Raw genomic sequence first — 72,089 nt, 5'->3', positions numbered from 1 at the left:
GTAATCAATGGATATATGATTTGACTTAAGGCCTACTCCAAAAGATGAAACCCATACTTGATGCTGCTTGGGTAACCAAGACATTAAACTAGATATTCCAGGGACTTAAGGCAAGACCAAATACTACTATTCTACATAGCAAATGACATTCTGCTATACTTATAGAACAGTGTCTTTCTCAGCCATCATCAAACAAGCTTCCCCTTACGGAGAGCCACAGTTAGACAATATGCAGAGAGTGAGAGACCTTGGAACACTCATCCCAGAAAGGGATGTCTCTATCAAATTCCTCATCTTGGGGCTTAAGGAACCCAAGTCAGAAAGAATTTAATAGCCAGATAGGATCAGGGATGAAAAAGAAACAAGACCTTCTAGTCACAACATGACTGGCACAGATATGAATTCAAAGAGACTGAGTGTAGCTGGAGAGCTTCCCTCCGTGTCCTACCAAGCCTCCCGCAGTCCCACAGCCCACTTATAAAATAAACACACAGACACTTATATTATTTAAACTGTTTGGCCTAATGGCTCAGGCTTCTAGCTATCTAGTTCTCACATCTTAAATTAACCCATTTCTATAAATCTATACCTTGCCACATGGCTCATGGCTTACCAGTATCTTACATGTTGGTACTCATGGCGGCAGTTGGCAGCATCCCTCTGCCTCAGCCTTCCACTTCCCAGAATTCTCATCTCTCCTTGTCGCGCCTATACTTTCTGCCTGGCTACTGGCCAATCAGTATTTTATTTATTAACCAATCAGAGCATCACATTTAACATACAGACCATCCCACAGTAACTGAGGCAGCACGCACAGGGCCTTCAAGAGTCTGCACCATATAGGGTTCTAGAACTGAAATGAAAAGTGGGCGCCTGCCCCATCCCTAATCCTGAAACTATCCCCAGATTGTAACTGCTTGCAAATGAAAGTTTACTTTTCTCTAAGGGATTCTCACTGTTCAAACAGACCACTTTTAAGGATTAGCTACATCCCCAGTAGCATCTTTGGAGATTCCTTATTTCATAATGGCATGTCAGTCTTTTGTTTGCTGGTTGGTTATTTTGTTCTCTCTCTCTCTCTCTCTCTCTCTCTCTCTCTCTCTCTCTCTCTCTCTGCTTTCTGGGTCTTTTGTACATATTATGGCTTATGGTTTTATGGGATTCCTAAGTGTGTGAAAAAGTGGGCTTCTGTGTCTGTATATTTGTTTCTTGTGCCTTTTGGTGGGCTCTTTTTCTTCAGTTTATTTGTTTTTATCCTACTCTTGTGTGCTTATTTCATTTTATCTCATTTTATTTTAGCATAATCCCTTAGAAATCTAATTGTTTTCTAATGAGAGACAGAAAGCAGTAAATCTGAATGGGATGAGAGGTATGAGGGAACTGGGAGGAGTAGAGTGAGGGGAACATGTGGTCATGGTATATTATATGGAAATAATCTATTTTCTATTTTCAACTTAAAATAAAGGACTGTGAGTTAGGATCTCCAGCCAATGGGGAAAGTCAAAGCTATATCCTAAGTTGGAATAAACTCCAAATGCACAGTCTGTTTCTCTGTGTTCATTTTTATGACCACATCCTCCTTATCAAGAGTAAACTTTGCCTTGTACAGACACTTCAGTTGGAATAGTTGACTCTTTCCTTTAAGACCATGAACTTATTTCTAATACACTGAAGGAGTTTGCTGACTGTTGCACCTTAATATGACACTTTGTATGATGATTATTTGAAATTAAAGGAATTTTTGAGGAAAGGCTGGGAGAGGTTTTCTCTCTTTTTCTTTTCTTTTTTTTTCTGTTTTGAGGCAGAAAATAATTTTGTTCCTTCCATGATTCCCCTTTAAACCTTAACACAAGAAGAGAAATGAAGTCCACTAACATCACTAGGCAGATACATGGATTCTTGATTTTGGTCCCAAAGAGGATCATTTACAAATCACTGGGTATTCAGCAGGTCAAACAGACCATGATAAACCTTGCATGTTCTCCATGTCTCATGCTCTTTAAGCCCTGGAGATCACTTACCCTTCCTCTGACTTCCCCTGTTCTCTTCCCCATTAGAAAGAGTAGAACGTGGGCTTCTTGGTATTTTGGGAGTCATGGGTAAAGATATGGCTGAGATTTTCCTCCATAATGCAATTTTCACTTTATGAATATAGTAAACATAATTTCTCAAAACTGATAAAAGTGAAAAAGAAATAGATGGATAGGTGAGGTAATACTGTACAAACACTATCTCAATCTCAATGTCTCATTGGGAGGTACAGTACAAAGGTCTTGCTCTGCTAACCTGGACAACTCAGCAAGTGCCATATTTTTCTTTATCCCCACTGAAATGACAGCATTCTTCAGGGACTAACAAACAAAATCACAAATTTCAAATAAATTTTCAAAAAAAATTACAGAACCCAGAATCTGTATTTTTCAAGTCACTTGTTAGCCCCTTTGGATCAAGAAATATGTGAAACACAATTTTTTTTAACCTTTAGTTCAAATAAACCTGTAGCAAACATTTGCCTTTGACAAAACATTGTGTTATGTACTGAGTAAAAGGTGGCATCACGTGACCTAAAGTTGCCCTCTTGTGGTTTAACTTTTCCTGGCCACTGGTCCAATCCTTTCAGTATTCAATTGAAATCCTCACACGTCTAATTGCTTTAACTGTGTAAGCTTTTATAGAGCATGATATTTTCAGACATTTTATGTGCCCCTCAATATCTCATCCACCTAGGTAAGACAACACCTTGGATATCAGAACTATTGGATATCTAAACAAGATATTGGATATCAGAAACACTGCTAGCCCATGGAGCTCTTTATGAGGGTCTCTCCATTTCAGAGCTTCTCCGCATCATCTAAACCATAAGGCTTATTTTCAAGTTGTACTCTACTAAAGTCTATCTCCTTATTCCTTTCTGTACAGTGGCATTTTGCTATTGTTCCTGGAAGATAGTTTGATCTCATCCTCATAGACCCCTGTCTAAATGATATCTACTAAAGTGCGTACTTCGTTGTACATTATTTCCTCATACAGCTTTGTTTCTTCCTTGTTCAAACCACAAATTCGGTAATTTACTGCATGCTTTCTTCATTTGGCAAACTTCCATCCACCTGGCCATCATCAAGCTCAGTTTATGAGCTTTGAAGAATATTTTATCTGCTCCGAGCCTCCCCGAAATTAATAGAAAAGGCAATAATCCCTAGTTGCACACAGTAGATAAAAAGGGCAAGTTTATAAATCTAAAGATGCACACAACAGAAGGCCAATGATAAATCTATCTCTCCCAGTGGCATAAAAAGAAGTCACATCCTGTTTGTAACATCAAAGTTATTGATGGCAATAGGAATGTAGTATATGCCGAAGAAAGTAATCTTATGCAGAATTCAGACAAGATTAATTAACAGTTCCACAGAGATCTTAGTGCAAGGAAATAGCGGGAGAAGGAAAAAAACAAAACCCAAAACATCGTGTCCTCAAATACTTCCTATGTTGTTAATTACTATATTTCTTAAAAATCAAATGTAATTTCCATTTGTCCCAGTTTCTTATTCTGAAGATGTTGCCTCTGTGAGTCATGTCTGAAGTTTCTCTGCTGGAAGAGTGAAAAAAAGAATTAACACAAACACTTGTGCTTATTTTCTGTAAAGTACTGAAATGATAGAGAAAAAAAAAAGGAAAATGAAATGTTGATTATATGGTAGGAGGAGATGAAGCAGGAAGAGAATGATTTTATGAGCTCATGTTCTTGCAACCCAATTCATCATTTGAAATTCAAACACATGTCAAAGAGGACAATTTCTGTCTGGTTTTAGCTTGGAAACACTACAGTTATTGATTCTTGAACTTAGTTTCTTTGTCCATTTTTTTCTCCTCAGGAATGGACTGAGTTTAGTTAAATTTATTGCAATTTCAATCTGAAGAAAATGACACGGTAAATATAAGAAAATAACTCAAGAAACTATTCAAAAAGTATTTTTCAGAAGAGTGTATATGTAAACAGTTTGTGCCAGATTATCTAACACTAACCTTGATACATTTTTTATTTTTTTGTGATACCACATGGAACTAAATATTACAGTTTTTAACTCAGAAAATTAAATTACCAAATGTATGCTGTGCGTGTTTACTACCTAGGAAATGGATTAAAATATTTGGATATATTTTATGCTTATCAAATTTGTTACACTTAATTATCTGGCTGTATAATCTCAAAATTGTATCTGTAGTGTCTGAGGAAATGCTGAAGGGAAAACCCAGACTCAAATAGTATGTAGAAACAAAGACCATTTATTAATATTCCAGCATGCATGTGGGGTCGTTCACCTGTACAAAATGGCGACAACCTGAGAGGAGCATGTAGGCTCCTTTTAAGTGCAGTTAAGGGGAGTTTTAGGGACAATTAAATCTTCTCAAATATGGTTGGTTAAACAAGCAGCGGTTATATTAGTATACTTTTAATTGGCTGAGGACACACTTGCACAAGCTTGGGCAAGTTTGGATATGACTCAGAAGAAACTGTTGGATTTGTCCTTGAGACATGTGAGGCTGGCTCAGGCCTTGTCCCTGAATGTAAGATCACTGTGGATAAATGAAGATTTGTCAGAGAGATATGTACATGTTCTGTCCTTCTCAGTGAACTAAAATATAAACTCTGTTGTGAAAGTGAGAGAGTTTAATTCCTTCACTATCTAAAAAGTGTTGTGGAATATTATTTTAAGATGTGTTTTTTTAAAGATTTATTTATTATGTTTACAGTGTTTCACCTACATGTATGCATGCAGGCCATAAGAGGGCACCTGATCTCACTGTAGGGGGTTGTGAGCTATCATGTGGATGATAAAAACAAAACCAAAAAAAATGGGAATTGAACTCAGGACCTCTGGAAGAGGAGCCAGTGCTCTTACCCTCTGAGCCATCTCTCTAACCCCTAAGATACGTTATATTCATTTATGGCATGGAATAATTGTTTAATGATGCAAAGATATGCTACATTCTTTTAGGTTGCATTTGTTTAACTCTGAAATTGTGTTACTTTGCTTGTCTAAAACACCTCATTGGTCTAATAAAGAGTTGACTGGCCAATAGCAAGGCAGGAGAAAGAGTTGGCAGGGCTGGCAGACAGAGAGAATAAATAGGAATAGAAATCTGGGAAAGAAATAATGTAAGAAAAGCTGGCTAGAAATAAGCCAAGCTAAGTCCACATATTCATAAAAAAGAATAAGCCTCTGTGTGATTTATTGAGGGGCTAGGTGGCAGGCCCCCAAAGAATAAAAGAGTAAAAACAATGACTACAAATAAGGCTAAAAAGAAATGATGAAAAAATTATTGGAGATATAAATTCATAAAATGAAGTTTGTTTTAACTAATATTACATACAGTAAATTTGAATTATTATAAAATTTATATAATTCAAATCATAGCTTAAAATTGATATACATATGAAACCTAAATGATATTGGTATGACTTTAAATGTTAATAAAATTAAGATGAAAAAATGGTAAGATCAATGGTTCAAAAAGAGCATATGCTTAACTTTCTTGTTTTGTTTTGTCAACAATTTTTTGAGACTATAATGTAATTACATTTCTCCCTTCTTCCTCCCTCCAAACCTCAAATACCTCTTTGCTCTCTTTCAAGTTCATGACTTTTTTCATTAATTATTACTACATGTATAATATATTAGCTAAAAATAAACTTCAAATTATGCATTTATATCTGCAGTAATATTTTTATTACTAAATATAATATGCTCAGTCTGTTTAATGCCACATATGTGTATGTTTCAAGGGCTGACCATTTGGTATTAGATAACCAATTTCTGCACTCTCCCCTGGAGAAGACTCTCCCACTCTCAGAGTTTCTTAGTGGCCTGTTGTTCTTTGTATAAGGTTGAGAGCACATAGGCTTTTTCCTGTCCGTTTTGGGGTGTGCCTTGGTGTCATCCTTGTTCAGCTTAGGTTTGGGCAGTCATATTAGTGAGAATTTATGGGTGTAGCTTCCAACATGACTAAGAGACATAAGCTCAGAGTAAACTTTCTGATCCTCTGGCTCTTACAGCATTTCTGGTCCCTCTTCCAGGTGGAAGCACAAGTGCCCTTCTTGTACTTATATCCATTGGGACTGGGCTCAATAGCTTTACATTTTTAATTGTTGAGCTCTTCTATAATAGTCTTCCTCTGTTGTAAAGAGCAGTTGCCTTAATGAGGTAACATTGTAGAGATGGCTTGGACACTATTAGTTTTGTAGAAATAGACCTAGTTACATTTTCCAATGTCATCCAGTAGGTTATTATTAAAATATACTCTCCTACTGTTATTTGAACCATGCGCTAATATTCTATTTGGAAATAATTCGATATCAAACAACTTTGTAAGAGGTACAAATAAGTCATTGCAGTGAGTTATGAATAATACAAGCAAAAACCTCCCTGGATAATCCTTTCAAGATCACCTTGCAAATATAGTCATCCTTTTACTCTGCTGACTTCTCCTGTGCTCCTTAGTCCATTCTGATAGAATGGTGTGGCTCGCTATGATGTAAGCAGCCTCCGAAGAGAACAGAGTGAAAAAGAAAACAACCATGAATGAAGAGATAAATTAACATAAACAACAACCACCAACTTAAAAAGCGTTCTTTGGTTAACAACCAGGGAAGAAGTGATGTCTGCAAGTCAACAGCACTTGATAACTGAATACAGAGGACCCCACCTAAGTGAGCCTGGCCACAGGTTCCCTCCACCAAGCCTTGAAATGTCTTCTGTCTGGATTACTATCTTGATTCAGTTTCTGGGGCACTTTAAATCAGAAAATGTAACTAAGCCAGATGGTAAAAAGCGCCGTGTCTATCAAAGCGCTGGTTAAAGGGCCCACAAATTGATTAATTTTACTGTAGTTCCTACTCACTGACCCTGATGAAGTCAGAGATTAATCATGACCTCCTATTGGCCTCCAGCTCTGATGTGTTTACAGACAGATTTCCTCTGACATAACTGGTTAGACAATCTGGCTTGACTATATAACCAGAAGAGCATGAAAAACAAGTCAAGCTCCATCATGCAGATCTGATCAGTTCAATATGGAAAATTATAATTTGCATTTGAAAAGAACTCGGGAGAGTTTATGTATGGATATCTCAGAGTCAAAGCTTGTTTGGACCTTTTCTATTTATGCACTGTAACATTTAGCTTTACATATAAAAAAATCCTTGTGTGTATTTGGTGGAATAATTTGTCTCCTTTATGTTTCTGACTTCGTAAAAACTTTGCCTTGAGGAAGATCAAGAAAGAGAAATTAAACTAACTGGTTTCAGATATGAGCAAATTTGTCTCAATTTTCTTGAAAATCCAAAGAAAAACATGTAAAGCTATGGTTAGCCACTGAAACACTTATTGGTAGGGAAGCTAGTTCTTTCTGTGTCTACTTTCTATATTGTTTGAGTGTCCTGCAACAAATTTTGGTCTACATGCTTCCAAATTGTGTTTTATAGATAATATTATTATGATTTCATCTCTGAAATAACTTCAAAATAAAAGAAAATTTTTTTTACTGAAATTCTATGTACCAGAACCAAGTGTGAGAACCTTACTCTAGTCTTTTATTTGTTTTTTCCTTGTTAATTATAAAATTATTTTTTTGAGATTGTAATAAAATTACACTATTTATCCAACTCTAAATCTTCCTGCTGTATATTTCTTCTTGTTCTCTTTCAAATCCATGGACTCCTTTTTTCAATTGTTATTACATCCATATATGAATTTGTATATACATATATATATATTCTCAAATATGTATATTTTATTTATATGCAATCTCTTCAGTCTATATAATGGTTCTTGTATGCATGTTTTCAGGTCTGACCATTGGTATTGGATAGCCAATTGTTGTGCTATTCTCTGGAAAAGACTGTTTTTCCTGCTTTCGGTTCTTTATGTAGGGTTGAGGGCTCATGGGTTTTCCTTGTCCACTTTAACAAGTCTCTTGTTATTTTCTTTGCTCAGTTTATGTTCTGTAACTTTAAAAGATCATATGGGAGAGAAGACTTCATAAGGTAAATCACGAGTATCTATTCCACTCATTTTAAAATAATGTGTCTGTACATGTAAACATGTGAAGGGAAGGTAAACGGGTGGAGCTTCTGGAAGAGACATCGAATACTCAAGAATATCAAAAACAGAAGATACATTGCTAATCTTATAAAACTCAGTTGACTCACCCTCTCTTTCTATTTCAACACCCAGGATAACTCCACTCTCAAAAAATGATATATTACTCAGGATGATTTTGAAATCATAGCAAAATGGTATAGAAGTTATGCCATGGGTGAAATTAAAGTTTTTTTTTAATTTATATACAATTTTATTTCATTATGAACATGGCATCTATCCCTGCTTTACCATTCTTGTGAATTTGCATTGCTACCACTCTCAAGTGCACTTGTAAAGAATCTGTTAGTTTAGAAGAACATTTTGGGGAAGGATCAATAGACTATTCAACATAGCATAGCTGCATTTTCACTATAATTAATATTTAAAGATAAAAAGAGAATATTATCATTTTTAACGTTGTTGCCTATGTCTTGAGAACAAGAATCATTAGCTTTAGACTGTTATTTTTTCTTTGTAATATACATAAATCCTGTCAACAAAATAGAGACCACCTGACTTAAAGAGAAATGATACAAGAACATGGAGACAATTACAGAAATCTTTAAGAATTTGCTCTTCTAGATCAACAACAAATGCTGCAAAGAACCCTAAACCATTCCTATATACCCATGCCTATAAATTTTATTTTTATTATTTTAACATGAGTTAAAAAAATAAATTTGTGTCTAAGACAAAACAAGCATATCAAAATATCTTAACTCAAATAAATAAACAAACAAACTGTTACATATTCAACCATAGGGGGTTAAATACAAGATTTTGGAATTTTTATAAGGCTATACCATAATTTACGTAATCAGTTCCCATTTTGGAAAATGCATTTCCTCTTTAAAATTTATTTTTTAAAATTTTTAACTGAAGCAGAATAATGGCTTAAAATGCATTGCAGTATAATGATTCAATAACACAAATGACATTTAATGAGAAAATTGAGATATTTAGCATAAACATCATTTAAATCATTTAGCTTCAAAACACTGTAATCATAAATTTTGGTTGTGAGTCTGTCTTGAGTCTGTTTCTTCAGTTTTCTATTGCGGTGAAGCCACACCATGACCAAGGCAACTTACGTAACAAGGCATTTATGGTGGGGCTTGTTAGTTTTAGAGGGTGAGTCCATGACCATCAAGGCTTAGAAAATGACAGCAGGTGGATCTGCAAAACAGTGAAGGACTAAGTAGCTGGAAGCTCATATCTAATCCAGAAGCATGAGGCATTGCAGGATATGTCTCACTGTGAAAGCTGCAAGATTTTTACACCTCCAAGCTCAATCTCATTGACACAACTGCTCCTACAACATGCTAAGCCTCCTCATTCTTCCCAAATAGTGCCACTAACTTCAGGGCAATCATTCTAATATAAGAGCTGATGTTGCCATTATCATTCAAATCACTACAGCCTGTAATCATAGCACCCTGGAGGTGGAGGCAGGAGGATTGCCATGAGTTCAAGGCCAGCCTGAACCATGGAGCGATACCCTTTTTCAAAATAAAATTATAAACTGGCACAAAAATTAGTAAGATGAGAAAAAACATTTTAATATCTAATGTGACTTGAAGTTTTGAGAGTAGGAACTATGCCACTGAAAAGTTCAGTGCTGTTCATGTTTAAAGAATACTGTGCTAAAGATTTACATTGCTTTAAAACAGTCTACTACAAGACTTGAATTTTATCTGCTTGTAAATTTTTGAGATTTCATCTAGTAGAGATAATGACTCATTGAATTCATTGATAATAAGATAAAATGGAAAACTGGTCAAGGAATACAGGAATTGACACTGGACACATAATGTTGCACTGAGAAAGAACAATTCAGTAGTGTTTGCAATATTATGCAGTGTGCCTCATTATTCATGGTGAAGCCATTCAAAAGTTCAAATGCTTATAATCTTATCATAATATAGATTAAGAAAAATAAATTAAATCTCCAGAAAGTATTCCTCCACATTCTGTCAGTAATTCTCAAAAGTGGTAAGCACTATCTCTTTACTCTTGATAATTCTTGTAACCTTTATTTTTGTCATACTGAAAGTAAAATAAATACTATATATCTACTCTTCAAATTGCCCATTTTCTGGAGACTGCCAATATGTGACAAAAAATACTTTCATGAGGTGATCTTCTATGGCTACAAGTTCAAAAGCTGATTCCGACCTTTATTGATTCTTTCTTATAAGTCTGTAAGTCAGTTCATCCCTATGACGTTCATTCTTCACTGTGGCAGCATTTAAGAGAACTACATTTGATATCAGTTATGGATTCAGATGTGCTCCTAATGGCCTTTGGTCACTGTGTTTTTATAAAAGAGAGTGTGTGTATTTGTGGGGAGTAGTGTCAGTATGTTTCTATATCTATAAAATACATTGTAGATTAATTCCAAAATCTACCAATAACTATGTATAGGTCAGAGGACAACTTGGATGAGTCCATGTGGATCCTAGGAAATGACCTCAAGACTTTAGATTTGCCAGCAAGCTCCTTTACCTATCTAACCATCTCATCAGCCACCAACATATATTTTCCACTAAAATAATACTTTTATTAATTATCTGGGAATTTCATACATTGTAACCTGATCACATTCATTTCCCATTCCTCCCAGGTCCATCTTCCCACCCTTGCACCTTCTCATTCAAAAAAAAAAGAAAAGAAAAGAACATACTCCAAGTGCAGTTTGTGTTGCCGGCATACTGAGTAGAACGTGGTCAAACTCCCAATAGCCAGCCCATTGAAGATAACTGAGTCCTCTCTCACAACAGAATCCATCAAGTTTGAAAAGTTACACTTCAGCATCTTTATCACAGTTTTTAAGGACTATCTTCAATAGCTTCCCGTCTAGACTGCCTCTTTTATTTGGGAGAGAAGAGCTTATCACAGAAGCCTTCAATGTTTCTCATTCTCAGTTATGAGTCTACAGACCTTGTGTGGGCATCAATAGTTGCTCTAACTTTGTGATTGCAGTGACTGTATCTGCCCAGAGGGTATTGTGTAACCTTGTCTTCTAGTTCCTGCATTCTTTCCACACCCTCTTCCACAATGTTCCCATTACCTTGGAGGGGCCAGTATAAATGTCTTGGACAGGGCTGAGCCCCCAGAGGTCGCCTATTCTCAGGCAAACTTCTGTAATTTAAGACTCTTTTTATAAAGTGAAAATACTAGTCACAAAAACTGGTTAAACATTTTTAGAACATAAACTTGATGATGGACTTCAATGATTAAAATACCTCAAAGGACATTTTTTTTCTGAAAAAAAGACAAAATAATAATAAGCATAGAAAAACAATTGACTACTACTAAGTTCATATGAAATAAGAACTCCTCTACCATGTCATCTAAAATGAGGATATGTTGATAACATTAAATAAATATAAGTATATGGAAGAACTGGAATTAATTATAATTCCTAGTAATGAAAATTGTCCTGCCTCTGCCTGTGGAAATGGAGCTTGGTTAGTAGATGATTTGCCTGACATGCATGATGTCCTTAGTTTGATCCCTAGGACTTTATAAACTGGGCATTTAAGTGCATGTTAGTAACTCAAACACTGATCATTAGGGAGGTAGGGAAGGATAAAATGGATTTCAGGGCCATTGTTAGCTAAGTAGCATGTTTGAGGCCAATGTGCAATACATAAAACTCTGTGTCAAACAAAAAACAAATGTTTAAGGGAACTTAGATTTTTTGATTTTAAGTAAAGTTAATCATAATTTCACTCTCTTTCCCAGAGATATTATTTCATGTATTTAGTTAAGGCAAGTGGAAGCACATATGTTTAAAAAGATCTATACAGATCTGTATTCACATATACATTGTAATTACTCATACTTCTTAAAACCTGCAGACAGTCTATCTGTACATGCTGTCAAGACTGGTTAAGTATATTCCATTATAGACATACAATAGAATAGTGTTTAGCTACAATGAATGCAACAATAAAGAATTAGAAGTTAAAATCAATGTGATGAATGAAATTAAATCATGAGAAAATGAACTTAAAAAGAGGGCTGAGGAAACCATGTGAATAATTTATATTTCGTTTTACTGGTATTTGTATGAAACTTTCTATACTTATCAAACACATAGACCTGAAAACTTGAAACTAGTAGATTTTCCTATGAAAAATTTTATAAATGTCATATAACAGTTCTTAATATAAAAAAACAATTGGTAAGTTCTAAACTGTGACAGCCAGATGTGCAGGAAGCATATGATTAGAAGTAGAAAACTAGCAATTAATATTTCACTGGTCTAAGCACAGAGTGATTTATGTATAGGATTTTTTTTGAAGAAGAAATGGAAGAAAGACATCAAATTTGAAACTCTTGTCTTATTTATGAATTGAATCCATACCCTTGATGAGTCGATATAGCTATGGAAGAAAAAATGACAAATATGTTTTTCTTTCAGTGACTGCAAATTGTGTATGTTGGTTGTAAACATGAGTATTTGGGAAGGAAGAGGTATATTAAGAATTAGACACAGTCAAACCAAACTTTTCTTATTATAGATAAAATTAAAGATGTACAAGTAAATAATAAGAAATGTAATATTAGAAATATGCTAAACAGTTCTAGCTAAAAGAGTCATATATTAGGGAATAAAAAGCACTGGAAAAATTTCCTCATTTAATACACCATTGATATATGTTAGAACTCTCTTTGCCTAGATTTTTTTTTTGCTGTGCACAATAACATTTCATTATCTGAAAACTTTGAAGATCTACCTTTCCTAAATTGACTTTTTTCTTCGTGCTTTTTAACTTCATCTCCAATTTTTTTCCTCAGAGAATTATGAGCATTTTGAGGACGGATGAGAAAAGTGTAGACAAATAGAATACTGAATAATAGAATTTGACTCATGACCATTATGTGATAAGGGTCCTATTTGCAATTCTCTTTTCAGGAAGCTAAATAGTACTAAATAATAGTACTAAAATCTGTATTTGCTAACAGAAAAAAAAAAAGACAAATTGAAAGTAATAAAAATTTTCAAGCTCAATAGCCTATTCAATTTGTACCGGGACAATCGGTAATTTTAGAAGTAGTAATCAGATCTCAGCATCATGGACATTAATTATGAAAATAATTTTAAAACTATTATAACAAGTTATGTAAAACATTTAAAGATTAGTTCATGTCCTCCTTGTCTTCTCTGACCTGGCAGCAGTTCTCCTTCCTTGGCCCCGCAACGCTGAAAATGTATGCCGGCTCCAAATTCATCTCTACTGGCTCCTCGATCTGGAGCATCTCTCAGCTGCTGAGTCATCTATTGTCTGTGATTGTGTTGAACCAGCCGACCAAGGACATTGACAGAGGAGGTCATCAGGAGCTTGGTAGTCACGTGTCTTCTGACTTCACTCATATCTAGCTGCTGCTTCCTAACTAACATCATTTTGAGGTACATCTATACAGCATCAAAGCTCATTGCTGTTGAGGCTGCCATATTTCAGGAAGCTGGCTCTGAGACTCTGGGATTGGGACTGATTGCAGGGGAGTCTCATCACTTGTTAGAACTCCTTCTCCAAATCAACAGCTCTTCTATGTGATTCTAGGCTTTGCCCCCTCAGAGGTCATGGGGCTCTTTTCCTTAATGGTGACCTTTGTCAATGTCTTTGTGACACAGTTGTCTCCACTTAGACCTTTGATAGTTCTTTTTCCCACATCTTGTTGCCCTCTGTGATCCTTTTTTTCTGATCCTTCCGAGGAAGTCTGGGGAAAGTGGTAGGCTTACAGTTAGACAAAGAGAAGACAAATAAATATTGTGTAGATAAGAAAAAAAGATGAATTCTATATCTTTCTATTTCATATTCAATCTAACAAGAGTTGTCTTCCAAAGTAAGATGAATTTAGTTCTGTAACTGATTTGTATCACTCAGCTTCCATGTATCCTCAAACACAGAGATCAGTAAATTAGTATTTGGGGCAATCTTATTTTTATTTGAATATAGGATACAGTTATGAAACAATGAAAATATCATCACTATAAAACTATAACTACAAAAGTAATCAAATCAATATTTAATGAGAGAAACTGAGATACTAAAAGTAAATTTTCTCTGAGTAAAAATTATTACTTTGTCTTTTTAAAGGTATTCATGGTTTTGTTAATATTAGTATGTGCATATACATAAAAGATTTTAGTTTTCTATTGAAAGTATGTTATGATTTCAAGTATGATTATTAACTTTTTGGAGACAAATAAAAATCACATGTAAGTTTTTCAAAAGAGATTAATCATAAAATTATTTGGAATGCCTTCACATTTTGTGGTCTTCATATTGAATATTGAACAAAAATATTATTTCATGCTTGTTTAATATGATGTCATTCAAAACAGTAAATATTGTAATTTTTTCTTTTTCTTGATGTACATGTGTATGTACTTTGCTTGTTTGCTTTTATGCATGCTTACATGTATGTGAGCATACATGTGCGTACAAGAGTACATGCAACTTGTGTGCATGTGTGTAAACCAGTGTTCACATGAGAGATCTTCCTGTGGTGGTATTTTACTTGTACTGAAATGTGATTTTAATTGTATGTTAATAAATAAAGTTGTCTGGGGGTCAGAGCTATTAGAGTCATAGCAAGTGCATGGCGGTGGTGGCGCACGCCTTTAAGGACCTGGAGGGCGGTACATTCAGGCAGTGACGAGGCAGTCACATGTTTGGGTTTACAACCAATGAGAAGGCAGAACAGGAAGACTTTAAAGACAGACACACAGGAAGTAGGTCCTTTTGCGGAGAGCTCTCTTGGCTGGAGAGGATCCCTGAATCAGGAAGGGTGAGGCTCTTAGCTCTGACCTCTTGGCTTTCTTCTCTGAATTGGCTCTGTGTTTCTTATTTTATAAGACCGTTGGTTACATCTACATCTTCCTTGATTGAAGTCCACATTATTTTTTGAGACACTGTCTCTTGCTAATTCAGGAGCTTCTTTTTTCAGAATTCCTAATACTTACTTACTCTGGGGATTCCTTATCTCTGCATCCCCAGGGCTGGGTTTTCAGGTGCCTGAGATGCCTACCTGGCATCTATGAGGATCAGAACTCTTACTCCTTGTACACATTGAACAAAAGTTTTATCCACTCAGCCCTCTGCTCTGCCCTAGGCATTTTTATTTTAACTATGTGTTACACACATTCTCTGGTTATCTTTATCAATTTTATTTCTGTGAGTCTTCCTTTGCCTAGTGACTACCTATATTAAATATCCCATAATATGATTAATAGTTTCCTCAAAACTTTGTCAAATCTAATATAAATACAAATATTGATATGCAATCAAGCTTATTTCCAAATCTTTGTTGGCAGTCTTTAGGTCATATGTCTTTGTAAATCAAGTTTAAAATCATTTGGTTATATTTATTAGTAAACGGAGCAATGCATTTATCTATTTTCTTACTTAAATGACACATACTATATCTATAGTATATATGCCAATTCTATTGCCATAAGTACTGATTTTAATCAGGAAAATTATAAGATTCCATAGTACATTGCTTAATTCCATTCAGCACAGTATAAAAAGTCAATAAACATTTACTTGTTGAATGAGGAAAATTTTGCATTTGTGAGTGACAATTTTATCTTTCCTAAGTACAGAAACTAACACACTTAAGTTCAAGTAGATGAAGCATTTCTCCATTTGAATTAACCCAGTATCTGGATTTATAAAGAAAAAGGAAGATAGAATGGATTATTACAAAACCAAATAAAATTCTGTACAAGTATTATAATGATCCACAGAAATGTGAAAATAAGAATTTCAATGAATCAATCTATTGTGTTAATATGGTAATTTTGAATTCTTTCTTGGCTACATACAACTTTCCTTGACTATAATACTAAAAAGGATATATCTTTTTAGTAAGACTTACATTTGTACAAATTAGAGTTAGCAATATTAACATTATTAATCAACATAACCAATATTAACAGTTGTACAACAGGACAAAGAAAATGGACTAAGAAGACAGAACTAGAGGAATGAATAGGAAGTATTTAATTTAAATATCCCAAATAGAGTTTGACAGGGCTGAGAATGTAGTTTAGGTAGGAAGGAGAGAATAAAAACAAAGAGACAACATGATCAATGCACAAAATATGTATGTAATCAAATGTCACAAAAATTCAATGAATTTATTCAATTAATATCCACTATTGAAAATAAAACTTATAAAAATTTCCAGCCATCAGTTATGTGCTCTCCTGTTTTATTTTACCAATGAGAACTTGTGAAATTAGTGTAACTTATGGTAAGTTATTGTGATGGTTAGTATCTACTGCCAATTTGACAGAATCAAAAAAATTGAGATGAAAAATTTGGGACATGTCTGTAAGAGGATTTTTGATTTCATTAACTGAGGTAAGAAGACAAATATCACATGGAGCAGCACTATTCAGTGTTGTGGAGTTTTAGACCAAATAAAAAAAGAAAACAAGATAAATAGCACTATTCATAAATCTCTTCTCTCTGACTGAGAACACAATGAATCCAGCCTAAAACTACTCCATCCTTAACTTTCTCCATGTGTACCTTCAATTGTGAGTCAAAACAAACCTTTCCTTCATTGAATTGTTCTTGTTAACTATTTTGTTAGAGCAATGTGAAAAAAATGACTAATGTATTTGTGTATGATAAAGCTTCATATGAGTTTGTTTTAAACTTGTACACATAACCACTTTCTTCTTGTAGTCATGTCACAATGACTGCAATGTCATAGACGGGGGAAGTAGCTAAGTGAGGATTGAAACTGAACAATCAGTTAATGATTCAGTCCAGGTCTTCAGACACCAGATTTTCTTTCAAAATGAATGAATACTGTTGGACATTGATCTTGAGAATCACTATATTTAATAGAGCATTACAATGCTCCATGAATCGTTTGGAATTTTGCTGCTGTTTTGTTTCACACATTTGCTTCATGCATTCTTTGAAAATTTCATATAATAAATTTGATTATATTCATACCCTCCCTCAACTGCTCCCAGATACTTAACCCCTTCCCTATCCACTCATCTTGTCTTCTTTTAAAAACATAATAAAAACTAAAAGAAACATGGGAGACATCAAATTTGTGTTGTCATATACTTTGAAAAGTATAGCCATCTACAGGAACATCATCAACCTACAAGACCACACCATTAATGCAAGCAGACTCTCCCTATCCCAGAATCTATTAATTGCTGAACATTGCCCAGTTGAGGTAGGCCATCATGCCCACCTTCCCTCTCCTAGTGGGGATTGAGCTTGCACAAGTCTTGTGCATGCTGTCTCAACTACTGTGAGTTTCTATGTGTATCTGCCCTGCTATGTACATAAAACAATTTCTTCGTAGTCATTCACCATCTCTGGCTCTTGCAATATTTCTTTCCACCCATCTGTAATGTTTCCTAAGTCTTTGGGAGGAAAAGCAATCCTCCTCAAAGCAAAACAACATAGCCAGGTTTGTCATAGCAGTGTCCCAAAGAGATGGTACCAGTTTCTGTTATAGTTTGACTTCCATTGATATGATAAAGATCTTAACCAAAAGTAATAGGAGATGGAAGGGTGTATATCAGATAACATGCCAGGGTCATATTTCACAATGGAGGGAAGTCAAGGAAGGAACTCAAGGCTGGAACCAGGAGTCAAGAACTGAGGCTAGGTGATGGAGACATGCTGTTTACTGGCTTGATCCTCACTGATTGTTCACCAGGGTCACCTGTCAAGGGCAGGCAGTACTGGGTCATTTTTCAGCCTATACACATCAATGGTATATCAAGAAAATTTCTAGAGACTTGCCTACAATCTAATGAAGGCTTTTTCTCAGTTGGTATAATGCTTTGTGATAAGTAGCCTTTGTCATGTTGACATAAATAAAAAAATAAAATTATCCAGGACAAGTATTCAACAATCTTTCCCAGCTGTGAACTTTGTAAAATAAAGTAAATATTTCACAGGCAAAACAGGCCTACTGTAGCAAAAATGAGACTAATGAAGTGCTATCTAATTGAATTTAAAGCTTGCTCCACCAAATGGAATTCATGCTTGGTACTGGATAAAGAATTCTGTCTGGCCAAGTCAGACAGGTAACCTCATACTCTTCTTATGTGAAATGGATAATAATATTTAGCTGTCCCTAAGTTATTATTTTATTCCCACACATTTGTGCATTTGTGAACCCTTATCAGAGAAGTTTCTGTTTGCAGTAATAGAAATTAACAGCAAGATTCCAGATTGGTCAACTTACAGAAATTAAAAAACTGAAACATTCAGCTCTAAATGGGACATCTGTAGCACATCCCTTCCCCTTGAAGTCTCAGAGACCGTCATGGAAGAGGGAGTGGGAACATTATGTAACAAATACAGCAGATGTCTGCAGTGAAACATTATTTCCTGCATGACAGGACAGTTGCTCACATAATTTCACATTGGCTATGACTATGCATAAGACCTATGTTAGAGCAAGACTTTTGAAAATCTCATGGTGGATGGAAGAGGGTCTCATAGAAATTAGATCCTTCTCTAAAAGCTACTGGAAACTGAAGGCTGCAAGGTGTGGCATGGTAACTTGCCTTCAGGAAAGAGGTCCATTAAAGGTTACCATTGCATATCCTGGAAGGACAAAGTGAATTTTGCTGATTTAAAATGTAAAAGAGTATATTAAGTCCTGAGGTAATATTATTGGGGTGGGGATCGAAATGTAGTTAGATAGGAGGAAACTGGTGTCAAATTTTACCAAAGCACACATGCATTTGTGGGGTTCTCAATAAAACAAGACTATATGCATAGATGTGATGCGTTAATTTTTAGAAGATCTAAAATATAATAAAAAGTTATATTTTTGATACAAAATGTGTGTGCATGTGTGTGCACATGCATGCTTGTTTCTTCATTTGCACACATGTAAATACATTGGTGGAAAACACAGATCAACCTTGGGTGTTGCTTTAAGGACTCTACACTCCCTTTCCATGAGCAGAGTATCTCACAATGTCCTGGGGCTCAGTGATTAGCCTAAGTTAGCTGACCAGCAAACCTCAACTTTCCTCCTGTCTCCACTTCCCTATGATTATAAATGCATATCACCATACCTAGCTTTTCATGGAGACAATGAATTGATCTCATATCCCCAGGCTTGTACAGCATGCATATTAGTGAATAAGCTATTTGCTCAGTGCACTGGATATATAATTAAATCATGTTACATGAAATGTTAAAATTATTTATTAGAATGCAAAATTTATTGAACTGTTATATATATATATATATATATATATATATATATATATATATATATATATATATATGTATATCACTAGCAGGACATTCTGCCAGTAAATCACATTTAACTCACTCAAAGTTATCAACACCTAGAGGGGAAAAATGGCAGCTATACTGTAGTTTGCTTTAATTTTAATTGTTATAACACTCAAAATTCCGAAGTAGAGGGAGGGCTCAGGAGCTAAGAGCATTTATTGCTCTCACAGAGATTCCAAAAATCAGTTTTTATTATCCACATGGTGGCTCACAACCTTTTGTAACTTCAGTTTCAGGTGACCAGACATCCTTTTCCGTCCACTTTAGACACCAGGAATGTTTGCACATGGCATATATACATTGATATATGCAAACCATCATACACATAAAAACAATATAAACATTTAAACCCTCAAAACTAACTATTTCAATACAGTTTCAGTATTACATCTCTTAATTCAAAATCCTATTGAGAGCCCCTAAAAAAAGATTATGGTAGATACATCAGGAAATTTTTTTAATTAAAAAATTGAATTCCATTACTTCTAAATACCATTATAAATATGTATGCATGGTGTAGATCTACACAACACTATCAAGTTATTATGATTATATTCCAGTTTCCCTTATATAAGCAAAATAATATGTTGAATATATTATTGACAAAATTTTAAGGACAGCAATACATAACATATGGAAATTAGAATAGCATTTATTTGGAAAGACTAAACTTGTATTTTTAAAAATATTTATTTTATTTTTAGATATTATAATTACTTCATTTCCCATTTCCTTTTCCATACTTAAGCTCCTTCCATATGCCCCTAACTTCTTTCTTTCAAATTCATGGTCTCTTTTTTCAATACATGCATACAGAATTATTTTTCTTTCTCTTTTTCTATCCATCATCTATCTATCTATCTATCTATCTATCTATCTATCTATCTATCTATCTATCTATCTATCATCTATTTCTCTATCTATACATAAGTATAGCTGCTCAGTCTATAAAATGATACTTGTATGGATGTTTTCAGGGCTAACTATTTGCTATTGGATAGCCAATTGGTATGTTCCTCTCTGGAGAAGACAATTTTTCCCTTTCTCAGTATTTTTTAGTTGTCTATTGCAGATAAATGAGTGGAATTAAAAATAATTATATAACATATTGTGTTAGATACCCAGATACAACAGACAAACATAACACATTCTCTCCCGTTTTAGGCTCCTAGCTCCAAATCTTTAGATGTGAGTTCATATCCTTTAGTAACTGCAAAAACAAGCTAAGTAAAGAAGGAGCATGGCCGGACCAGGGAGCAGCAAAACAAGAGAAATAAGCTTTTAATTCTTATTATAATTATGTTTTAAAACTAAACCAAGGTCTTACATAGTTAAGACAGATATTTCAGATGTGACCCATAATTTTTTGATATCAGTCTGATATTTATTACATTCTTCATACATTCTTCATATTTCATCAGTAACCCATGTCTATTCAGTGTTCCCTGAACAAATCGCTAAACTCCAGAAATACTCAATAAGACTTGAACCTATAAAAGTTCTATCACAGAAGACCTAGACTACGATCCTGCAGGAATATAAAACGTTTCACAAAATCAACAACGATAATTTTAGTGCAACAATGAGCAATACACTAACAGTATCTTGTAAATTATAGGCACACTATATCACTAACTATATAGCCTTAGCATCTAACAGAGAGTTTTACGTATAAAAAGAAATACTGACAGAGAAAAGCACATCGTGACAGGATTAGAAAGTATGTATACAAACCTGGTCTCAAGGGGGCTCACAGAGACTGAACTGAGAGCCAGGGAGCCAGCATGGACTGACCTAGGCACTCTGCATATATGTTACCACTGTATAGTGTGGCCTCTTGTAGAACTTCCAACAGCAGGAACAGGGCAATCTCTACCGTTTTACTGGATTTTGGGATCCTACTCCTCATATTGTGTTTCCTTGCCCAGCCTTAATGCGTGGGGAGGTATTTAATCTTGTTGCAACTTGATGTGCCTTACTTTGCTGATTTTCATGGGAGACCTGTACTTTCCTGAACAAAAAGAGAAGAGGAGTGGATGGGGGCTAGAGAACAAAGGAAGGCTTGGAGAGGCGCTTGGGGAGGGGAAACAGCGCCCGGAATAATAAAATAAATAAATAAATAAATAAATAAATAAATAAATAAATAAATAAATAAATAAATAAATAAATAAATAAATAGAACTATTTATTCATTAAAAAAGAGGGGAAATATATATACACAGAAGCCACCACATGTCCTCAGGTTCCACTTCTCTATAAGGATTAGAGAAGCTATACCCAAAAGCCAGTGCCGCATCCTCAGGACCCACTCCCCTTTGAGAAGAAAGCCCCTGGTTCTGTTGATTCAGCTGCTTACAAGATGTGGTACCCTGGGTAAATCGCTTACACATGCAGAGTTTCACTGTCCTAAATCAAATGAAGAAGTAATTCACTAATGCCTCATCTTTTTGAAAAGTTTACAACCTCTGAAAATTCAGGAGCTTTTTCCTTACCTATGCCATTTCTAATACATGATACCGTTAACTGAACCAGATGAGTCGTATAGCTTTTAAGTAGTCAAAAATTTCATGTTTAATTTGGTACTAATGATTTTAATACTCTTAATTCAACAATTCAGTAGATAGCTGAATTGCTTTTTCAGTTATGAACCTGCCTTAACTATTTTTAAATGCCAGTGTTTAATAAGTACAAGAAACTTCTCTACAGTATTTTAAATATATAATTATTTTTAAAAATCATTTTTAAAACGTTTTTAAATATATATAGTCATTTTTGACATGTGAAAAGATTTTTAAATTATTGAGGATTTGCCTCTGTAACTTTTGATACAACTAAAAATATAACAAAAACTAGATAAGAAAAACTCCTACTAATTCAAATCAGGACTACATTAGCAAAGAATCTCTGCCAAAAGTGAAGATTGACAATCTCTACGTTGGAAAGAAAATGGAGCTGCTAAGAATATCTGTTAGCACTGACATTCTTAGCATATTATTTAAAGCATCTTAAATTTATTTTCACATAAGATGTGGTGGTTACAAACAAAGTAATTTCCAAATGAGACTTAGGATTGTGAGTTACATATAAGAATGCAATGTCTTTAAATGCAATACCATCCATATAATTAATTCAGAAACCTAGTAAAACTGTGTAAATTGAATGAGGCTTTTGTAAGTAAAAATCTTCCTTGTAATTTTAATCACCATGCAGCTGACGACATTTGAAAATTCCTTGTAGAAATATGAGGATTTATTTTCAGAATGATGGTAAATGGACATGTTTAATATGTCTTCTACAAATCAACACATTTTGAACAAAATTTGCATGAAGTCTGAGGAAAGGGAATTAAAATTGCAGGTAAAATAAAAAAAATTAAATAAATAAATAAATTGCAGGATTAATGTCTATAAGCAGACTAGTAAGGAACATGAGTATATTTTCAGTATTTAAATGTTACAGAAAAAAAGAGAAGAAAAGAAAAAAAACCCAAACCAAAAAATACATAGAGTATAAATAACTTGATCAAGAAACTTGGAAAAATGTGATGTTGAACGCCACATAATTGGAAGGAATTCAAGCTCCTGCTATCTTAGCTATAGAAAGGACCTCGATATCTATCACATTTTACAAATGGCTCAAGCACACCACAACTCAAGTAAACTCCTGAAGGTTACTACCAAATTCTTTGACTATGTGGGCACTGAAAGACATTGATTTGATTTTAAGCTGTTATTTACTTTGAGCAAAGTGTAAGGATAAATATTAACTTCCAAATTCATGAATTAATATGAAAATACATTTAAGATATAAATGATGCACACACTTTGAATGCAAAATATTGTTATAAACAAGAAGAAATTCTGGCCTCATATTGCACAGTAGAAAATTAGTAGATAACTATTATGTAGATGATGTCTCAATAAGCATGAATAAGTGATTGCTTGTTTACACCATATAATATTGGCAAATATTTAAGGATGCAGTTATACATTGTCTTATAGAATACAGTACATTGTATACATGTATTAGAATATCACATGGTAGCACATGAATATGCATAGTTTTTACATCTTTATAGGGCTCAAAAACAAGTGAATTTAATTTTTAAAAGGAAAACTAGTCCAGTGCTAGTATTTCTTGTACTTTAATTTATATTATTGTTGAAAAATAAATTCAGAGAACAAAACAATCTAATATTGGAATACATTTTAGTGTTGGCTAATTTATCATAAAAAATTTCACCTGCAGGCAATTTTCATTCATTTTTTAATTCCGCTGAAGAACCTAAGGCATGTGAGGTGGCTCAGATGGTTAAGATGCTACTAAGCCTGATAACTTGACTTTATCTTGGGGTCCTACAAGATGGAAGAAAGGAAGAAACTTCCCAAAATTGTCTTCTGTTCTCCTGATGTGTGCATGCACATACTCACACACAATCAATAAATAAAAATGTAAAACAAATTTTTGAAAAAGAACAGAATATAGTATGTTTTAGTCAATCCAAGGAAATTATTATCCTCAAACTATCATATTCTTATTTATTTTATTCTGAAAAACCTGATCCAGTTTTTGAAACATATCTATCAATGGAAAATTTGTTTTTTATTATTAACAATATTTTTAAATATTTATCTGTTTAGGCAAACCGATAGATAATCTTTCAATAATTCTGGCATACTACATTCCATGAAACATTTTATTTGGGTGAGATGTGGAACCAGCCTGCATCAGGGCACAGTGGGTTTTTCATCCAGAATTACTAGCTCATTTATGTGTATTTCTTCAACTTCTCAGAGAATTCATTTGTTAAATCGTCCTCTCTTTGACCCTCCCTTATTTGTCCCACTCTATTTGAAATGTGGAACAACAACAAAAACAACAATGGACTGAATCTACAGAGATTGCAAGACCTTGTGAGTTTCTAGGTCCACTAAAGTATACGAAGGTCAAGGCACATATGTGAGTGTGTGTGTGTGTGTGTGTGTGTGTGTGTGTGTGTGTGTGTGTGTGTGTGTGTGTGTTTGACTTCTGTACTAGTCATGTGAGACAATTATTTTCTTTCTGGTACAACTATTCTTCAAAACTAGCTAGCCCCTACCATTTATTTTTATTATTATAAGAGATTAAATAATTCAGCATCTGATATTGTAAAATGTCCAAGCACATATTAAGTTGCCAGAGGACAGATTTAAATATTGATAAAGAGAGCAGATTCTTAATCAATTTCATAGAAGACAAAATAGTAGCAGAAAGATTCATGACAGAGTTATTGCCATGATGTTTCTGAATACCTAGATCTTTGAAAAACAAAGAAAAAGCAATATTCATTGTAAAAACGATTAAAAACTTTCTAAAGTTATATTGATGAGTACTTATATACAGCTTTACTTCATTTTTCTTTGAAAGGGTTTCTTTCTTAATGACTTCCTTTTAAGAATGAACTTTTTTTGTTGTTCTTCTATGTGTTCTTACATACAAAGCTTTTATACTAGTACACTAAAAGTTATAATTGAAGTAGATAATTCACAACCTGACAATTTTACTTGCATAATACTATCATTCTGAGTTCATAAAAATTAAATAAAATATATTTCTTCTGTAATTGTTACAAGTCTTAAGTTCTAATATTTCCAGGTAAAATATTAGAATGCCAAAATGTTCAATAAATGAAACAATCAAAATTATTGATCTATGATGTAAAAATCTCAAAAAGCATCAATATGTAAGCATATGCTTTACTTCTATTCATGTTGTCTTGCTTTAGTAGTAGAATTATAAGATATTTCCTAAATATAATGTCTTAATGCTTCCTTAAATTCCCCAGTCCAACCTAATCCCTGGAGAATATGTCTCCTTGATAAAAAGGGTAACTTCCAAGACCTCATGAGAAAATTTATGTTCTTTAAAATATACATGATAGCCTATGAAATATTTATCAGTGAAATTTTATCTTTACACATTAAAATTTGAAATACTTATTTTAAAGTGAAACTTATGGTAGTATAAACTAAATACTTTCAACAGGGAGAGCGTGAGCTTCTTGACAGTTTCAGATTCAAATAAGATGATTTACATCAGCCATAATAAAGAGAGAAACTATAATACAAAAGTGGATGCAGTTGAAGGAAATCCTACTAAGCAAATTAAGCCAGTCTCAGAAAGGCAAATACTATAGGTTTTCCCTCATTCGGATTGCCAAATCTATATTTCTAAATAAAACCATGCATTATAAACGACACAAGAATGGAAATGAAACTAGGCTGGGGAAGTAAACTAAGGGAACATGAACAGAGGAGAAGAGATAAGGTATACAGAGGGAAATACTTATGTGAAGAATTATAAACTACAACACACTTGATTTAAAAGGAAAAATGAACAACTATAGTGATAGATTACCTTTGCACTACACATAATAAAGGAAATTATATGTCAATATAATTTTTCTCTACCATGTGATATAGATTTCCTATATTTACACATTTAATCTAATAATATTTGTAGATGTAACCAACTGTCTTATTAAATAAGAAACACAGAACCAATGCAAAGAAGAAAACCAAGTGGTCAGAGCTAAGAGCTAAAACCTTGCCCTCCCTCCTGCGGTGGTCCTACCTCTCTGAAAGAGAGCTACTCCCTGCGTTAAAGTCTCTATAAAGACTTTCGGTTCTGCCTTCTCATTGGTTGTAAATCCAACCACATGACCACCTTGTCACTGCCTGTCTGTACAGACCTCTAGGTCTTCTATGGTTGATATTGAGATTAAAGTCGTGTGTCTCCAATGTTGGCTGTATCCCTGAACACACAGAGATCTACCTAGCTCTGCCTACCAAGTGCTGGAATTAAAGGCGTGCACCACCACTGACCAGCTTTCCTATGGCTTGCTAATAGCTCTGACCCCTGGGCAACTTTATTTATTAAAATAAAAATAGCATTTTAGTACAAAATAAAATATCACCATATTTCCCCTTTTCTATTTTAATAAAAAGAAAAAAGGAAAAACCTTATAACTAACATAAGAAAAACTATATACAAAAGTACAATAACTATACACAACATATACAAGTAATAAATACCTAAAAAATGTCTAGTCCATTTGTATTTGACAAATTCAGAGAAAATAATTCCTTTATCTATCCTATTTATCTATCAAATTTTTAGTAAAAATAGATTCTCGCTCATAGGGTTCAGCCTGACCAAAGTTTCTCCTCCCTCCACTCTCCTCCATTTCCCTTCAGAAAAGAGCACACCTTCAAAAGACAACAACCAAACAGGGCAAAACAAGACACAAAATGACAAGGCAAAAGCCCGTTGTTTTCTAATGAAGAGAGATCGAGCAAAGTAACTATCTTTGTAATGTAACTATGAAATATAAAATGATACATGTGAAAACAATTCAGTATACCTTTTACTTTTAAATCCTTTATGCTTTATGTTGTAATATTTTTAAAGGACTGATATTTTAATTTTCTTTAAAATCTAATTTAAAATTAAAAATGCAATAACATTGATTGTCTTCTATGTTTATATATCTTATTTATCAATTGCTGACTTATCATTAGAAAACAATTAGTTTTTGGTTCTCAAATTTTATAATAATGTAATATTAGTATAAAACCATATATTACTTCTCAAAATTTAAACACTAGCAAGTTAGGAGTTTTTTTAATTATTTATTTATTATGTATACAGTGTTCTACCTGTATGTGTCTTTACAGGCCAGATGAGGGTCCCAGAACTCATTACAGATGGCTGTGAGCAGCCATGCAGTTGCTGGGAATTGAACTCAAGACCTCTGGAAGAGTAATCAGTGCTCTTAACTACCGAGCCATCTCTCCAGCGCACAAGTTTAGATTTTTGGTAATGGCCTTGTAACAGAAATACCAGTTGTCATTTTGCATCATAATTGAAATGCCTGCATCAACTGGATTATATTAAGTAAAATTAAAAAAATAACTTATTAATTTAAATTGATGTTTAATACCCACCAGCTATAGAATTGTCAGAGTTGGTTCTACATCTCTTTCTGTTCAATATCTTAATTCTTTTTATTGATAGAAAAAGAATAAATTAATCTCTAAATAAACACTAGTCTGCTTGATTCTGAAAAGTACTTTCCTGTATTTTGTTAATATTTATATTATCCCATGGATATTAATTAAGAGATTTTACACAAACATTTCAAATTTATAACTTAGATTTAACATATCATTTTAAATTAATAGAACTCTAGTGTGATTTTGTTATTACTACTAATAGTCATGTATTATGTTAATATACAAACCCTTAGAAGACCATTTAACCTCTGTTCAGTATCTCTCCTCCTTTATGAAAACTGGAAAACTCAAAAGAGCACTCTTGAATGTATATCCTGCTTTTTTATTTTAAATTAGTAATTTTAGAAGCAATGTATTTGAATGATGTTTGCTATTTTCTATTCAGTGTCAAATGACCATGAATCAATGTTTTATTTCAGTGAAAATTGCATATGATAGGAATGTAGTGTGCTAAAAAAAAAGAAAACAAAATGATGGGGGACACATAATATGGTATAGAAATATAGATACTGAGTAAGAACTGATGTGTATCAAGCTGCCTATCACTTACCTACCTAGTCATCTAGACGTTACATAACTGCACTATTCATTGTCCTTATACTTCCCCTTCAATCTCTTTTGATAATTTTATTCCTTTCCTTGACATTAAAATTCCCTTTAATACATTCATTAAATGTATACTTGACTGATATCATGTATGCATAAAATACATGGCACTGCTTAGAGTTAATTGCATAACTATACAAAATACTCATTGTGTTTGTGATTTCTGACCAAATTTTCATCTAAGATTATTATAGTATTTTATCTCTGATAAGAACAAACTTAAAACTGATCTCTGTAACTGTAGCCTTATTATTTTGAGTCAGTTAAAACTTGATTGTATTTGTCTAATGTCACACATTTACACTCAGATACTGATGTGGTACTTAGATATGTTTCTTATTGTTCATAATAGATGTAAGCAGAAACATTTGTATTTTTTTTTGTGATATATAAGTCACTTGATGTTGAATTCCAATGCATGTAGAAACACCTCTCACTTCAAAATAAGCTGAAACAAAACCTGTCATTGTTTTCTGCTGTATAAGAGAAATAGAAACACATATGGTTTATTTAGGAAATATGCATAGTTAATATTGTAAAACTACATGGATTGGTCTCCATGATATAATCAGCTTTAGTTGTGCTCAGAGAATACCAACTTCTTTCAATATGCCTCATTTCAATTTTCCTCTTCCCCTATCACAATCCTCCTACTCCTTTTCTCCAGATATTTTTGGATTGCATCCCAGATAACTCAACTTCATTCATCTCTGTAGCAAGCATTAAGAGATTTCAAAGATGTCACAACATTATGGCAGGCATTATCACACATGCTTTCCAGTGAATATGTGTTGGCTTGAGGGTGGAAGATAGTGTATACAGCCAATGTGAAATATTCAGATTATTGTTAACTATTTGTAACTCATGTCTGTAATTTACTTCATGTGATCGAGAGAGTGGCCATGCAGTCTTGCAGGACTCATGCTGTCATATATTTCAGTAAAAGTAGACCCACCACTACACCTGCATCCAAAGCACGGTTAATTTCTGCACCTATATAATGTTACTCAATGATATGGGAGAAAAAGCTTCCTTTCTCCATTTTTTTCACCAGAGACTATGATATATAAGGTCGTATTGGCAATTCATGGACATTTATTTATATATAATAATTTCAGAATGAGCTTACAGTGACCATTTAAATTCCACTTGTCTTTAGAGTGAAACTGCATTATCTTTATAATGATTTGGACAAATATGATTCTCTACACTTTAGTGTCTATATAAATATGATAATATGTAATAGGTCTTTCTTGTCCTTTCTTTGGACCAGCAGCCTTCAATTAATAACTCAAAGACTTATTAATCATGGGAGCTTCGCCTTTAGCTTAGGCTTATTCCCAATTAACCCTTACATCTTCAATTAACCTGTTTCTATTAATCTACACTCTGACATTTGGTTTGTTACCTATCTTCCATAATGTCTAACTTCCTCAGTGTTTCACTGGCATCTCCTGCCACACCGGATTCTAACCCTGAGTTCCTCTCTCTGCACGGAAGTCCCACCTATCCTCTTCCTGCCTAGCTATTGACTATTCAGCTCTCTATTAAACCAATCAGATGCCTTAGACAGGAAAGGTAAAACAGCAACACATCTTCACACAGGTTGCTCAAATATCCCGCAACAATAATACAATCCTATATTTTCTGTAGTTTGTTATAAATATAATAGTGTTCATAGTGAATTTAGGTCTTTTAGAGATAATATTTAATAGAATTTCAAATGTCACCGAAGTCACTGCACAGCTTCTACTTCAGATATAGAAAGTTTACATGGCCTGTAAACATTCGCGCCAAGAGGAATAACACAAGTATACTTTTATTTAAATTATTTCCACCTCTCACATAGCCCTTCATGTTACACATAGTTTCTTTGTCAAAATACCTATTTAATATTTGTCTGTTTATATTAAAAGGGTAACATAACTTAGGCTTAGTAGATTTAACAAAATATTATTTTTAATATCTTGTGTTATTACTTGATAAACTACTCAGGACTTATGGGTTCAAATCTCCCCATTAAAAATGAATAAAGGAAGTTATCTTTGGAAATTGGTCTATTATGCATAACATGTCAGTACATATGGAGTTATGATTAAGGATTATATGAATATGAAAGAGAAAGATATCATCAGTCATATATACAAATATTGTTTTGTGAACTTGTGTTTACCGTGTTTAGTAAGAAATCTATAATGATTTTATTGAAATTTATAAATAATTAGCATATTGTACTATGGCTAAAACCCAGGATAAATGACTCTTTTATTTATATATATATTTGAATATATTCACCTAAATTCAATATGCTTCATATTTGTGTTTCTCAAAACTTCATTTGTGCATTTTCTTCTCTTAAGATTTTTCCTTTTATCAAACATAGATGTTTTTTATACAATAACATCTGAATACAGTTTCCCCTCCCTCTACTCCTCCCAGTTCCTCCAATTCCTCCTCCATCTAGATACACTCCCTTTCTGTCTATTATCTCATTAGAAAAGAACAGACTTCTGAGAGATATCAACATCACATAACAAAATAAGATGTAAAAAAATAAAAACCATCATATCAAATTTGGACAAGCCAAGCCAACAGAAAAATAAGAGAGACCCAAGAGAAGGCTAAATAATCACAGACCCACTCATTTACTCATTAATGAGTCCCATTAAAGTACAAAACTGGAAGCTATAGTATATATGCAGAAAACCTGGTGCAGTACATTGTAGGACCTAGGCTAACTGCTTCATTCTCTGTGAGTTCACACGAACTTTGCTCAGTTTTAAAAGGCCTTGTTTTCTTGGTGTCCTCCATCTCCTCTGTCTCCACCACTCCTTCTGCCTCCTCTTCCATGTGGTTCCCTGAGCTCTGAGGGGAAGGATTTGATGGAGAGATTTCATTTAGAGCTGTGTTTTCCAAGGACTCTCTCGCTGTGTAATATCTGGCTGTAGGTCTCTGTATTTGTTTCCATCTGATGCAGGAGGAAACATCTCTGACAATGGCTGAATAAGGCTCTGATGCCACTTGATCCTCCCCTTTTCATCCCAACCCAGCCATAAAACCTATTCTGTTTCCTATTTTCCTCGTCCCGGGAGATCCATGTGCTCCCCCTTAGTCCCTACCTCTATGCCTAACTACTCTGGGTCTATGGACTTTAGCTTGGCTATTATTTGTTTAATGGCTAAGATCCAGACATAAGCAAATACATATCATATTTAACTTTCTCACTCAGGATAATTTTTTTTCTCGTTTCATCCATTTGCCTACAAATTGCATGATAGCATTTTTTTTTTATGAGCTGAGTGATACTCCATTGTTTAAATGTACCACATTTTTTTAATCTATTCTTCTACTGAGGAACATCTAGGTTGTTTTCTACTTCTGGCTATTACGCATGGCTTAACAAGTGTCCCTCTGGTAGTGTGAAGTGTCCTTTCTGTATATGCCTAAGAGTGGCATACCTGAGTCTTAAGATAGATTGATTCCTACTTTTCTCACAAACTACCATAATGATTGCCATAGTGGCTTTACAAGTTAGTATTCCCACCAGCAGTGGAGGAGTGTTCCCTTGCTCAACATCCTCATCAGTACAAGTTGTCACTTGTGCTATTGATCATAGTCATTCTGACAGGTGTAAGATGGAATCTCAAAATAGTTTTGATTTGCATTTCTCTGATGGCTAAAAATTATGAGTGTTTCCTTAAGTGTTTTTCAGCCATTTGAGTTTTCTGTATTGAGAATTAGAGAATTCTCAATAATATACTATAGTTAAAACAGAGTAAAAAATTCTCTTATTTTACACCTATGTGTAAACATCTTCACATAAATTAAATATGCTTTACATCTGGTTCCTAAAAACCTCATTCAGACATTTACTTTTATTGCTTTTTTTTGTCTTTAATTGCATTAAATTGCCCATGGTATGACTACCCCCTCCCATTGATAAAATGCTCTTCAGACATACAATTGCACATGTGGAGATATTAGTGGAAAATGTTGGAGGCTTGGCTAGTTTTCCTGATTAATACTGCCCCTTACATATTTATTTTATTCTAATATATTTGTGAAGTTCACAAACTTCATCATAGTACATTCATGTAATAGATGCAGTAGATGAAAGTTAATACAGGAACTCAGAATTGGTCATGTTCAGAGAACTTGGTTAGTTTTATTATTTATAATTAAGACAGCTGAGATCTTTGGAAGTAACTAACCAATCAAATTACAGAATAAGTCTTGCTATAACAAAAAAACAGAATATCTTCTTCAATACTCCAAACCATTCTATGTTAGAATAGCATTGATATTCTAATCTAAGGCGTTAGGTTTTGGAAGGTGTTTTTCTTAAAACTTATTTGTTTTGTCCAGATCCTTAGGAGTAGGGCATGTGATATAAGTATCCCATTTAGGACAGGAGTATTCCCTGCCTCTTATTCTCTGAACTTGACCAGTTGCATTTCTATATTAATTTCTATCTATTGCATCTATTATATAAATTTTCTATGAAGAGGTTTGACAACTGCACAAATTTATTAGAATAAAAATAAATATTTAAGGGGAAGTTTAATACTGCTCATTAAGCAGAGTAATGGTAATAGGATCTTCCCTTGGGGCTATGACCAAGCAAGGCAATGGATTTGGGCCCAGTAGACATTACTAAGTATGACTACCATCTTGTTGAGTGGGGATTAAATCCAGTCAGAAAACAGTTGGCTACTCCCCAAACATTTAGGGTGTTATTTACATCAACAGACTTATCTTTTTCTAAAGGAGCCTTTCTCTCCACAAGTTTATTGTTTTAGGTGTTGGAGGTTGTTCTGTCACAACAATAAAAGTGACTCATACAGAGAATAAGGCAACTCTTTTCACCCTCTTATGTAAGAGCCCTGATCAGTTCCTTGTTGCTAGAGTTTTCTTGCCTGGCCCACAGTCAGGTCAAATCTCTCTCACCTGCCAGTCCCACAGCTGCTCAGACCCGACCAAGTAAACACAGAGACTTATATTGGTTACAAACTGTATGGCCGTGGCAGGCTTCTTGCTAACTGTTCTTACAACTTAAATTAATCCATTTCCATTAATCTATACCTTGCCACATGACTCGTGGCTTACCGGCATCTTCACATGCTGTTTCTCATCATGGCGGCTGGCAGTGTCTCTCTGACTCAGCCTTCCACTTCCCAGCTTTATTCTCCTCCTTGTCCCGCCTATACTTCCTGCCTAGCCAATGGCCAATCAGTGTTTTATTTATTAACTAATTAGCAACACATTTGCCATACAGAACATCCCACAGCACTTCCTGTAGGCATTGTCTGAATGAACCCCTGTCTTAGTCAACGTTCCATTGTGATGAAGATACACCATGACCACAACAATAGAGGAAAACAGTTAATTGGGACTGGCTTACAGTTTCAGAGGTTTAGTCCATTATCATGATGCAAAGCATGACAGCATGCAGGCAGACATGGTACTGGAGAGGTAGCTGAGAGTTCTATTCCTTGGTCTGCAGGCAGCAGTAAAAGAGAGACTCTGGGCCTAGCACTGGAGCATTTGCAAGCTCAAAGCCCATCCCCAGATACACACTATTCCAACAAGGCCACACCTCCCTAGTGACCAGACATTCAAATCTATGACCCTATTCTTATTCAAACCACCACAGCTCCAAAGGCCCCAGAGTTTGCACTGTCATTCTAAGCCTCAAATGTTTTAACTTGGAGTAAATGCCAATATTCAGAGCATAGAAAACGTATTTTTGTCTAGCTATGTAATGCACAGGTGTGTCATATAGAGCAATAATAGTGGAAATTATAAATTGCTCCATTTCTATATACTGAACAAGGGGATTTACATACAGTGATTCAGCTATGTGGAATGTGAATGGGACCTTTAACCATCTACTCCACATAGCTAAATCAGTTAACCTTTGTCTTTAACCATCATTTTATAGAAACTTAAAGAAAAACAGTTTAAGTGCCTCACACAGGTAACACAGCTAAGAAGATGTGGAACAAACATTTATACTCAATAGTTTGCTTCAGAGACAGTATTCAAGTTATTACGCAACCAGGTATTTGTATCTGGTTTCATTACAATCCTCATAATAATTTAGTATTTTGAATTTATAATACATTGATTGGTTTGATATTTAAGTTACATTGAACACACACATATATATGTATTTGAAATTTTATATATACATACACACACATATATATCAAGTACTAAGCAAGTACTTGCAAGTGTTTGCATTTATATCCCATTGTTTGATAGCTGTTAGACAAATGGCAGAAACTCAATAATATGTTACATATATATTACATTTGCTACTATATTTATTTTCAAAAACTGTAAGATTCAAATGACTATTCTAGGGAAAGCAACATTTGATTGGGTGATTGAGTATTAAGTTCTCTAGATATAATCTAAATGTTAATGATAGATAATTTATGACATATAAAATTATTCTTCAATATGATAATGTAAAGTCTACTTTATTTACCCTTCAGAGACAACTGTCTAAAATTCAAAATCATTTTTTTTTCATTTAGGGAAAATTTTAAGAATCAGTATTTTTGGTATGTGTAGTTATGTGTGTGCATATATGTGGTATGTCACATAAATGAATGTGTTTGTATGCACACATGCATGTGTATGATGTATCATGTGTGCATGTGTATTTGTGTGTGTACACATGCATGTGTGTGGTAGACCACATATGTGCATGTGTGGGTGGATTTGTTTGTGTGAATGTGTGTGATGTGTGTGCTGTACCTATTATGCATGTGACTGTGCTGGTACTCTTACTTGTGTGTGTGCACATGTGAAAGCCAGCAATTGACTTCCAGTATATTTCTGTATCACTCTCCTTATATTTTGAGATGATGTCTCTCACTGAGCCTGAAGCTCTGTGTTTCAGCTGGATAGTCCAGTGATCCCGCACAGGAATGCCCCTCTACTCCCACCAAGGTAGTTGTTGAGGACTGGATGTCAAGTCCTCATGCATGCACAGTAAGTACTGTTTCCACTGGGCACCACATGGAGCATTTTAATCCTACATTAGGTGTACCAATAAGCTTTAATATGAGGATAGTACAGGATAGTCATGTTATCACATAACCATCATTAAATCATTCCTGAAATTCTAGTCGTTTGTAAGTCTAGGAACTTATCTGAAATTGCTAAGCTATTATCCAAAATTCTAAATTCTGGAGGACTCTAATATATAACTTTTTAGAGGCTTACAAAGTATATTTTCCATTTTGGGACAAAAAAATGTACAATGTTGCTAGCTTTTAAATTCAGGCTAGTTCTTACTACAAAAAAAATATTATATATTAGTGGGAGAATGGCACATAGTCATATAATCTTGGGTTTTCTAAGTGTTATCAAAAGATACAACAAGAATAAAGGCAGAAACATGCTTATGCTGAAAGATCAAAGTAATAAAAAAACTTTTAAAATATAAAACATTTCCTCTGTCTGTGAGTTATTTAGTATTAGTATTCCTACTTATTTATGCTACCAAGAAGTTTTCATTTCAATGCCAAATATTCATGTTTTCATCATATGTTTAATGTGAAAATTTAAAATTTTCAGAAAAGGTAAAGAAATTACTCAATTAATATTCTGTGTAATTGCTTCTTCTTCTATGAATTTTAATTTTGACATATCAGTTTTGTCCAGTTACATTGTTTTTTTTTATATATTTTGTATAATTTAACCCAAACTGCCTGAAAGTGAACACGTTCAGTTTCTTGTCTAGGGGAAAGTGACTCTTGCCAGCAGTGATTTGCACAACATTTGAATAAATCTTAATACGATTTTCAGATACCTCGTTTCTTTTTCATTTCTCTTCTAACTTTCGCTGCCTTCCCCTACGCCAGATGTCCCTGTTCCACTATAATTCATATATTCTCCGTGGCAGAGATCACTATGACTCCTGCTTGTTCTCAGCCCTTAGCCAATATGCTGCTTAGTCTCTCTGGGATACTGATGCCATTTAGCTTTGTACTAAGCTGTTCTCTGTCACATTCTTACAAGAATATTGAACCATAGCAGACAGCCATCAACATTCAACAGTAGACCAGGAAAATAGAAACAATCACAAAAATGCCAAAGTATAGATAATTAATCCCTAAATGAAAGGTCATTTATAATTGGGGTATACGAAAGTGGCACTGTGAAAATTAATAATCAGCACTTGTTACACAAGATCCATTTTCTCGAAAAACAAATAGCCTATATGGACTTCCGTTACATTATTATATTATATTAAAGATAATGTTACTGGCCTCAAGGCATGGTACATGCTGATGTGAAATGTTGCCTGAGGTTAGCAAATGATAGCACTTGATTTTTAACAGGCCTCTTAATAAAATCAATTACCTCTGCTCTAAATAAATTCTTAGTGGCTCTATAAATCATTTAAACCAAGGGCTGTACAGTGCCAGAATGTTTCCATCAACCTCAAGATGAATTCTGTCACTGCAGTCTCATGTCTTCACTAAAGGGCATATTTCATAAAGACAAAAAGTGTTAAAAAACAGTGCATAAAATTGTAATGTCATAAAACATGCCTTAAGTAACTTTCTAGAAAGTTCTACTAAGACAAGGTTAACATAATTAAGAAACCAAACCACCACACCTCAAATTCTGTAAATGTGCTAATTAACATGGTTTACAGGGACTTACAGTAAAGTATGTATGAAAAGTAATATTATGACAGTAAAATTTTTATTGCAAGATGGTGAAATGAATCAAACTCTTTTAAGGATTTATTTGTATTATTTTCTTTTATGTATAAATGTATACATCTGTATGCAAGTGTGTCTACCTAAACTCAAATGCTGATGGAGGGCAGAAGCATCTGGTCCCTTGGACCTGGATTTATATAAGGTTGTGAGCTGCCTACAAAGGCTCTGGGAAAAAAAATATCAGATCTCTGGGAAAGCAGTGTGTTGTCAACTGCTGAGCCATCCCTCCACCTCCCTGTAACTCAAACTCAGAGTGCTAAAGCTCTATTAGAAAAGCTTCAGAGCTTCCACTGACATGGTTTCCTCTGGACTTGCTTGATGCCTCATCTTTGTGTGTTTTGACCCGATGAACGAGGACAGGGGGGTGGGAAAGACCATTCTAAAGTTTTGAACTTGGTGTGTTTTTAAGTCTTAAAGAAATCTTTAGAATGTAGAAGTGTATTGTTTAGCATTTATTAGTTCAACCTATTCACAATTATTTTCTTTTACAGCCTTCAAATTTTACCATGTTAAAAAAATAATAATTAGTTCTAGAAATAGTCTACACATGGACCTCAAGCCTGAGCTCTAGTGTCACTTTCAGGCAAGATGGTGACAGACAGTCCACAGTCCACTAGATTAGGTAAACAGTCTTCTGAAGTTATAAAATAGGGTTGGCTAAAAACAACTGCTGTATTCCTACTATGAATCAGCTACATTTTAAACTTTTAAATTTATTTCTTTAAAATTAAAATAACTAGTTAGCCTGTCAAATAACACCACAATTTGATGGAAATGGTATTGCTAAGTAGGTTGCACAATGGGGTTTCACATTCAAAAGAGATATTGCTTTGGAAGCAATATATTGCTTGCCACTATCAAGAGATACAACTACAACACAACTCCCATACCTAATTCTCAGGGATCACTGCAGAATAAGAGGCAAAAGATGCTAAGAGCCAAAGGAGTAAGGGGTTTTCCATGTCTCCTAAGAAAGTCAGAAGCTACCCCCTTAAAACGTCACCACCATGACTACATAAACATGAGCTGACCATGGACAATGATAGACATGCTAAAGCAGAAGGAGAGGCAGGAGAGGAGAGCACAGGGAGTCTCACCCTGCACAGAGAGCTGCAGACAACTAAGGGATCTTCAGAGCTTGAGATAGTCTTGAAAGGTTTACAACACGCCCCCACGGTCGGGCGTGTTCGCATATGCCCGACGGACACTTCCACCTAGCCAGTTCCAGGTCAGGATAGCCATTTCCGGGTCAGGGCATCTCGCGTGACCAAGATCCGTGACATTTCATTGGCTACATAGGCGCGCAGCGTGGCCATGTGATCTACGCGCTTGCGTGTAGTAGTGATGCTGATCTGTCCACGCCCAGCCTTTAAAATCCGGCGCCATGTTCCCTGTTCCTTCTTCTTCTTCTTCTTCCTCCATCTTCTCCACACACGTGTTTCCCGCAGGCCTGTTCACTCTCTGTCCCTTTACCTTTAATAAAACTCTTGTTAGCGGATTCTGTCGTGTTTCGTGGCATTTCCTTGCAGGGTAAGCACACAACGCAGCCGAAAAACTAACATTTTTGGTACCGTGCCAAGCGGGTGCTTCCGGGCGCCCAGCACCTGGCGCCTGGAAACCCGTAAGCCGGGGACTGCAACACTGCTCCATACGCGACAGACCGCTCTCCATTTCGCCTGACCGCAAAAATTCCATGCAACACCGCTTTCTCCGATTGGTGAGTCCCCCCATTTTCGGCCAGCGTAAACGGTTTCCTGAATCTGTGAGAACAACCGGTACCTCACCAGTATTCTTGAGACCGGGGGAACCCCGACCACGGTCTTCATTGGCTACGGTCGGCCCCTATCGCAGGCCTCAGATTTCTAGCCCTCTCCCACGTCTGCAGCCTGAGATATTTCTCGCGTTGGGACCACCACCGTTGGGTGCGTCCTGGGGGCCACGTGGGGCCGACGCGTTCATCCTACTTGACGAAGCAGCAGACGCTGTCCGGCTTCCCGGGGAATCCTTTCCTCACGTGGCGAGGGCCCCTGTTTCTGTGGCTGACGAGCCAAGGAACAGCTTGTGCCCGGTATCCGTCCTTGGCCTGGGGCCTTGGCTCCGGATCACGTTTGTTTTTTTCTTTTTTATTTTTTTCTGCCTCTCTGCTGCAGACATGGGAAACAAGGCTTCCAACCCTGTTAGTCCTTCCTCTCCGTTAGGCTGTCTTGTTGAAGCTTTAAAACCTCTCAGTTTAATGCCTTACATAAAGATTCCTAAGCTAACTCGTCTATGTTCTAAAAAATGGCCAAAGTATTCTTTACAAAACAAAAAATGGCCGCCGAGCGGCTCCTTAGATCCCGATATTTTACGGGAGTTATCTAATTACTGTCAGCGCTCAGGCAGATGGAAAGAGTTGCCCTGTGTTATAGCATTTTTCTTTCTCAGTGCTAAACCGTCTCTTCTGGATTCCTTCTCTCCTGCTCATATGCTCCTGGCTATGCCTGAACCGGAGGATTCTCTGACTCCGGAATCTCTGACTCTAGATCCTGCTAACGAACCTCCACCTATTCGACCTCCAGCTCCAACTCCTAGAACAACTGTTCCTTCCGCTCCCCTTCCGGATTCTTCTTCTAAAGCTGCTCCTTCCTCAGCAGCGGCCGGTTCCAAAGGCCCTGCCCTAGCTCCAAACTTCACTCCTCCTACCACCCGCTCTCGGGCTGCTAAACTGCCGGATACCAGCCATCCAAAACCTTCCACTGTTCTCCCTTTGCGAGAGGTGGCTGGTGTGGATGGACTGATTAAAGTTCATGTTCCATTCTCTCTAGCAGAACTCTCTCAGAAAGTAAGCTGGGTTCTTATACTTCTAATTCTGCTGCCTTTATTAAACAGTTTCAATATATAACTCAATCTTACAGTCTCACCTTTCATGATATATTCATGATACTTTCTAATAACTTACTTCCTGAGGAGCGCAGGCGGGTTTGGGAGCAGGCTAGGATTCACGCAGACGAAATTCATCAAACTAACCTCTCACACCCGCCAGGAGCTGAGGCGGTTCCTGACCGAGAGCCACACTGGGATTATAACACCCAGGGTGGCTGTCTAGCCAGAGATAGGTTTATTACCTGTCTCCTGACAGGTCTCTGTAAGGCTGCCCTAAAACCAGTAAACTATGAGAAACTAAAAATGGTTATTCAAGATAAGGACGAAAATCTGTCTCATTTCCTAGAGCGGCTCACCAAGGCTCTACTTCAGTTCACTAGCCTAGACCCAGAGAGCCCTGAGGGCAGGCAGCTGCTAATGACCCACTTTGTCTCACAGAGCTTCCCTGACATTAGGGATAAACTTAAACGTTTGGAGAATGGCCCTCTAACTCCACAGGCAGATATGCTGGCAATAGCATTTAAGGTGTACCATGGGAGAGATGAAAAAGCCCATAAAAGGAGCTGCCAGATGCTGGCAAGCACTGTCCGACCGGCTCCCCGAAAGCCGTCTGGTCCCTGTTTCAAGTGTGGGAGAGAAGGCCATTGGGCTGGGCTTGCACCGCCGGCCCACGAAGGGCACCGACAAAGCCTTGTCCAAACTGTTACCAAAAGAGTCACTGGTCAGCTGACTGTCCTAATGTCCCAAGCGACGTAGGAACGCCAGATGAAGACCACCCTTCAGCTGACTTTGTAGGCTTGGCTTACAGCGAGGACTGACGCTGCCCGGTTTCCGCCCCAGTCACTCCCATCTCACACAGGGAACCTAGGGTAATTATAAAGGTCAATGGGCACCCCATCTCGTTCCTTTTGGACACCGGAGCTACCTACTCTGTCCTGAGAGAGTTTTGGGGGCCCACCTCTCCTGTTCATCTCCCTATTGTCGGGGTTGGGGGACAGCCTTTTCTACCTCATCAGACACCACCACTCAGTTGCATTTTCAGAGGCATCCCTCTCACACACACATTCTTAGTGGTGCCAAGCTGCCCTGTACCTTTAATGGGGAGGGATCTTCTAGCTAAGGTAGGAGCATCCATTTCTTTCACTCCACACATTTGCCTCATCCCAGATGCGCCAGCAGCTCCTTTACTTCTCCTTCTAGCCACTCACTCTTCTGACTCTAACAATTCCTTTCCCCTACCAGTCTCTCAGGTAGACACAGTCTCTCAGGTAGACACACAGAGCCGGAGGCAAAAAGGACCATCAAAAATATCCAGGCGGTAAGGAATAATGTAATACAATAATCTATATTGTTCGATACTCAGCAACTGATAACCTGCATTTCCTAAATGCTAACCTAATAAGGGAAACCGGTGCCTTAAATAAACTACCTCTAATAAGGCTTGTCTCAGATAGAAATTAAGCAGAGTACTAAGGCCAGATCTACCTCAGGTAAATATCACATGTCTCTATGTGGGCAGGCCAGATCTACCTCAGACAAATGCCAACTCCAAAATAAAATAATAATGATTCTTTCTCTCTAAGCCTTTTCTATGTCAAACAGAAGGTTTCTAGCCACAGCATGGAAGGTTCTCAGCCACAGCATGGATGGACAGCCGCAAAACGAGGGGACGGCAAAACTTCATTCCAGGACCTGCCCACCAACATCCCAGGACTTCACAAGATACCCTCTCATCCCCCTGACCCCCAAGAGCCAACCAACGCCCACTATTCAGCTGGAAGCAGTCTTTGAGAGAAACGTTGCCCCATACCCAGGCAACCACAATTTTTTTTCTTTTTTAAAAAAGGAAGAGTCAGGGATGAAAGGTTTACAACACGCCCCCACGGTCGGGCGTGTTCGCATATGCCCGACGGACACTTCCACCTAGCCAGTTCCAGGTCAGGATAGCCATTTCCGGGTCAGGGCATCTCGCGTGACCAAGATCCGTGACATTCCATTGGCTACGTAGGCGCGCAGCGTGGCCATGTGATCTACGCGCTTGCGTGTAGTAGTGACGCTGATCTGTCCACGCCCAGCCTTTAAAATCCGGCGCCATGTTCCCTGTTCCTTCTTCTTCTTCTTCCTCCTTCTTCTCCACACACGTGTTTCCCGCAGGCCTGTTCACTCTCTGTCCCTTTACCTTTAATAAAACTCTTGTTAGCGGATTCTGTCATGTTTCGTGGCATTTCCTTGCAGGGTAAGCACACAACGCAGCCAAAAAACTAACAAGTCTTCCTCAGGGTAGGTCGCAGAAAATGGTTGTCCAATACCAAATGGCTGCCCTGAAAACATACATATAAGTCACATTGTACAGACTGAGCAAGTTGTGCATATGTATTTAGGGAAGTGTGAGTCCTCACATGCATTTGTGTGAGTGTCCTGTGTGTGTGTGTGTGTGTGTGTGTGTGTGTGTGTGTGTGTGTGTGTGTAAAACTGAAAAGTGAGGCCATGACTTTGAATGTGAGCAAGGAAGAGCATACGGGAGGGTTTGGAAGAAAGAAAGGGAAGAAGAAAATGATGTAAAAATACAATATCAAAAAATCAAAGAAAAAAATTTAGATTATTCATAAAATGATAGTTTTATTGCAATAGGTAGTAACAGAGTCTCAAAGGATAATAAATTATCATCATTTCATAAAAAATAATTTAATAAAGTAAAAAGTAGTTAAAAAGAGTGTGTTTTTCCAGAATTCCCTGTGAAAACATAGGAGCTAAATATCTTCAAAACTTGCTAAACATTGTTGTTTCTCATTGGGGTGTTTATATCTTAGTTTTATTATAAGTGATGTGGCATTTCAGTCTTAGGGAAGAGTGGGAAGGCATAGGACTTACAGCTATGTGTGTTAATAGAAGCATTAAAGTAAAAATAAAAGCACTGGTCATTCATCTATTCATTCCTTTACACTGAAAATGGTGCCTTCATCTAGTTTGCCAGTGAATTTTGTAACTAACACCAAAGCAAACTACCTGTTGTAGAAACTGACTTATTCATGGCTCTGATCCAGATAGGACCGGCATTTGGTGACTAGGCATCCAAACAGCGGTCTAACCTTAAATATTATTTCATACCTTCTCTCTCTTCTGAGAAATGCCTTTGGCTCAACTTTATGTTAACATTGATAGTTGATAAATATTGTCATAGTTTGCCTGGAAATTTTTCAATGTAAAAAGTCCAATATTTTATAAATTACAAATTAATATACAAATGCTGAGGTGTGTGGGGGGGTCGATTTATTATACTAACTTAGCTACTTTTTCTGAAGTTAATCAAGTGAGCAAAATTCCTGGTTGTACCAACCAGGTTGTACCTGTTTGTAAACTGTTGTAGTACCACAAAAGTTTAAAGACCTTTTCTTTTGTCTTGTCAATAGATGAAATTAGTGATTGCTCTGTTCCCCTCTAGGCTTGGTTCGAAATAAATAAAACATTGCATTTTAAATTCTTAAAACAGACCTAGACCTACACACACACACACACACACACACACACACACACACACATATATATATATATATATATATATATATATATATATATATATATATATATACACTTTATTATTTATGGAAGTAAGAAATTCTAAAATGAGAGAAAATGGAAATAAATCACTGAGAGAAAATAAGGAAATGTGCAGTTTAGCATAAGGATTCCTCTCACTGTCCCCAACTTCTTTTCATCTCCTTAATGCTTTGGTACTTTATAAAGATAAATTGTATGCACCATAGATCCATTTCAGTCTTTGAAGACTTTGTTCCACAATTTGGGATAGTTAAGACATTCAAGTTTCATGCCAGTCCTGAGCTTACTGATGAATTAATTTCCTTTTTAAATATCCAGTGAGTGCATTCCTATCTAACTTGGTAAACTTGTCATCAAACATGACCTGTTTCATGCCCAGATAGTTCACTAGTACCTGTCCTTTCTCTGTTTTGTCTTTTATTTCTTATATTCATTGACATTTCATCCACTGACAAACAGTTGTCCCTAATGACTTGGATAAGTGAGTCTATCAGAGAGTGACTTCCCTCATACTGCTTCAGATTATGCAACCTTTGTCTCAAGGAGAAACAAATATTCACAGTGGTGCTTGGTTTCTCTATTTCTATAGCACCCAGACATTATCCCATTCGTGCCCATGTGTCACAGCTTCACAAGCAAGTTATAAGGTTTTTTTTTTTTATTTCTTCCCTCAAATCCACCCCTCTCAATTTAAGTCATACAGACGTAGCATATTTCCTGATTCTTATCATCTCCAGTGCTGAACTATTATTGAGGTCTAGTCTATACGCTAAGTCGTGGATTTGCCCCCTTCTTCTCTATAAAGTCAAACATAAGAGATTCTTCTATCATATCTTCTTCACTCTTTCCCTCCTTGTGGGGGACCAGCTCCCACATTTCTTTACCCCAGGGACTCTTGAGGAATGGGGAATATGCTGTACCTCATGAATCCTGTGTGAAGGAATGGGACAAGAGACAGGGAGGTGGAACAAAGCAATATCTGCTTCAGTGTACTGAATAGCCTTTCCACTCTTTCCAAAAACCATGACTCTATTCTCTCTAATTCAATTCTTTAACAGTCCTAAGGCTGACACATTTAAACCTTTCAGAAAGAGTGGAGAAAGAAAGAGATGTGGGGGAGTTGAGAGAAGACATGCAATAAAACATTTTAAAAAGGTGTCAGTAAATAAGAATTTTATGATCTTAAGAGGTTTCTTAAGCTGACAAGATATGGTGAATTTTAAGTTAATTTGTAAACATAAAAACTTCACTAGACAACTGTGTTAATTTCATAGGAAAATACTAAAGTTAAAAAAAATGTAGAAACTTAAACATATTTACAAAGGACTTTCAAGAATACTGAGGCCCACCAGTCAGAATGGGGAGAAATGTGTAGTAGCATTGTCAGAAATGGTATTTTGTCCCAAATTTGTTGAACAATAAAATATTGCATCCATATTTGTGAAATGACTATTTCCCTCAATTCCCTCAATGAAAGACAAATATAATAACCAATAAGTAAGGTGCTGTTTTATTATTTTCTTTAATATTTGAAATAGTCCTTGTTTGAAGGAAGAAAGAAGATTATATGACTCAGAAGGCTAATGAAACTTAGGAAGCACCGAACTCACAAAATGTAAAACAGTATAGAAGTCCAGATAGCATAAAGATTCAGAAGCTAAGATATGAGCAATAAGTCATTTCTCAGGAAGGGGACTCTTTTGTGGAGCTATTTGTAAATAGTTCATGGAAGTTCAATGATACATCTTTCAAGAGTTGTCACCCAAGGATTTTCAGTGATCCCCCCATGATTCTATAATGAACTCCAATACATTTCTTAATTTACTAAGCTAGACTTGAATGGAATTATTTATTTACTCTACCTTCAGCCCCCTATTTGAGGTGAATATATATTTGCTATCTATTTGAGGAAATATGTATTATTACTTCAACGTTATGAAACAGAATTGATACCCAGAGAGTGACTAATAGAACTTGAAATGGGTTTGAATTGCATGGCACCTGTAGTGGATTTTAAGACATGTACTGAGATTGCCCCCTCTGAGGTTCGAACATTCATACAGGAAATCTTGATTTGCTGAGACATTCCCTATGTGATATGAGACATTATACCTCCTGGCTAAGGCTCCTGCATGTTTTCTGTTCTGGGTGATTATTCATAGAAGAGACTGAGCTGTATGAGATTAAATCAGCCTCAGGATAATATTTATGATCGTCTTCCCTTACATGGTTTGGGGTAACAGACCTCCTTCCTATACGGCACCCATCATGAAACAATGATGATATCTGCAAATAGTTGTGGACTTTAGAATGCCTTGCTCACCTGAAGATAGAACATATGGGATGGGATTCTGAACAGGTTGTGGAGACAGCTGTGTTTCTTTTGTTGTAGGTGATAAAACATGCAACTGAGGCTTAGTTCTCTGCCAAGAAAGAGGTTGCCCATGCAAGGAAGGAATTGCAGAGTGAAAAAAAAAAAAAAAACATGTACAGATGCTCTCCTCTGTATTATTATCTGGTTTTGTAGGACAAGTTTTAAAAAGGGAGATTACATAGAGGCTTTTGGCCTGTTACTTTTTTACAGCTGCTGAAACAGAGCACACAACTTAGTTCTGTGTCCAAAAATGCTTGCTGGGATCCAAAGATCTGACACCAGTAAAAGTTGGGTAGTGAGGAGCTGTGGGAGCCCACTAGGTTTCCTAGTGGCTGTACTCAGCAGGACTGCAAAGAGGTTGATTGGATCACAGCCTGAGTACCAGGTGTTTGTAAGGGTCTACATTTGCCTTAACTAGCAAGAGGGAGGTCCTTTGCGCCTCCCCTTGGCATTGTTATAAATAGTTCTTTGGAATAAAGCTCTGGGCCAGTGGATAAGGATCAAGGACCACCTGAGGCTATCATCCGTTTCTCTGTGTTTCTCTCCCCTCTTAATTTGTACCTAATTTCACATAACTGTATTTATGTATAAATACAAATATAATTTGTAACTGATTTCACATAAGACTCAGTCTGATCTGACAACCTATCACATGACCTGTTGTATCTAACTCCAATCAAGGAAGAATGGCTTTCCAAGTACTTGATCAACTGGTGATGCACAGAGCTGAAGATCCATAGGAGAATAGAGTCACAAGCAGTTGTGATGTTTATGATAAAATAGTCACCCACATTAAGAAATTACAGCATTAGAAGCATTCAGATTTGCTCAGAAAGTGCAAACTAAGACGTTAAAAGTTTGGACTCTTGTGTGGCCTGCAAAACAAAATAAGCATATAAATCAAGCACAATGTATTTACACAGCTCTTCCAGACAAAAGTTAGGCATTAAATATTTGAACAGTAATGTATTGCTGAAAAAGATCAGAAATTGTTTCCGTGGACTTGAAAGTCATAGGAAATACCGGATTTCAGAAAGTGAAGATTGTTACAGTTAACAAGCAGAAATGAACAAGTCATTTTAAGTAGCAAGTGTGTGCTAATAAAATAAAGGAGACTAAGAACCTGTGTGCATATTGTCAAAGCCTAATAAAGACTCAGTCTTCAACACTGCTAAATATGTGATGCTGGGGATGGACACTGCATGTCTAGCTGATTGGACTTTGAGGTCAGAGAGTCTCCCCAAACTGAGCTAATTGCTACAGTAAGTCTTGTCCTTCAGCTGCATAGTTTGAATAGTGGGAGTTTGGGAGAGTTGCAGCTGCAGCAGGAAGAGGAATATTTTATAATGCCAGAAACTTCCCAAAAGTGTCCCACTTACCTAAAGGAGAACTGACAGAAGCAAGGGATAGGAACATATCTATAGGAGCTGAAGGAACAAAGGGAAGGCCCAGTGGTTACAGGTAAACTGTGTTTGGGTCACCAAAACAGTCCTGATCATTACCTCTTAAAAAATATGAGAAAGGAGAATACATCTTAACAATCTTTAAAGATCCTGATCGTAAGCACTCACTCCATAAAGTTATAAAAGCAGACAATAAGACTTTTACTATCTCATGGTAAAGACATTTGCAAAAAAAAATTCATGAAAAACTATCAATTTAGTGAAAAGACTGAGGTCCTGGTAATAGCACACTCACAGGAATGCCACTTTATGGCATTACAATTAATAAAGCTGGTTAAATGTAGAAATTAAATGCGTCTTTGGAATTTCCATATATTTTTAACATATGTCAGCAACTTCTATAGAGTGATATGCACCCTTTATCAAAGCAGTTTTTAATACCCTTATAGATATGGATATATATATGCATATGCATATATATGCACTCACATATATATTTAAATGTGAACATTGAGTATTGTACTGTGCTAGCATACCAAATGCAGGGAAGGGGGATTGGGGTTGGCTGAAGGCATGACTCAGTAGTTAAGATTACATACTGCTCTTCCAGAGGACCTGAGTTCAGTTCCCAGAACCTATGTTGGACCTATAATTCCAGTTATGAAAGTTGACACCTTGTTCTGGATTCCATGCACAACTGGAATCTTATGCATATCCACATAGAGCCATGCAAACACATATTCATAATTAAAAATAAAATAATTATTTGAAATATTTATTTTAATATATTTATTTTTAAAAACTATTTTAAGATTATAATGCAATTACAACCATTCACCCTTCCCTTCCCTCCTCCAAACCCTCTCATATACTCTTCCTCGTGCTCTTTCAAATTTGTGGCTTCTTTTTTTCATTGTTAGTACATGAATGTATGTACATACATATTTAATCTTAAATATAGCATTATCGGTCTTATAATGACACTTGTATATATGTTTTCACCTTTTTAAAGGTAAAATAAGTGGAAAAAGCTGTACCTGAAATTTAAACTTATGCATTTTGCAAGCTTGTTACACCTCAATTATTTTACTTATCTTGTAGTGACTGTCCAAGCAGGTTTAGTTTAAAGTTAATTAAGAAAACTGACACCCCACACTTATAATTTTAGAATGTACATCTTGCTGTTTCAATGAAGAATTAAGGTTTTTAAATTCTTTCATTAAAGTATGTGTGCTTTTGAAGCTCACTATGCTAGGGGAGGTTTTTGTTAAAGTGGAGAAAAATTAGTTATACTATCAGAGTACAAAATTTGGAAAGAAAAAAGTGAGTAACTGGTTGTTTTAAGATAATGAAGAGAAATGGGTGTAATAATTGTCTGGAGGTTACATAGTAGGCCATAGTTTGATGACTGTCAACAAGTCAGTAAAAAATAAGAAATCAAGATGTCTTTGATGAATGATTAAGAATAACTGAAAGCTACAGCAAAACATTACCAGAAATGGTGACATTAAAATCAAACATCATGGCAATTATGTTCTCACATGTATCCTGTGCTTTATAACACTCCAGCAGTCCCTACAAATATTGCAGTTGTTTAAAAACAGAGGTCTTGATTTTGGAGTTACAGTAAAAGCCAGAGATATACAGTGGCCTCCCTATGCCATGAACGTACTCTAGCAAAAAATTAAAACAACAACTAAACAAACAAACCAACAAAAAACACACCTGATAAATGTAATAGTTACTGGTCAGCTCCTAAAACGCAGAGAGTGACTTAGAAAAAAGAAGGTAGTCATCCCTTTAACCTTTAAATGTGTGTAGTTTTCCAAAAGGAAGAAAGACAAAATACTTCAGAAAATTCTCATCTAACGCATAATGTGGCCTTACGACTCCCAGGTTTACCCTTCAGTGTCCCGTATTTAGCATTCCAGATGCTGGTCACACATGGAGCGTTGGCATCCTCAGCTACGGAGACAGAGATCAAGTGGTCTTCATACCTAGTTACCTCTGTCACATCCTAAGTTGTGCCTGGGGTACTCAGCTTTTTCTGCTTCGGTAGTTCATCTTAATCAGGAATTTAATTCTCAGTTCCTTTGAAGGTTAGAGGGAATAATACCTAAGGAACCCTCTCTTTTTTTTCCTTTAGTAGTTTGTTATCCACGTTTTAGGCAGTTACCACTATTATTAGATTTCCCAAGGTCAATTTTTTTTATAAAGTATATGTGTGAATAGCTCTCGAAGACTGTAATTCTTATTACAAAACACCTTACATTTTCTAATATAATGTCAGCTGACTGTATAATTCAATTTATTTTTACTTTGAAGAAAAGAGTTTGTGACCTATGTTGTCATTTTTTTCACTTATATTTCATTGTTTCAGAGGTCAGCTACTGCTTTTAACAAATAAAATCCAATTATTCTTTCTGAGGCTTATTTATATGTGGGTGTGTTGGGGGATTGATTCTCTTGAGGTATTATTGAAGTGAAGACTTCACCCTGAGATCAGACCAAAGGAAATTCTCAATTACTCCTGATATTTAAGGATATCTAGTCTGATATATTATAAAATGACCCTTGTTTTGAGTTTGGTATTTTCCTGGTATTTTCTTATGACCACTTCTGAGAATTTGATTTATTGTAAACCCAGAAAAAAAATGCATGAGGAGTGTCTGTGGGAATACAGTAAAATCCTGATGAGTGAAGGCTGGCAAGCAGCAGGGGCTGACAAGTGCATAAATTAGAAGGAATATGGCCTAAAAACTAGGAATGTCTTGCATTTCTTTCATTCATTAAAATATTTTCCTAAACCCATGATATATAAGCAGTTCTTCCTGGGACAAGAAATAAAAAGGATGGTATCCTAGGAAGTTATAGCCATCATTTGACATAGTCTATACTTACCTCGCAAGGGAGTCTCAAATGATTCCAAATTACCTTAGTGGGCATATCAGTGGGGATTGTCTTGATATGCAGGTGCTTTAGAAGACTTAGGAATAACGGAGGCTAGACACAACAAAAGCAAATGTTGGTTAACTGGGAGATCAAGACATGAGAGTTCAAGGAGGAGTTTTGTCCAGAATGAACAACACATGGTTCTGAGGCCTTTATTGGGGGTGGGGGGAGTGAAAGTGTACATGTAGCCCAAGAAATCAGTGTGGATAAGAGCAAGGCAGAAAAAAAGTCTGTGCTTCCAAAGTCTGAAAGTGGGGAGTGATTTTCACCAAGACTGATAAGAGCATAAAGAGGACTAATGTGTTCCTAGTACACTGTTTGGTCAGTGACTGGGTCCTATGCACCACTATCCTTACCTAATCCAGCTGAAGACAGTGATCATAAAACGTCTTTAAGGAGCACTAGATGGAGCTGTTTTCAGTTTTTCCAAGATTAGAAAATCTCTCTCATGAATGGCAAATATATATTTGACTGATTCCAGTGAGTAGCCACTACTGTTTTCACTTGTCCCAACAGGACTTTTTTTTTTCAGCCCGGAATACTATGGTCATTCTAGCAGTCTGATCTTAGCATACTTCAGTTCTCATTCCTGATAGGTCTTCAACAAAAGGATGAGCTTTGTAAAATATTTACAGAACGGGACACCTCTGTCCTTTCAAGGTCTACTTTCTTTCTTTTTTTTTTTTCATTTCTCTTTATTAAGAAATGTTCTACTCATTCTGCCTACCACCCACAGATCCCCCTCCTCCTTCCTCCCATCCCCTACCCCTCTCTCCCAAGCCACCCCGCATCAAGGTCTACTTTCTAAATTATCCCCGGTGCCTTCGGAACATAATCTTTGAAGTAGTCTCAGTTTCAAAGCATAACACTGTTTATCTGTGTCAACTGAGTTGGAGGCATTAACTATTTCCTTGAGACTGAAGTTTGTGAATCTCACTAACTCTACCTTGCTGTGCCCTGGTACAGATTTGGTTCTAGATAAATCAGGGTAACTACGGGACAAGTAAGTTTGATGAGTTCTTCATAGACACGGATGGGAGTACAGGTTGCAGCATTCTGAGGATCCTTATCATCATCTGGGACCTCAGTATCCATATTTTAAGTTGCCTCCAGAATATTTACGTGATCTGTTCTTTTATTTTTTTTTTAAGATTTCTTACAGATAACAATGAAGCAAAACATTTCTCGGCTTTGACTCTTTAAGCAAACTTCTCATAGCTAGCTAGTTGTTTCCTGGATTATCCTTGTCATAGTGTTTCTCCTTATAAAGGTGTCTATGTACAGGCTGAGGAAAAGCCAAAGACATCAGATTAGATATCAAGAAGGAATATTTTTCAGCACAACAGGATATTATTTCAGTGATTTCATTAGAATCTCATTCGCCCTTGTTGCTTGTGTTCTCTGCGTGTTTGGCCCTAGTGTTGAATGTGCTATTAGGCGCTGCTGTGATACTTTCCATTATCTGTTTGGGATGAAATGAAAAGTTTGCCATTTCATCTAATATCCTCCTTCATCACTGAGCATAATCAATTGAAGCACTTAGTTGTTTAAATGTAAAAAATACTTTAGAAAAAAAAGGAAATCAGGTAAACACTACTTGGGGACAGTTTTCACGTGTTTGGGGACACTACAAGAATTAAATAGTTGCATAAAAATATTCTTAAAGAAACACAGAATCAAAGATAGCCTAGTTCACTGCTTCCATAATATTGCTGCATTGTCCTGTTCTGGGGCAGCTATTGATACTGAGTCAGTTGCAAGGCCTTCACTGAGCCTGGGGTCCTCATTAGCTGAATCTTTTTGCACAGCAGTGTGTTACACTGTTAGAAAATCTTGCTAACTCATAATGATATTCTGAAGGCCAAGGTTTGCTGAGAAAAACACTCTCCCCACCCATGCTATATCCTCATAGCTCAATAAAGTATTCAAAGGCTCAACTGAACTAATTTTTTTTATAAAACCCAACTTTTTCCTGAATCAATCATCTTCCTCTCACATCATCAACATGGCACTTGGATACAGAAAGATGCCCAGTTTTGGTTGGTGTTGGTGACTTCCTTGTTTACTGACTTTGAGCCAGTTAGTGTATGTAAGGAATTAATGAAAGCAAATGCACAAAAAGATTTAAATGAGATCTCTATTGTGTTTCTCTCTGTATTATAGAAAGCTATCAAAACTCTGAAAAAGAAGCCTTGGTTCTTTCTCTCCGAGGTTTGGAGTTTTTATGATAAATTTTCTTAACCCACATAAATGTTTATTTTAATTTTAAAAATCCATCCACCATTATTACCTTCCCCATTCAGTATATAAGACCAAATAAAAAAATCCCCATGGTTAATTCAATAAAGTTCACCATGAACTGTCAATATGAGAAGGTATGTGATTCTATTCAGTGACGGTATTAGAAATTTCTGCAGAAGTATTTTTATTCTCGTGTTTGATTACCTCCATCTTTCTCTCCCTCCCAGTATTCTTCTCCACATCACTGCTTCCCTCTCTCTTTCTTTTGTATTTTCCTTGTTTGGTTTTAAGTTTGTTTCGAGCTTGAATGTAATATTTGAGTCTTTATATAAGACTTTATATAACAGTCAGATCTCTGTTACCTCATAGTGACAGTTCCTCATTTTATTTATTTATTTATTTTGCCTATCAATAAGGTAATATCATAGGAGGTAAAAGAGAAAGAAGGATTTATTGATTCAGCTTTATACTTCATTTCACTCTTAATTATTATTTCTTTTTTTGTTGCTTTGTCTTTAATGTAAAATTATTTTGTCATTATGTTAGGAGGAGGTTAGTTTACTAATTTCAGACCTTTATTGTTTCATATTGTATGTACAGAACTAAATAAACTTTCTTTTAACTGCTATTTCATTTCACATATTTGTAGATTTTTCTTTTCATTTAATTCATTAAGTAGTATGTGCCTGAAAGAAATGCAAAATTACACTTATTCACTCACACTAATTTTGATAAATATTCCTTGAAATACTGTTTTTTTTGTTGTTTTTTTTTTTTGTTTTTTTTTTTTGGTTTTTGGAGACAGGGTTTCTCTGTGTAGCTTTGCGCCTTTCCTGGAACTCACTTGGTAGTCCAGGCTGGCCTCAAACTCACAGAGATCCGCCTGGCTCTGCCTCCCGAGTGCTGGGATTAAAGGCGTGCGCCACCACCGCCCGGCTGAAATACTGTTTATAAGGGCCAAAATCTAGTATTAGCCCAAATCTCCAATAAATACATTGTAAATAAAATTTATTCAAACCAATGATAAAATAAAAATAAATATAAGCTGATCTTGGGAAATATTAATGCCTTTAGCCCAATTTCAGTGTTCTATGACTTTAGCTTCCTTTGTCCATCATGTTCACCATTGTAACTGAGGACCAGCTTCAATATTACTGTAGCTAAATCTTTTCAGTCTGGGGATAATTCTATTCTGAGTCACCCATGAATTTAACATCTGCTTCACATAGGATGAATGTATACGATATGAAACAGCTTCCTTAAATCTCCTCAAATCTAATATTTTTATAGGATTCCATTTAACTTCTGCATAATCACAGGAGTGCCTATAATCTGCTATTCACTCTTGTATAGCAACTGAATAAACTAAGGTTGATTTTCTAATAATCTTGGGACACACCTCTTCAGTTTCATCATGCAGTGAGATGGTAGATTTTTGTCTAAATTCCTCTGCCTGTATATGAGTATTTTTCTTATTTTCGTTAGGAAAACTTTCCAAGGCTTATATATTATCAGTCAAATTTTTCTTATTTTTATTAGTAAGTCTTTGTAAGGTTTATATCTTATTAATAGTGTTTTTTTTCTTTTTGTGTCTTTATTAAGAAATATTTTATTCATTTGGAATAACAAACACAGATCCCCTTCTCTTCCCTCCTCCTGCTGCCAAACCTGCCTCCCCAACCCACCCACCCCCCATTCCTTTTTCTGACAAGATAAGACCTCCGTAGGGAGTCAGCAGAGTCTGGTACATTCAGTAGAGGCAGGTCCAAGCCCCTCCCCCTGCATCAAGGCTGTGCAAGGTGTACCAACATAGGTAATAGGCTCCAAAAAGACAGCTCATGCACCAGGGATGGATCTTGATCCTACTGCTAGGGAACCCTTTAGGCAGATCTAGCTACACTACCATCTCACTTATGTAGAAGGCCTAGTCCAGTCCAATGGAGGCTCCACAGCTGTTGGTCTAAAGTTCATGAGTTTCCACTAGTTTGGTTTGGTTGTCTCCGTAAGTTTCCCCATCATGATCTTGATGACCTTTCTCATAGAATCCCTTTTCTTTCAATTTGACTGGACTCTTGGAACTCAGACTGGTACGTGACTGTGGATCTCTGCATCTGCTTCCATCAGTTATTGAATGAAGTCTCTATGATGACAGTTAGGGTATTCACCACAGCCATTTTCAAATAATCATTTAAATCATTAAATATAAATGTTTGGCCAATGGCTCAGGGTTATTACTAACTAGTTCTTACATCTTAAATTAACCAATTTCTATTAATCTATGTATTGCCACGTGAATGTGACATTATTGGTCTGCTGGCATCTTGCTCCTTTGGTGGTTGGCTGGCATCTCTCAGACTCCATGCATCTTCTCCTGTATCTCTGCTTGGATTTCCTGCCTGGCTCTATCCTGTCTTGCCATAGGCCAAAACAGTTTTAATCATCAACCAATGACAGGAACACACATTTACAGTGTACAGATGGACATCTCACATCATATCCTTTCATTTATTTTTTCCATTTTCAAGTCACCCACAGTAGCACTATACAGAGTTCCAACTCCCTGCATTATGATATTTCTCATTCTTAATGTGAGAAAGATTTTTCTTTTTAATATGATTTAACTCTCTCCTTAAGGACTTTCCAGGTATCTCACCAAATTAGCTGACTTCTCAATTTTTATGCAGCAGCAGCGCCTTTGGCAAGCTCCAAGATCAGGTGCCTTCCACCACACATGAGCCCTCTTTCTGGAATACCCACAAGCAGTGGCAGTGGCGATTGGGTGGTGGAGCCACAGGTTGTAGCTCCAAAATGTTGTTTTTTCCCCACTGGTGCAGTGGCTGCACCTGAATCTACTGCTGTTTGAGCTAGTCTCCACAATTACTGGCCTGCTTCTTAGGCAGTTTGCCCAGGAGACTTTTACATCCCACTGGATCTGCCTCCTGCTGCTGCAACCAAATCTACCTTTAACTAAATCTCTGTTGTTCTCTTTGTCCATAAGACATGGGAGTCAGAGGCTGGGGTGAGAATCTGCTGTCTCAGAGAGGGTGAGGAGCAACTACCTGACCTTCCCTCTTCACCAATGTCTCAGAAAGAAAGCGTCCTTCTGCTCTGCCAAACTGAAAAAGACCGTCACAATCAAAGTCTCCTCCTGACACTACTTCCTGTGTGTCTCTCTATCTGTCTTCCAGACTCCCTCTTACTCTCTATGACTGGTTTCCGTCAACTAGTTGCTGATTCCACCTCTCGACTCAAGGTTGATTTCCTTTCATTAATGCCAATGAAAACTCAGGGTTGACTGTGTGATCAAATATCTCACAACAAAATAGAAATGAATTGTAGGCACAACTTGGTTAGATTTATATTCATCACACTAGCATGAAAAAATAAGTTCCTCCTGTTAGGTAGTTTCTTACTGTTTAGTTTATATGTAGTTGCTGTATGATATTTATATGATATTCACAAGATTAAACATTCTATAAATGCTGGAATAAAAAACATAAAATGTATTACAAATTATGGTGAATCTATTTGAAAATTAATACGTACCTTAAAAAAAAAGTTTTCATAAATACGGCCTTACCCTGGCAGGTTTAAAACCTAAAATATAAACCAGGCTAGCCTCAAACTCACAGTAATCCACCTGCTTCTGCCTTAAAAGTTCTGGGATTAAATGTGTGTTCCATCATGTTGAGCTAGACTTTTTCTTGTTATAAAATTCCCCAGGCAGTGGAATTGGGACCTGTCCTTGGTGCATGGGCTAGCTTTTTTGGAGCCTAGGGCCTATGCTGGGACACTGTTCAGCCTTGGTGTAGGGACAAGGGGACTGGATCTGACTTGGCTGAGTCTATCAGGCTGGACTGACTCCCCAGGGGAGACCTTGCCTTGGAGGAGGTGGGAATTGGGGGTGGATTGGGAGGGAGGTTTGGGGGATAGGAAGAGGGAGGATGGGGGAATCCGTGGCTGATATGTGAAATTAAGTTAATTATAAAATAAAAATATTAATAAAAAATTAAAATAAATAATAAAAAATAAAATTCTCATGAATATTAAGTGGATGTCCCTGTATAGAATATCTTACTCTTGGTTGTGTCATATAGTACACATAGCTTAGAATAACTAATTCCCTAAGGTTTTGTTAGTTTAATTGGACACACCATTTATTTTACTCTTATTGAAAGAAAACATATAATAAGATACATAAACAAAAAATACTTCTTTAATTATATATATATATATATATATATATATATATATATATATATATATATATATATATATATATATATATATATAATCACTACAAACTGTTTAGCTGAGACTTTTTGTCAGGCCTTGATGTCAAAATAAGGAATGATTCTTTTTTTCACTATACGCTTGTGTGCCCAGATTAACTGTATTTGCTCACAACTCCTTATAGAATATTCTGCAAATGAGAAAGAGGGTAACTGGGTTCTCCCCCAGTGCTCCTTCCTGGACACCCATGTCTTCTGGACAGTAAAGCATACATGGATAATATGCACTCTGATAAAGCTATGTTTGCATACATGCATGCATAATATACACTCTGATAAAGCTATGTCTACATGGATATATGGATAATATGCACTCTGATAAGGCTATGTGTGAATGCATACATGAATAATATGTATTCTGATAAAGCTATGTGCGCATGCATATATGGATAATATGTGCTCTGATAAATCTATGTCTGCATGCATGCTCGATTTTTCTTCTAGCATGACAGAATTTGTTTTCTGCTAACTAAAGTGTGAGTAAGTTCTGATTATGTAGAAATATCCATTTGCATGGAACTAGAAAATATCATCCTGAGTGAGGTAACCTGATGGGAATGTCATTCTGTATGCCGTGAATGTGTGTTGCTCTGATTGGTTGATAAATAAAGTTGTTTGGCCAATGATGAGGCAGAATAAGTTAAGGCAGAACATTCCAACTAGAGAGAGGGGAAGGAGAAAGGCAGAACTGGGAGACACTGCCAGGCGCTGCCATGAGAAGCAAGATGTAAAGATATCAGTAAGTCACAAGCCATGTGGCAAAGTATAGATTTATAGAAATTGGTTAATTTAAGATATAAGAGCTAGCAATCAAGAATCTTGAGTCATTAGGCCATACAGTTTGTAATTAATACAAGCCTCTGTGTGTTTATTTGTGGCTGAGCAGCTATAGGCCCTGGAGGGACCAGAGAAACCTCCAACTACAAATGGTACTCAATAACTTCCTACAGCAGTATACTTGTGACCAGGAGTGTTCTTTAATCCCTGGGACACCCTGGCTTGTTTACCAGTAAGTTTCTAAGAAATTTTTTTAAAAGAAAAATAGAACTAAAAAATACAGTGTTAGTTTTTGTTTCACAAATGTCTCGTTGTGGAAAGATTGTACTAAGGTTAAACTTAGAATCTTGCTCAAGAGGTCATTATCTATCAGTGATGTAGATATTGGGAGATGAAGGGAAGACCATCATTGAACAATATAAATAAAGACATGTAGTATCATATTAGTCTCCCTGTTATGCTTTATAATCTGATAAATCTGACTATTGTAAAGGTTGTTTTTCACCAACTTACCAGATGGGTTAAATGTTAGCCCAAGTTCTCTAGACAGCAGAACTGATAGAATCAATGTGTATATATTAAAGGGAGATTTGTGCATGTGGCTTGCATGTTGTGATGTAGCGACTGTCTCCCAAAGAAAAGGCCAATAATCTAGTAGTTCATGAGGCTGGATGTCATGGCTAGTATTCCATTTGCATTAAAATTCTACAGAAGCATATTTTAAGACCGTTGGAAAAGTAATGCCTCAGCAACAAGATACATAAACTCGGCAGCAAGCATGAGGGCAAGCAGGCAAAAAGCAAAAGCCTCCTTCTTTCATGTCCGTTTATGTGAACTGCCACTATGGTCCGGATCTATGGTGGATCTTCTCAGCTCGAATGATACCATCAAGAAAAACCCTCCCCATATTTGTTCAGCTGTTAGGTTTTAGTTGATTCCAGACATAGTAAAATTGAAAACCAAAATTTGCCATCACTGGTGAGCATATGGGAAGAGGGATGAATAAAGCATTTTTCAATCAAATTATTGTGGAAATAGTAGGATGCAAAAAAATGGTCAATAAAACAAGGAGCCATTCACAACAATTGTTACCTTGCTATTAAGTGTGAAGAAACTAGAATTTAGATTTATCTACTTCTTTTTCTTTGACTGCAACTTCGATAACTGGTTATTTTATAAGAAGAATTTTACTGTAAATTAAAGGGACTAAATATTTCATTACCCTTCCTATGATAGTAAAGCTAATTTTGAACTTTTTGTATTTATTTAACTGTATTTTAAATTAGAATATAACTATATCTCTTCTCCATCCTTTTCCTCCATCAAAGCCCTATCATGTCCCTTTCCACCAAACTGTCCATTCACTCCCTCTCAAAGTGATGGCCTTTTTTTCTTTAATAAATTATTATCGTTTAAAACACACACACACACACACACACACACACACACACACACACACACACACTCAAATATACAAATTCAGTCTACTCAGTCGATTTGGTGTGATTTTGATATACACAATTTTAGGACTGACCATGTTGGGGATCGTTCCTGAGAGAGGCTAATTCTCCCCTTCTCCCCAGCCAATAATTCTCACCAGTAATTAATTGTTTGTCTAGGTGAGATTTCTCCCTTCTGAGTTAGTATATATATTGATATGGTCATTCCTTGGGTCTTGTTTAGGCAGCCATATTGCTGACTTCAATAGTCTATTGATCTCTGTATTGTGTCAAATTATGGTTTTCTGTAATGATTCTCATTTACTGAAAATAGAAGCATCTTTGATGGATTATAGTGACGCTTATCTGTCAGTATACGGATAAGTTTTAGAGTGCCATTAGGAATTACGCTGGTATATTAAAGTGGCAATAATAGGTTTTATTCTAATAACCATGACCACACATTCTCCAGATAGATGGCTAGATTTCTAATATTAGACATGATTTCCTTCCTGTTGAGTAGGCCTTTAGCCCAATTAGAGAGCTGTTAATTACCACCAAAGCATGGGCACCATTATTGCAACTTTTGGGATATTTTGCTATAGTGACCATTGTTGTAGTTCATAGGTTTCATTTCAGATTAGTACTATTGATTTCTTCCATCTCTTGGAAGCTTTTATAGTATTTTATGGTACTATGAAGGCTAGACCAAAGGAAGGAGGCTTTCCAGTTAGATTCAGCAATAAGGATGTACCTTGATTCTCTTAGAAGCTGCAAGAGCAACAGCATTTGCTCTATTGCTTTAAGATTCAGTTGAACTACCTCACTGCAACTTGAGCAGAGGGTTTCCATGCCTGGTATTGGGGTGTTTGAAGATAACCTACAACTCTTGTTGAGAGAAATGTCAACCCAACTGATATAACTTCATCGTGTGTGTGTATGTGTGTGTGTGTGTGTGTGTGTGTGTGTGTGTGTGTGTGTGTGTGTGTGTGTGAATTTAGATGAATATAAACTTTTAATCATAATGTATGTGCTTTAGTTCAGAAGCATTATTTCCTTGACAGAAATTATATAACTAAATAATATATCTTTGTAGCTAATACGTCCACTCTCCTGAATTATTTCTGCTATTACTCAATCTTGAGGAAATCACTTTACTTAACAATCAAGCCACCAACATGTTTGCAGAAATTATCAAACACTTGGCTCTTCTAGCAAAAACTATCCACTTTCATGTCTTGGAGTGTTAAAATTAAAGTGTATTTAAATCTCCTTCTATCCAGTGAAGTAGTAAAAAGAAATTTAGAACACTTGACAATCTAACCTATTTTTCATGAAACTTTCCTGATTAAAACTACATCTGAAGTTCTTATTAATAATGTGTATTTCACGGTGTCTTTTTGTCAACTAAAGATATTGTTTTATGAAGTCTGTCATGGGGCCAGAGAGTACATTGTATATAACCAAGCATTTAAATAAACTGTCATATTAATAGTAAGTTGAAGAATTTGAGGTATGTAATTCACTGCTAATAATGCCACTTGTGTACTTAATAAAGAAAGAATGTATTGCTTTTTTAACAACATTCTAAAGTGGAGTGTCATCTCTTTTAGAGCCAAGGTAAAAGCACTCAGGAATATGTCTGTCATAAATTCTCAGGTTATTAAAGCTGTAAAGAAACTTTCACCAACAGTCCTTCATAACCAGCCTAACTATATAACATAGCAGTGCTCCTTGTCACTTTTCTGATGAATACATGATTATTCATATGGTATATGAAAATTTTGAATTTTCCTCTTCATAATTTACTATCCATGTAGATATTTATATGCAATCACAGTTCTCAAAAGATACTGCAGAAGCATGTTTGGGGAATAATAATTAGTTTAAAATAATAACTTTTTAGTCTTTTTGTCTTAGTTGTTGCTAAGACCCCACTGTATTTCATAATTTCTTAAAATGTAAGTCTAGGAAGTTGTCAAATATGTCCATCTTCTTCAGCAAATGTGCATTTCCATGTTCTATTATATTTTTATTGAACAAACACTTTATATATTACTACTTGTCTATCTCTGTCTCTGTCTCTCTGTCTCTCTATCACATACACACACACACACACACACACACACACACACACACACACACACTTAGAGCGCGGCATGGAGAGGGAGAGAGACCTACATATAAACCACTTTCAGTAAATTTCATTAAAATATAACATTTCCACAAAGAGGAAATAAAACTCATATATTGAGCTTGCTGACTTTTCATACGGTGAAATGCAACTGTGTGATCAGTACTGACAATAACATGTAAATTATTAGGACACATAGCAGGCCCCTCAACCATTTCTTAGTATCTCTCAAAGGAAATCACCATTTTGATTTCTTGAATGATAAGTTAACAAAATAGTAAATATTAAATTAGACAGGTTAGTCCAGGAAAGATTTATGAAGAGATTTTTTTTAACACCTAAACCAATTATGTTTTGAATGATCTGACACTCCCTTATAAAATAATATGGTGGAAAAGCTGACATAAAGGGCAAGCTGAACTTGAATAGGAAAAGACCACATATTTCTATTTATTCTCACTGGGAAGAAAACGATGTCAAATGACCAAATTGCTTTTGAAAAAGTGGTCCATAGGTTAGGTTATAATAAGCGCAGTTTCATTTTTACAATGCCATTTATTTCCTCAGGGTAGTGAAAACAAGGACGATTTTTAGCAAAACTAATAATGCTTAAGGAACAAATCCTTCCTGTTCAAGCTGTTAGGGGATACAGATGGTGTGGTGCAGATAAACAGAATTTTAACCTTGTATTTTTCAAGGTTTTATCAGCTATTATACTCATGTATGCTTGGGGGGAGTTCGTTCTCTGGGAGCATAATAACATAGATTTTCCTCATTAATACCCTAGTCCGTCTAATAGAGAAATTAGAGATACCATTAGTCTGGAAAGAGCTTTGCAGAGTGACTCATTTACTGTCTAAGAGCTGATAAAGCCTTTGCACAGATGATGGGTGTACATGCTGGCTAGCTTTCCAAAGCATGACTGATTAAGTGCAAACATTTACTGAGTGCTTTTCTTTTTGCATTGGATCCCAGCAAAAAGGCCATGGATAAGAATGGTTGAATTTGGTGATTTGGATCAGATATGGAGAGTGAGCAGGCACAAGAGCAGCTACTTTGGGAGGCATGTTCAGCAGCCAGCTGAATCCACACAGTGAACTACTTTTACTTAAATGTTAAAGTATTATATTGTGGAGTTTATCCTGTAACGCTACAGTGGATATTTCTGTCATTGAATCTCTTGATAGGGACAATTTGGAAATCACTTCTTTAGTAAGAACTCTTTAGTAACCTGTAGTTTAAGACTTTTTTGACACTGAAAATAATGGGGATGAGAATTTCATAGTAACTTATCCATACTGGAAGTCCTGTTCTATAGTCTGGAAACTTAAGAATAGTAGCTTCCTTATTCTTCTATCCAGCAGGTTCCTTCTCATTCCCTAAGGAAGGATCCATGTTGTTGGTTTTTTGTTTTGTTTTGTTTTATATTATTTCAGACTTTTCTTGGTTTTCCTTTGAATTACAGGTTTTTCTTTAACTGAGCCTTACTTTCAGAGTTGTTTAAAGAAGTAGCAAGTTTAAAGTGACTCGTATAGTTTTATCCACCAAGATATATTTCCAAAATTCCAACATACATTGTTTGTCATCTGATTCTACCTGATGCCTCTTTAGCATCCAAAAGGCAAACTACTTAGCATTTAAGAATCCCTGACATGACAAAAATCCAATGACAGATTCAATCTAAGCAAATGGAATACTCAAATTATGGGACTGGATATTTCTCAGTTATACTGGCTCTCTAAAAAAATTCATAAAAGTAAATGTGGAGACTTACTGCCTAATTTGGAGCTAATATTTATGTGTCATTATTCTTATGATTCCTTAGGACAGGGACTGCTTTATTCAAAATAATTACTTTATATGCCCAGCATTTTTATGGGTAATATATTGATCTAAGTGGTGGGAACTCAGGTAAGCATGTATAGGGAAATAACCTATGACAAATATCTTTGCTTGACTTAGAAAATATCATCTTGAGTGACGTAACCCAGACTCAGAAGGACAAACATGGTATGTACTCACTCATAAGTGGATACTAGATATAAAGCAAAGGATAACCAGACTACAACCTACAGCTCTAGAGAAGCTAGTTAACAAAGAGGACCCAAAGAGGGATTCATGGATCGCCCTGGGAAGGGGAAATAGATGAGATCTCCATGAGTAAACTGGGAAGGAGGGGTGGGCAATGGAGGGTAGGGGATGGGGCATGAGAACATAAGGGAATGGGATGGTTGAGCTGAAACAGAGATGGAGTGGAAGAGCAAGCAAAGAGATACCATGATAGAGGAAACATCACAAGGATAGAAAGAAACTAGGTGCCAGGGAAGTTTCCAGGAATCTACAAGGAAGACCCCAGCTTAGACTACTAGCAATAGTGGAGAGTGTGCCTGACCTGACTTATTCCAGTAATCAGATTGGTGAATACCCTGTCATCATAGAACCTTTCTTCAGTAACTGATGGGAGCAGATGCAGAGATCCACAGCCAAACACCAGGCTGAGCTCCAGGAGTCCAGTCAAAGAGAGAGAAGAGGGACTCTATGAGCAAGGGGCATCAAGATCATGATGGGGAAACCTCCATAGACAACCAAACCAAACTAGTGGGAACTCATGAAATTTAGATCAACAGTTGTGAAGCCTGCATGGGACTGGACTAGGCCCTCTGCATAGAGAGACAGTTGTGTAGCATGATCTGCTTAAGGAGCCCCCTGGCAGTAGGATCAGAATCCATCCCTGGTGCATGAGCAGGCTTTTTGGAGCCCACTTCTATGATGGGACACCTTGCACAGCCTTGAGGCAGGGGGAAGTTTACTGTACAATTTATGAAATACCTCTTATTTCAGAAAGCATGCATACACAAAGGAAAAGAACTTTACAAAACACAAAAGCAGGTCTAATTGTGAAAAGGAAGGAAATTATATGGACCTTTGACCCCAGCATAATCAATCAAGAGGTGGAGACAGGAATTTAAGACTAGTGGAGACAGAATCTCAGCCTCCTTTTTCCACCTGAGGTAAGAAGTATCTAGTGGCTGCTACTCTGTTCATCTGATCTTTCAGGTTATTACCCTAATATTTGATTCTTGGTTTTTATTGGTAATACTAATTAAGATCACACTTCACAAAAGTAGTCAGTACTTCCAGTTGCAAACACTGGTTTAAAAGACTTAAATTCCTCTTCCTTTTAAATTCTAATGAATTACATATTAAATGCACTTTTTTGTTCAAAATTTATATCCTTGACTTCTTAAATCTTGATTTATAAAACTCTACTAAATATACCTCCCCATGAGAGGCCTTACCTTCTTGTAGGAGGGAATGGGGGATGGGTTGCGAGGGAGAGGCTGGAGGGGCAGGAGGAGGGAAGAGGGGATCTTTGGTATGTGAAATGATTAAAGTTTATTCTTGTTGAATTCACATCAAACTCTACCAGAAAAAAAAAATTGATCATACTTATACCAGACTTGCAACTATTACATTAGTAGGCTTACCTTGCTGGTGGTATTGTTGCACACGGGATTCATGGTTCAGCAAGACTGTTGATAACAATTCTCCTCCAGCTTCTGATACAGCACTGTTGAGGACTAGCTACCATGATAGAATAATCTAGCCCAAGTCTATCTTGATTTCTCTGTGTGCTATCATCAAGGCCTGTATTGTCTTCAGCAGTAGAAGTTTGCCTTCTGGTTATGGGGCATAAGCAAAAGTTGTTGTGGTGGCTAGTTCTTTATAAACTTGACACAAGCTGGACTCATCTGAGACGAGGTAAGCTTAGTTGAGAGAACCCTTCCATAATATTGATCTGTAGGGAAGTCTGGGGAGTGTTTTCTTATATAACAAGTGATGAGGGAGGGTACAGCCCACTATGAGCAATGCCATCACTGCACAGTTGTTTCTTGGTTGCATTGGGAAGCAGGATAAATAAGCCATGAGGAGCAGGTCAGTCAGCAACCTTCCTCCACAGTCTCTGCTTCAGTTCCTGCCTTCAGGAATCTACTTAGAGTTGCTTTCTTGACTTCCCTTTATAGTGGACTGTGATCCGGATATGTAAACCAAATACACCGTTTCTGCCTCAGGTTGACTTTGGATAGTGTTTTCTCACAGCAATGGAAGGCAAACCAAGATAAGTTGTAAATGTGTGTGTTGCTCCTTGTTTGACCTCTCTGGGGTTAGAATCATGCCACTCTTCCTTTGTTAGAATTAAGTCAGATCAGATTAGTACTAGAGCATAAGTTAAGTTTACAATTATATGATTATAAGCCTCATCCCTTTGTAAATACACACTTACATAGTAGATGATATGACAATAATTTGGCATTCAATGAAAGCATTGGGTATTTCAAGATATTTAGCTATTTATTGACTCACAGTAAAGTTAAAGTTAACACATCGTTTTGTTCAGTGCAAAAATAATCAACATAAGCTATAAATTGTGTATTCATTCAACTACTGCCTGAAACTTTTAAATTTGTTTCATTGAAAGTGGAGATGAACCTATCAGGTGTGAAAAAGAAAAAGGTACACTCTTTCAGGGTGGTATTATACTGTTCATTACTCTTTTAATATTACAGTCTACAGAAAGTCAAACTTTATCACATTTAAATAGAGATCAAACCAGCGGTAAAGTTAAGTGTCTATTCAGGAGCCTGTGGTAGGAAGGTTGTTTGAGCTCAAGAGTTTCAAAGTAGCCTTGGAAACTAGAGTTAGCTACAGAGAGGCAATTGGATGGATAGATGGAGGAAGGAAAGGAGGGAGAAAAGGAGTGATGGAGGAAAAGGAAGAAAAGGAAGAGGAGAGAGAAGGGAAAGATTATGGATGAATTTTACATTGGCACACCTTTTATTTTAAGTATGGGTTTATGAACTTTGCATGTGTTTTTGCTTTCAATGCCTTATAAGTTGAATTTTCAAGTCAAATTATTTAGATATTTAATTGAAAAAATTAATTTCATCATTAATTATCTATCTAACTGTCTTGTGATTTGTATCTTATTGTGCAACTCTCTTCTAGGCAGGTAAAACAAAAATTTTTGTCTTTGTCTTATAACTAAAATGGAACTTATGAGTTAAGTGGCATTTTTTTTTTCCTGACTGAAATTTTACCTAAGAGGTGCTTACAGTTGATATGGTGAGTAGTTTGAACATTTATTTTTTCTGATGCTGAAGTTCTAGAATAACATGAGGAAAATTGGAACTCATATGCGTTCACATGCAAGGAATTTGAAAAGTAGACTCTTTTAGTTGGCACCTATGATGGAGTATAGTGCAACCCATAACAGCAAGAGACATCATGGAAACCCTCAGAGTGTGAAGAAAGGACCAAGCTGTGAATGTTGATGGGGCCAAATCAGCCGTCCTTACCAATTATCTGATCTCATCATTGATCCTCACACTTTCTCACTCAATCTCACTATCTTAACTTTAGCTTGACATTTCCTGATAGAAATCTTCAAAGATGTAAATGGCATATGTGCTTTCCCTAGAACAAATGGAAGAGTGGCTTTCTCAATAAATTATTCAAACCATTGTTAGTTAGCGGTAACATCTTTATCTATTCAAAAGGCCATATCCTGGCGTTTTATAAATCAAGATTTAAGAAGTCAAGGATATAAATTTTGAACAAAAAGTGCATTTAATATGTAACTCATTAGAATTCAAGAGGAAGAGGAATTTAAGTATTTTAAACCAGTGTGCTCTTTCAGTGTTTGCAACTGGAAGTACTGACTGCTTTTGTGAAGTGTGATCCTAATTAGTATTATCAATAAAAACCAAGAATCAAATATTAGGGTAATAACCTGAAAGATCAGATGAACAGAGCAGCAGCCACTAGATACTTCTTACCTCTATGATTCTTCAGGTGGAAAAAGGAGGCTGAGATCCTGTCTCCACTAGTCTTACATTCCTGTCTCCACCTCTTGATTGATAATGCTGGGGTCAAAGGTGTGTGCCACCACTCCCTGGCCTCTATGGTTAACTAGTGGCTAGCTCCACCCTTGGTCTCCAGGAAAGCTTTATTTGTCAGAATACAAACAAAATATCACATAACATTTTTGTAACTGTTTTAAAACTGTACTAATCTCATTTCTTTGTCACAAAATAGATATTTTCAGGAAAGAAAACAGTCTTATTTAGGAGGATAATTTAATATTCCAAAACTTTATAAAAACAATCCTATGTGGAAAAGGGAGTCATGCTATAGGAAGATAGGAAAGAAGACAAGAATGAAAAAGTCACCAGAATAGAATAAAACAACTGCCACAGAAAGGCCAAGCAAAGCATCCATGGCAGCAAGGCTCACCTGATCTTGATAAATAGATGAGCTCAATTATTTAAATTAACTGGAGAGCTTTTCTGTGATGTAATATTTTTGATAATCAGTCAAGGAAATCCGTTGTACACAGGAGAGGGTTGAATGACAGTGTGTTATGTGTGTTTCAGTGTGTAATAGTTACTTTTATATTTCTGCAACAAAATGAAACCACCAAAAGAAGCTTCAGGATGAAAAGGCTTATCTTATCTTGTGGTTCCAGAGATTATCTGTCATGTTGCTTATGGATTCACATGGTGATTAGGAACAGGAACCTGCACATCACCATTAATCTACACACAGGAAGCCATGTGAGAGCAGGAAGAGTGGAGCTTCTTATGTCTCAACTTCTGGTGAACTCTACCAATATCTGTGTTACAGTATTAGCATTTTCAAAATGGAAATAATGATAAAGTCATACAAATCAAAGTCAAATAAAGGTTATCATACATCTAAAATACAAAGGGAGTATGCACAAAACTTCTGGAGAATGGCAGATTAAGCAACAAAGGACAATAATTCTTGGGAGATGGGGAAGATAAGGAAAAATATTTGTTTGAATTTGCTATATTACCATGTTGAGGTATTCTCCAAATACAAGAACTAAAGAGTGAACTGTTCCTTGGTTGGAAGGTCACTCAGAAGAAACATGAAGAAAGGAAAACTACACTAAGCCATTTCCAATCAGTTATAGAAAACCAAACACATCCAGTAAAAAGACATGTATGACCCAGAGAAAAAGTATAAAAACTAGCAACATATCTCATTGTAAATGTTACATGCAATAAAAAAAAGTTAAACAATATCCTCTAACTGTAGAAGAAGAAAACCATACTGCCTGCTTAAGGTCGATGCCACATGAACCTACCTTCAGAAAATGATGGCAATGTAAAAGCTTTTGGATACATAAAAGAACTATTTACTTCCCACTGATCATAACTGTGAAGATTTGTTAATGTTGGGAAATGCCATCAAAAGCCACAGTGCACCAGACAGAAGTAGGCACGTGTCATTCACTGTCACTGACTAGAGGTTATATGGAGTGGCCAGGTTCTAATGATCAATACATGTCATCCATGAGAGAAGGGTATCTTGAAAGTGCAGTTTTGTTTGTTTGAATTTGGATTTTGTTTGTTTGTTCACTGTCTTGCTTTCTCCCACCAGTTCATTGAGTTGGACAATAGTGTGGTTGATATATTGTGCACCCCAATAAACTTATCTAGGGGTCAGAGAACAGAACAGCCACTATATTAAACATAGAGGTTAGGCAGAGGTAGCACATGCCTTTAATCCTAGCATTCTGGAGGTGGATCTCTGTGAGTTCAAGACCACACTGGAAACAGCCAGGCATGGTGACACACACCTTTAATCCCAGGAAGTGATGGCAGGAAGCAGAAAGGTATATAAGGCATGAGGACTAGGAACTAGAGGCTTTTAAGCTTTTAGGCTTTTGAGAAACAGTTTAGCTGAGATCCATTTGGGTGAGGACTCAGAGGCTTTCAGTCTGAGAAAACAAGTACAGCTGAGGAATTGATGAGGTGAGGTTGGCTGTGGCTTGTTCTGTTTCTCTGATCTTTCAGGGTTCACCCCAATATCTGGCTTTGTGTTTTTTATTTGATAAGACCTTTTAAGATTTGTGTTACATAATGGAGACATTTCTTCGTGATAATAGAAGCCTTCAGTCAATGCTCACAGAAAATCACAGGAGGTTCTTCATCCACTATTCCACCAGGAGCTGACTGCTCCTAGTGGATCCTTCAGAAGATGTCTAGCACTGGGGACATGTTGACATAACCAACCTGTGAGAGACTGTTGTCCAGCTGCCCAGCTATACCCTGCCTGAGTTTTTAACCTACTGATACTGTAAAATAATAAGTGAATGTTGCTTTAATCCTCCTTGACTCGAGCAATTTCTGTTAGATAAAGATAACAAAAACATTGACTAGCATACATGAATGGTGTTTATGAAGTAAATAACACAATTGTTCAAGTAAAATTTAGGAGCGGATTTTTATTCTGCTATTCTATTTTATACTATTTTAGTATTCTACTTGCAATTATTACAAGTAATTGCAATAACACTGAAGAAGAGAATTACTCCTGTCAAATATGTTCAGTTACGTACATTTGAGACTTGGAATTTAAATGCCGAGGAGGCTCAGACAACTGAAAACATTATCCATGGAATGAAACACGGTAAAACATTCATCCTCTTGCATTATCTACCAAATATTTTATTTTCTAATTGAAAATTCTCTAAGATTTGACTTTCAGAAGACCCATACATACAATAAATACATAATAAAATATATTCTTATGAAATTAATTTATATATTTTAATTTTAGCTCTACTCATAATCAATATCTACATAAAATAAAGTATTTTGGGAACAGACAGGATCTCATGTATCTCAGGCTGGCCTTGAACTCACTGTGTGACTGAGGGTGATGACCTTGAACTTCTGATTGTCTTGCCTCTGCCTCCCTAGTGTAAGAATTACAGGCAAGCATCACCACATCCAGTTTATGCAGTGATAGAGAGACTGAATGCTTGGCTTTGTGCATCCTGCACAAGCACTCTGTAAACAGAAACTCCTCTACGCCCTAAGATATTTATTTTTTGAATATTATTTTAATTGAAAAGAAAGCCTGGAAAGCAAAGAAATGATGCACATAGAAAGAAGGGTACAAGATGGACACATTATTTTGTAAAATCATTTTTTCCTTAATTAAATTTAGCTAATGAAACCTAAGTCATAAAACAGAAGTACAAGGCAATCTCTAATAGGCAAGCCCAGGATTCTCTCATTTCTGGAAGGTAGATACACTGATGATATGTTATGATTATTTGATTCTGATTGCTTTCATTTTCTTATAAAATTAAAGTCTGAAACTGAGTAAGAAGTTAGAGAATGGTTGCTTTAGAGAGAGTGTAAGATGTGTAATAGCCTTGTAGAGCTAAGATAGTAAAGTTGTGCCCATAAATCACATGTCAAATCTGTAGTGTCTGAAGGGGTGCTGTTTGGAAGAAGGAAGGGACCAGCCAAGGGTAGTAGTGAAGTAAATATGAGCAAAATAAAGAGAGAAACATGAATGAAAATTTCATATGGTAAATCTTGAAAATATATACATAAGAACCATTATATAGACAGAGTAGGTTATATGTAATGCTATATGTATATACATACACATATACATACGTAACAACAATCAATGACAAAAGAGACCACGAATTTATAAAAGAACAGGAAGGGTATATGGGAGGATTTGGAGGGAGGAACGTGATGGAAAAAAATATTAAAATATTATAATTTCAGGAACAAAAGAAAAATATTATAATTAATTATTTTATGTGCTTTTTAAAAAATGAAATTAATAAAAGATAATTATATTAATCATATCTTAAATATATATTAATTAGATTTGCATAGTTTAGAGGAATTATATTCATTTTAGAAAACCTCTATAGTTCAGTTATTTCTGCAAGTCTTATTAACTGTTGTGCTTTCTGTTGTTTCGAACCTGGGACAAACAGCCAAGGTACTTATTTAACATGTCAAAACTGGAGTTGGCCACCAAATTTTCCCAGCATCTTTCAGTCCCTACTTGGTGCAGGTATGACTTGCAGTATATCTTGCCCTCCTACCTGAACACTCCAGCCCAGGGCCTGGGCTACCCTTCCCCCAAAGGCTCTTCCCTATATAATCCAGACATTTTGGTTACCCTTCCCTTTTTGGACCTTTGACCTCCTGGCTACTATACCTAATTACTCTCTCTCTTCTCCTCCCCCTCTCCCCAGATGGCCCAGTTCAGTCTGGTCATGTCCCCTCTGGACTCTCCCAGATGTCCCTGCCTCTGACTATGCTCTCCCACATGTCTACAGTGAACTTTCTCCTCCACCATACCTAGGAGCATCATGTCCTTTCCTTTTCTTTTTATTTCTTTTTTTTTCATTTAATTTCTAAAATAGATACTGATGTGCTTGTGAGACAGACTTTGTTAATGGTTTGATATCTGCAGTCTTAAAATGTGTAGAATTCACAGATTTTAAAATGAAAGAACACAGATGAGCAGTTTGTATTGACATGTTAAAGTATATATTTAATAGAAATATTGAGATATTTGGGGGTATAGAAGCCATTATGTATGCCATCTTAGCAGGTGAGAAGGGGTGAGAATATGAACTCTGTGCACTCAGGTAAAATTGGCATGTTCAAGAGAAAATAAATTCACTGACCATCATTGATTTTCTTGATATTTTGTTACTTGATAAGACTACATAAATTCTTGTTTTTTCTCATTATTGCCTTAATTAATGTTCCTGAAAAGTCTTGCATCCAGAAGTCAGTGAAGTACACAGACTATGTTTCTCCTATAATAGAGAAAACGTTCAAAAGTCAATATTTGGATGACAATTTTCTCCAAAACTGAATTCAAATGACACTGCTATTTCCAAAGATATGTATTTTTAATTTCATTCCAGATTGCTTGCTCATTCTTGTGAACACCCCAAACAGTGGCAGATATTAAGGGTGTGGGTAGATTTTTTTAAATTGGATGAAATCCAGATTTTTTTTTTTAATTTATTTTGCAATACAATTCAGTTCTACATATCAGCCACGGATTCCCTTGTTCTCCCCCCCTCCCGTCCCCCTCACCTTCCCCCCAACCCCCCCTCCCATTCCCATCTCCTCCAGGGCAAAGCCTTCCCCACAGACTGAGGTCAAGCTGGTAGACTCAGTCCAGGTAGGTCTAGTCCCCTCCTCCCAGGCCGAGCCAAACAATCCTGCATAGGCCCCAGGTTTCAAACAGCCAACTCATGCAATGAGCACAAGATCTGGTCCCACTGCCTGGATGCCTCCCAAACAGATCAAGCCAATCAACT

The sequence above is a fragment of the Peromyscus californicus genome, unplaced genomic scaffold (assembly GCF_007827085.1).
Source record: "Peromyscus californicus insignis strain IS unplaced genomic scaffold, ASM782708v3 Scaffold_16__1_contigs__length_79575227, whole genome shotgun sequence".
NCBI lineage: Eukaryota > Metazoa > Chordata > Mammalia > Rodentia > Cricetidae > Peromyscus > Peromyscus californicus.
This window is presented reverse-complemented; position numbering follows the sequence as displayed.